Source organism: Periplaneta americana, chromosome 16 (assembly GCF_040183065.1).
Source record: "Periplaneta americana isolate PAMFEO1 chromosome 16, P.americana_PAMFEO1_priV1, whole genome shotgun sequence".
Lineage (NCBI taxonomy): Eukaryota > Metazoa > Arthropoda > Insecta > Blattodea > Blattidae > Periplaneta > Periplaneta americana.
In genome coordinates this window covers 174,142,654-174,214,742 of record NC_091132.1, presented here as the reverse complement: position 1 = coordinate 174,214,742, position 72,089 = coordinate 174,142,654, and the positions used below count along the sequence as shown (strand labels likewise).

Here is a 72,089-nt window from a genome sequence, read left to right as displayed (position 1 = left end):
TAGATAGAATTGAATAGATAAAATAGAATAGAATAGAATAGATAGAATAGAATAGACACATAGAATAGATAGACAGAATAGATAGAATTTTGTAGATAGAATATATAGATAGAATAAAATAGATAGAATAGACTAGAATAGATAGATAGAATATATAGACAGAATAGAGGGAATAGAATAGATAGAATAAAATAGATAGTATAGACTAGATAGAATAGAATGGATAGATAAAATAGAATAGATGGGATACAATAGATAGATAGAATAGTTAGACGGAATAGATAGATAGAATAGAATAGATAGAATATTGTATATAGATAGAATAAATAGATAGAATAGAACAGATAGAATAGAATAGATAGACATACTAGATAGATAGATTAGAATTGATAGAATAGAATAGATAGACAGAACAAATAGATATAATAGATAGATTGGATAGAATAGATAGAGTAGAATAGATAGTGTAGAAAATATTGAATAGAATAGATAAATAGAATAGATAAATAGAATAGATAGAATAGAATAGATATATAGAATAAAATATATAGAATAAAATAGACAGATTAAATAGATAGAATAGATAGATAGATAGATAGATAGATAGATAGATAGATAGATAGATAGATAGATAGATAGATAGATAGATAGATAGATAAATAGATAGATAGATAGATAGATAGATAGATAGATAGATAGATAGATAGATAGATAGATAGATAGATAGATAGATAGATAGATAGATAGATAGATAGATAGATAGATAGATAGATAGATAGATAGATAGATAGATAGATAGATAGATAGTTAGATAGATAGATAGATAGATAGATAGATAGATAGATAGATAGATAGATAGATAGATAGATAGATAGATAGATAGATAGATAGATAGATAGATAGATAGAATAGGATCAATTGAATAGAATAAATAGTTATAACAGAATAAATAGATAGAATAGAATAGGTGGAATAAAAATAGATAGAATAGGATAGATAGATAGGAGAGTATAAAGAGAATAGAATAGATAGAATATATAGATAGAACAGAATAGAAAGAAATAAATAAATGAGTAAAAATATAAATTAATTGAATAAAATAAAATAAAGCAATTAATGACATAAATAAATAGAAAATAAATTAAATTGAAATAAAGAAATTAAAGTAAATCAAATAAAGTTTTTTATTTATTTTCTTTTAATTTATTTTATTTTATTATTTATTTATTTTTTATTTTAATTCTATTTATTTATTTATTTTAAATCAATTTATTGATTCAATTTATTTAATTTAAATTATGTATTTTATTTTATTTAATATATTTTATTTATTTTATATGTTTATTTAATTTAATTAATTTATTTTATTTATTTATATATTTATTTTATTTTATATATTTAATTTAGTTTATTTATTTTATCTATTTATCTATTTATTTCATTTCATTCATTTTCATTATTTTTTAAATTTATTTTATTTTTATTTACTTTTTCATGTAATTTATTTTATTTACTTTAACTAATGAATTGATTAATTTTATTTATTATATATTATTTATTTTATTCTATTTATATAATTTAAATTATTTTATTGAATTATTTTATTTTATTATTCATTTGTTAATTTAAAATAATTTTATTTAAATCATTTTATTTACTGCATTTATTTATTTATTTCATTTCAATTATTAATTTATTTTAATTCCATTTATATATTTATTTTATTTATTTATATAATTTAGTCTTATTTATTGATTTTAATTAATTACTTTAATTTATTTAATTTAATTTATATATTCTATTTTATTTATTTTATTTCATTTCTTTTATTTAATATATTTTATTTAATTTACTTTATTTTATTTTATTTTATTTACATATTTTATATATTAATTTATTTTATTTCATGTTATTTATATTGAATTAGTTTATTTTAATTTTATTTTATGTTAATTTATTTCATTTATATATTTATTTATTTTAATTTATTTTATTTTAATTTGTTTATCCACTTAGCTTATTTTATTTTAACTTATTTATTTTATTTTATTTATTTTGTTTCATTTTATTTAGTGGTAGTAGAGCGGATATTAAACGGAAATTTGATCGGAAAATAAAGGTGAGTAGAAGCCGAATATATATGTTAAGTATAGTGAAATATAGAGGGAAATTATAGGGGAAAAAGAGGTAAATTTTAGCGAAATGTAGAGGAACATTAGGGCATAAAATTGAGCGAAAGTGGAGGAGAAATAAGAGGGCAACTAGAGCGAATATTAGAGCGGCAAACAAAGGGTAACTAGAGCTCAAGTTAGAGAGAAAATAATTCGGAAAATAGAGGGATACTAGGTTAGAAAATAGAGGAAATTTAAAGATGGAAATATAGTTGAATTAGAGATGAAATTGCGAAGCAACCGGAGCGGATAATACAGGGAGATTGATGTGGAAAATAGAGAGTAATAACGAAGGAAAATCGGACGAAATCAGAGAGGAACATAGAGGGAAATTTGCATGGAAAATAGAGGGGAACTAAACGGAGGTTAGAATGAAATTAAAGCGGAAAATGGAGGATTAATATTACGGAAAATAGACGGATTTTAGACGGGAAGTAATGCGGAAAAGATTAAACGAGCGGCTAATGGAGGGATATAGAACGAAAATAGACGGAAACTGGAGCGGAAATAGACACTAGAGCGGAAGATAGAGGTAATTTAGGCATAAAATAAAGGAAAACTGGAGCGCAAAATACAGGCAAATTTGAACATAAAATAGAGGGAAACCAGAGTGAAAAATGAAGAGAAATTAATGTGAAAAATGAGGAAATTTAAAGACGGAAATAAAGGGAAAGTGGGGCGGAAAAAATGGAGTGAATTTAGAGCGGACAACAGAGGGGAACTAGAGCGGAATAAAGGGAAATCGGGTAAAAATATAGAGGAAATCTAGTGAGAAAAATGAAAGAAGTTAGAGCGGAAAATAGACTGAAACGACAGCAGAAATAGAGGCAATTGAAGCAAAACTAGTGAGAAACTGGATGGGAAAGTAGAGGAATACAAGAGCGGAGTTTGAAGAGGAAATTAGATAGAAAGTAGAGCGAAACTAGAGCGCAAAAATAGGAACACTAGAGGAGAAAATACAGTCAAATTAATGCGGAAAATAGACGGAAATTGGAGAGAAAAAAAGAGGGAATTAGAAAGAAAAATAGACGAAAATGAGACCGTGAAGTAGAGGGACACTAGAGGGGAAATGGAGGTATACTACTGCGGAAAATACAGGAGAATTAGAGCGGAAAATACTGACAAATTAGAGGGATATTAAACCAGAAATTATAGGAAAATTAGTGCGAAAAATAGAAGATAATTAGTGCCGGAAATATATGATAATTAGAGCGGAAAATAAAGCGAAACTAGAGCGGGAAATAAAGGGAAAATAATGGGTAAAATAAAGGCTAACTATATCAGTAAATAGGGGAAATTAGAACGAAAAATAGGCGTAAAAATAGTTGGAAATTATTGGGGAACTTGAGGGACAATAAAGTGGATAATAGAGGGAAATTAGAGAGGAAAGTACAGGTAAATTATAGCGAAATATAAAGGGATTCTATAACTGAAAATAGAGGGAAATTATAGTGAAACGTGGAGGAAAACAAAAGCATGAAATTGAGGGAAATTAATAACTAGAGCGGAAAATAGATAACGCGGAAGCTTAAGTGGAGAATGATGAGAATACAAAGGAAACGGAGAAGGTTACGTGGGGAATGACGAGAATACAAGGAAACGCGGAGAGTTAAGTGGGGGATGATCAGAATAGAAGGGAAACGCGGAAGGTTAAGTGTGGAATGATGTCAATACAAAGAAAGCGCTGTGAGTTAAGTGGGGAATGATGAGAATACAAAGGAAACAGGGAAGGTTAAGTGTAGAATCATGAGAATACAAAGGAAACAGGGAAGGTTAAGTGTAGAACCATGAGAATACAAAGGAAACGAGGAAGGTTAAGTGGAGAATGACGAGAATACAAAGAAAACGCGGAAAGTCAAGTGGGAAATGATAAGAATACAAAGAAAACGGGGAAAGTTAAGTGGAGAATGATGAGAATACAAAGAAAAAGGGGAAACGTAAGTGGAGAATGATGAGAATGCGAAGAAAACGCGGAAGCATAAGTGGAGAATGATGAGATTACAAAGAAAACGCGGAAAAATAAGCGGAGAATGATGAGAATACAAAGAAAACGATGAAACATAAGTGGAGAATTATGAGAATACAAATAAAACGCGGAGAAATAAGTGGAGAATGAGGAGAATGTGAAGAAAAGTGGAAATTAAAGTGGAGAATGATGAGAATACAAAGAAAACGCGGAAAGTTAAGTGGAGAATGATGAGAAAACAAAGAAAACGGGGAAAGTTAAGTGGAGAGTGATGAGAATAAAAAGAAAACGCGGAAACATAAGTGGAGAATGATGAGAATACAAAGAAAATACGGAAAAATATGTGGAGTATGATGAGAATAGAAAGTAAACGCGACACTTAAGTGGAGAATGATGAGAATACAAAGAAAACGCGGAAAAATATGTGGAGTATGATGAGAATGCGAAGAAAACGTGGAAATTAAAGTGCAGAATGATGAGAATACAAAGAAAACGCGGAAATATAAGTGGTGAATGATGAAAATAGAAAGAAAACGTCGAAACATAAGTGGAGAATAATGAGAATACAAAGAAAACGCGGAAATATAAGTGGTGAATGATGAAAATAGAAAGAAAACGCGGAAAATTAAGTGGAGAATGATGAGAATACAAAGAAAACGTCGAAACATAAGTGGAGAATAATGAGAATACAAAAAAAAACGCGGAAATATAAGTGGTGAATGATGAAAATAGAAAGAAAACGCGGAAAATTAAGTGGAGAATGATGAGAATACAATGAAAACGGGCAAAGTTAAGTGGAGAATGATGAGAATACGAAGAAAACGAGGAAAGTTAAGTTGAGAATGATGAGAATACAAATAAAACGGGGAAAGTTAAGAGGAGAAAGATGAGAATAGAAATGAAACGGGCAAAGTTAAGTGCAGAATGGTGAGAATACAAAGAAAACGCGGAAAAATTTCTGGAGAATGATGAGAATGCGAAGAAAACTTGGAAATTAAAGTGCAGAATGATGAGAATACAAAGAAAACGAGGAAACATAAGTGGAGAATGATGAGAATACAAAGAAAACGCGGAAACATAAGTGGAGAAAGATGAAAATAGAAAGAAAACGGTGAAAGTTAGGTGGAGAAAGATGATAATACAAAGAAAACGCGGAAACGTAAGTGGAGAATGATGAGAATACAAAGAAAACGCGGGAACATATGTGGAGAATGATGAGAATACAAAGAAAACGTGGAAATTAAAGTGGAGAATGATGAGAATACAAAGAAAACGGGGAAAGGTAAGTGGAGAATGATGAGAATACAAAGAAAACGGGGAAACTTAAGTGGAGAATGATGAGAATACAAAGAAAACGGGGAAAGGTAAGTGGGGAATGATGAGAATACAAAGAAAACGGGGAAAGTTAAGTGGAGATTGATGAGAATACAAAGAAAACGGGGAAAGGTAAGTGGAGAATGATGAGAATACAAAGAAAACGGGGAAAGGTAAGTGGAGAATGATGAGAATACAAAGAAAACGGGGAAAGTTAAGTGGAGAATGATGAGAATACAAAGAAAACGGGGAAAGTTAAGTGGAGAAAGATGAGAATACAAAGAAAACGGGGAAAGTTAAGTGGAGAATGATGAGAATACAAAGAAAACGGGGAAAGTTAAGTGGAGAATGATGAGAATACAAAGAAAACGGGGAAAGGTAAGTGGAGAAAGATGAGAATACAAAGAAAACGGGGAAAGTTAAGTGGAGAATGATGAGAATACAAAGAAAACGGGGAAAGTTAAGTGGAGAATGATGAGAATACAAAGAAAACGGGGAAAGGTAAGTGGAGAGTGATGAGAATACAAAGAAAACGGGGAAAGTTAAGTGGAGAATGATGAGAATACAAAGAAAACGGGGAAAGTTAAGTGGAGAAAGATGAGAATACAAAGAAAACGGGGAAAGTTAAGTGGAGAATGATGAGAATACAAAGAAAACGGGGAAAGTTAAGTGGAGAATGATGAGAATACAAAGAAAACGGGGAAAGGTAAGTGGAGAAAGATGAGAATACAAAGAAAACGGGGAAAGTTAAGTGGAGAATGATGAGAATACAAAGAAAACGGGGAAAGTTAAGTGGAGAATGATGAGAATACAAAGAAAACGGGGAAAGGTAAGTGGAGAGTGATGAGAATTCAAAGAAAACGGGGAAAGTTAAGTGGAGAATGATGAGAATACAAAGAAAACGGGGAAAGGTAAGTGGAGAGTGATGAGAATACAAAGAAAACGGGGAAGTTAAGTGGAGAATGATGAGAATACAAAGAAAACGGGGAAAGTTAAGTGGAGAAAGATGAGAATACAAAGAAAACGGGGAAAGTTAAGTGGAGAATGATGAGAATACAAAGAAAACGGGGAAAGTTAAGTGGAGAATGATGAGAATACAAAGAAAACGGGGAAAGGTAAGTGGAGAAAGATGAGAATACAAAGAAAACGGGGAAAGTTAAGTGGAGAATGATGAGAATACAAAGAAAACGGGGAAAGTTAAGTGGAGAATGATGAGAATACAAAGAAAACGGGGAAAGGTAAGTGGAGAATGATGAGAATACAAAGAAAACGGGGAAAGGTAAGTGGAGAATGATGAGAATACAAAGAAAACGGGGAAAGTTAAGTGGAGAATGATGAGAATAGAAAGAAAACGGGGAAAGTTAAGTGGAGAAAGATGAGAATACAAAGAAAACGGGGAAAGTTAAGTGGAGAATGATGAGAATACAAAGAAAACGGGGAAAGTTAAGTGGAGAATGATGAGAATACAAAGAAAACGGGGAAAGGTAAGTGGAGAAAGATGAGAATACAAAGAAAACGGGGAAAGTTAAGTGGAGAATGATGAGAATACAAAGAAAACGGGGAAAGTTAAGTGGAGAATGATGAGAATACAAAGAAAACGGGGAAAGGTAAGTGGAGAGTGATGAGAATACAAAGAAAACGGGGAAAGTTAAGTGGAGAATGATGAGAATACAAAGAAAACGGGGAAAGTTAAGTGGAGAAAGATGAGAATACAAAGAAAACGGGGAAAGTTAAGTGGAGAATGATGAGAATACAAAGAAAACGGGGAAAGTTAAGTGGAGAATGATGAGAATACAAAGAAAACGGGGAAAGGTAAGTGGAGAAAGATGAGAATAGAAAGAAAACGGGGAAAGTTAAGTGGAGAATGATGAGAATACAAAGAAAACGGGGAAAGTTAAGTGGAGAATGATGAGAATACAAAGAAAACGGGGAAAGGTAAGTGGAGAGTGATGAGAATTCAAAGAAAACGGGGAAAGGTAAGTGGAGAATGATGAGAATACAAAATATGACGGAAATTTAGGGGTAGTAGAGCGGATATTAAGAGGAAATTGGATCGGTAAATATAGGTAATTTAGAGCCGAATATATACGTTAAGTGTAGTGAAATATAGAGGGGAAATTATAGGGAAAACAGAGGCAAATTTTAGCGAAGTATAGAGGAACATTAGGGTATAAAGTTGAGTGATAGTGGAGGAGAAATTAGAGGGTAACTAGAGCTAAAGTTAGAGAGAAAGTAATTCGGAAAATAAAGGGATACTAGGGTAGAAAATAGAGGAAAATTATAGATGAAAGTGAGCAACGCGAGCGGAAAATACAGGGAGATTGGTGTGAAAAATAGAGTAATTACGAAGGAAAATCGGCCGAAATTAGAGAGGAAAAAGGAGGGAAATTTGTGCGGAAAAAAATTTAATTCGGAATGGGGAGGAAAATTAGCGCGGAAAATAGAGGGGAAATAAACGGAGGTTAAAATGAAATTAAAGCGGAAAATAGAGGATTAATATTACGGAAAATAGACGGATATTAGACGGGAAGTAATGCGGAAAAGAGTAAACGAGCGGCTAATGGAGGGAACGAAAATAGACGGAAACTAGAGCTGAAATAGACGGATATTAGAGTAAAATAGACACTAGAGCGGAAGATAGAGGTAATTTAGAGCACAAAATAAAGGGAAATTGGAGCGCAAAATACATGCAAATTTGAACATAAAATAGAGGGAAACTAGAGTGAAAAATGAAGAGAAATTAATGTGAAAAATGAGGAAATTTAAAGACGGAAATAAAGGGAAAGTGGGGCAGAAAAATGGAGTGAATTTAGAGCGGACAACAGAGGGGAACTAGAGCGGAATAAAGGGAAATCGGATAAAAATATAGAGGAAATCTAGTGAGAAAAATGAAAGAAATTAGAGAGGAAAATAGACTGAAACGACAGCAGAAATAGAGGCAATTGAAGCAAAAGTAGTGAGAAACTGGATGGGAAAGTAGAGGAATACAAGAGCGGAGGAAATTATAGGAAAATTAGTGCGAAAAATGGAAGTAAATTAGTGCCGGAAATATATGGTAATTAGAGCGGAAAATAAAGGGAAAATAATGGGTAAAATAGTCTAACTATATCTGAAAATAGGGGAAATTAGAACGAAAAATAGGCGTAAAATAGTTGGAAATTATTGGGGAACTTGAGGGACAGTAAAGTGGATAATAGAGGGAAATTAGAATGGAAACTATAGGTAAATTATAGCGAAATATAAAGGGATTCTATAACGGAAAATATAGGGAAATTATAGCGAAACGTAAGGAAAACCATAGCATGAAATTGAGGGAAATTAGAGAGTAACTAGAGCGGAAAATAGAGGGAAACTATTCCGGAAAATAAACCCAAATTTTTGCGGAAGTCAGGGAAATTATAGCGGAAAGTTGAAGGAAATTAGAACGGAAAATACAGTGGAATTAGAACGGAAATGAGAGGAAAAGTAGAAAGAAAGTGGAGCAGAAAATAGAGAGAAATTTGTGTGGAAAATACAGGGAAAGAAGTGCGGAAAATAGGGGGAAATTAGAGCGGAGAAGAGAGGGATATTCGAACGGTAAATAGGGGAAATTGAGTGCGAAAAATAGGACTAAATTAGAGGGGAAATTTGAGGGAAATTAGAGCGGAATATAAAGGGAAATTTGATTGGAATTCAGAGGGAAACTAGAGCTGAAAATAGAGAGAATTAATGCGTAAAATAGGAGAAAATTAGGTGAGAAAAGTGATGGAAATTATTACGGAAATTAAAAGGAAATTATAGTGGAAGTTAGATAGAAATTAGGGCTACGAATAGAGTTAAATTAATGCGGAAATTAAAGTGAAACTAGGGAGGCTATTAATGTGAAAATTAATAGGAAACTAAGTCAGGAAATAGATGAAAATTATAATGGTAACCAGATTAAATTAGAGCGGAATATAGAACAGAAAATAGAGGGAAATAAGAGCGAAAAATAGAGGAAAACTACAGAGGAAAATAAAGAAAAGTTACAGCGGTAAATAGAATGGAATTAGAGGGAAACTAGAGTGGAAATAGAGGATAATTAGGGTAAAAATAGAGGGAAAATAGAGAGAAATTGGATCGTAGTATAGGGTAGCGGAGTATAGGGCAGAGCGAAACTAATTGGGGGGGGGGGAAATAGAAACTGGGGAGGAAATGAGATCGGAGTTAGAGCGCAAAGTAAATGGAACTAGAACGGAAAAGAGAGAGAACTAGAACCAAAATAGAGGAAAACTAGTGCAGAAAATAGAGATAAATTAGATCGGAAAATAGAGGTGTCGTGTCGCTTGCCACGACAAGGGCGGATGGCTTATCTTTGAGAAAATCGACAACACAAACGAATCAGACACTGCGTTATACTTCCTAACTCTCTGACAATCTATCAACTGTACTTGCTTTAAAGGTAGGAGGGATTCCTATTTGCAATGTGATCTCAGGCTTTCGAAATAATCACAGTTTAGATATTCACTATTAGTAAGTTATCAAATTAGAATAGATAAATATAGAATATTGAAATTGAACAATTATTTATGAAGTATCAAAATTGCTGTTAATTTTAAGGGGAGGCAGAGGTGAATATTTCAAAATCCACAAAATTTATCCGATTTGTTTGAAATTGATCATGGATACTAAGTATGTTATTAGTAATGGACATACCAAGTTTCAACTTTCTAAGTACAATAGTTCTGTAAATATGAATAATTTTATAAAACTTTATATCGTTTGATATAAATTAATACTCCATGTACCATATTGTAAGAAATGTTCAATATTTATTTTTATTTTTATGTCCAGTTTCTATCTGATGCTTTTCCAATTCACTGCGGGCTAAAGCAGGGAGACGCACTATCACCTTTACTTTTTAACTTCGCTCTAGAATATGCCATTAGGAAAGTCCAGGATAACAGAGAGGGTTTGGAATTGAACGGGTTACATCAGCTTCTTGTCTATGCTGATGACGTGAATATGTTAGGAGAAAATCCACAAACGCTTAGGGAAAATGCGGAAATTCTACTTGAAGCAAGTAAAGAGATAGGGTTGGAAGTAAATCCCGAAAAGACTAAGTATATGATTATGTCTCGTGATCAGAATATTGTACGAAATGGAACTATAAAAGTTGGAGATTTATACTTCGAAGAGGTGGAAAAATTCAAATATCTTGGAGCACAGTAACAAATGTAAATGACACTCGGGAGGAAATTAAACTCAGAATAAATATGGGAAATGCGTGTTATTATTCGGTTCAGAAGCTTTTGTCATCTAATCTGCTGTCAAAAAATCTGAAAGTTAGAATTTATAAAACAGTTATATTACCGGTTGTTCTTTATGGTTATGAAACTTGGACTCTCACTTTGAGAGAGGAACAGAGATTGAAGGTTTTTGAGAATAAGGTTCTTAGGAAAATATTTGGGGTTAAAAGGGATGAAGTTACAGGGGAATGGAGAAAGTTACACAACGCAGAGCTGCACGAATTGTATCCTTCACCTGACATAATTAGGAACATTAAATCCAGACGTTTGAGATGGGCAGGGCATGTAGCACGTATGCGCGAATCCAGAAATGCATATAGAGTGTTATTTGTGAGGCCGGAGGTAAAAAGACCTTTAGGGAGGCCGAGACGTAGATGGGAAGATAATATTAAAATGGATTTGAGGGAGGTGGGATATGATGATGGAGACTGGATTAATCTTGCTCAGGATAGGGACCGATGGCGGGCTTATGTGAGGGCGGCAATGAAACTCGGGGTTCCTTAAAAGCCATTTGTAAGTAAGTTCAGAGAAGGTATATAAATAATGATAAGTATTAGTTTATTATGGGAATAATATAATAATACAGTTATCTTGGTTTTAATTTCATACTTTTAAGGGCACAAAATCAAAAACTAACATCGGAATATCAAAATAAAGATTAATAAAAAGGAAATAACCAAATTGTTATTTTTTCTTCAGTTTTGTTCGAAAATTTCACCTCTCCCTCCCCTTAAAATATCAGAATGAACTATCAAATGTAAAGTACAAGAATTGAACTGTTGATTTTACTTACAGTTGACTGTACGGCGAACCTTGGTGCTGTTCGCAGATGATGCCATTTTCTGTCTTCTTTCTGGACGTCGGGAAGTTACGACCGCTACTACATGACCCCTGTCTTGACCAATGAACCAATGACTAATGACCGCGATTTTGACGTTTCATGTCCATTTATAAGTTCTCGAACCGCGCCATTTTTGGCGTAACAGAGTGACGCTATTTTGCCCGCGAATCTTCTAAAAAGACGGTATTGCATTCACTGAATCCCACGCTTCTGATTCTTAACCATTACTTCAGATTGGCATTTCCTGTTGTCACTTGGAACAATACAGATTTAAGGAACTCTCACGAATGAATCTCAGTTCTTGATTAAACCAATAGAAAATCAGAATTCAAAATGATCACGCGGTTTGTTTATGATTACTGGATAATCTTCGCTAAACTGTCCGGTAATCTGTTGAAACAGGAAGCAATCTTTGTCGCATGTCTTGAATGATTAAACTGAATGTTTTAATAAGTACGATTTCATTACTTTCAAATAACAAAGTAATGATTGCTTATCATAATCCTTGACTACAACAGAGGGAAAGTAGAGCGGAAATAGAGGGAAATTAGAACAAAAACAGAGGAAAATTACAGTGGCTAAGAAAGCGTAAAATAGAGGGAAACTAGAGCGTAAGATAGAGGGAAATTAGATCAAAATATAGATGGAAACTAGTGCTGAAAATGGAGGGAAATTAAAGCAGAAAATAGAAACGAGAGCGGAAATAGAAGGAATGAGGAAAAATAAAGGGAGACTAGAACGAAAAGTAAGGGAAATGAGAGTATAAAATAGAAGGAATCAATAGCGTAATTTAGAGCGGAAATTGCAGGGAAAGTAGAGCGGAAATAGATCTAAACTAGAGCGCAAAATAGAGGAAAATGGAACGGAAAGTAGAACGGAAAATAGGTGGAAATTAGTGCTGAAATAGTGGGAAATTAAAGTACAAAGTAGAGGGAAACAAGAACAGAAAATAGAGGGAGACTAGAGCTGAAATACAGATATATTATTGCGGAAAATACAGAGGAATGAGCGGAAAATAGAAGAAATTTAGTGCGGGAAACATGGTAATTAGAGGGAAAATAAAGGGATATTAGAGAGAAAAATAGAGTGAAGTTAGAGCGGAAAATACACGGAAAATAGGGCGTAATATAGAGGGGAAACTAGTGCTGAAAATGGACGAAAATAAAAGCGGAAAATAGAAACGACAGCGAAAATAGAGGGAATGAGGAAGAATAGAGGGAAACTAGAGCGAAAAGTAAGGGAAATGAGAGCATAAAATAGAAGGAATCAATAGCGTAATTTAGAGCGGAAATTACAGGGAAAGTAGAGCGGAAATAGATCTAAACTAGAGCGCAAAATAGAGGGAAAATGGAAGGGAAAGTAGACGGAAAGTAGAGCGGAAAATAGGTGGAAATTAGTGCTGAAAGTAGGGGAAAATTAAAGTACAAAGTAGAGGGAAACAAGAGCAGAAAATAGAGGGAGACTAGAGCGGAAATACAGATATATTATTGCGGAAAATAAAGGGAATTAGAGCGGAAAATGGAAGGAATTTAGTGCGGGAAACATGGTAATTAGAGGGAAAATAAAGGAATATTAGAGAGGAAAATAGAGCGAAATCAGAGCGAAAATTGTAGGAAAATTTAATTTAAAAAGCAGGTAGAAATTAGAGCGGAAAGTGAGTGGAAAATAGTGGGATAATATTGCGGAAATTTGAAGGAAAATGGAGCGTAAATTAGATGATAACTACAGGGAAAAATAGAGTTAAATTAGAGCGGTAATTATAGGGAAACTAGGGCGAAAATTAAGGGGAAAATAATGCGGATTAAAAAGGGGAACTAGGGCGGAAAATATAGAGAAATTAGAGCGGACACTAGTAGTAAATTAGAGCGTAAAACATATTAAAATTAGAGCTGAAAATAGAGGAAAAGTAGAGAGGAAAATAGAGGAAAATTTGTGTGGGAAAACCTGGGAAATTAGTGCGGAAAGTGAAGAGGAAATAATAGCGGAAATTAGTAGGATATTGGTTCTGAAAATACAGGGAATTTAGAGGGAAAAATGGAAGGTTTATTAGAGCGAAAATTTGAGGGAAACTAGCCCGAAGAATTCAGAGAAAATACAGCGCAGATTTGAGGCAATTTGTGTGCGAAAAATAAGACTCTACACAAGGAGAACGAAGAGGCTCAGACACCCGACCTTTTCACTGTAACATTCCCTCATGTTTACTAATAACAACCAGTAAAATCGAGCAAATCCATTGCATTTTTCCAAGCCTAATTTTATTCGCCTACTTAAAATGTTTCGGTCTCTAATCTCCTGAAATAATGGGTATCTCGAGACACGGGATGCAGTGTTGTATTCCCCCTTTATTCACTCCGGATACAGTAGCATCAATCCCGAACACTAGCTGATTTCCGAGAAAAAACAAATACCAAGTGCTAACCTCTGTTCCGCCAACATTCTCGCCGCCATAACTTCACCGTATCTGTAGCATGAACAAAGCTGATAAGTGCGGCGAATAGAGCTCCTCGAACTCTATCTGTAGTGTAAAGGACAACCCTCTGCCCCCAGGTATTTGGATGGTAGAGGCCGGCAAAGTTTAAAAAAATGGTCATTTTGACTTACCAAAGCAGACTTCATCGTTACACATGGAGAAGGAAGGGGCTCAGACAACCGCCCTTTTCACTGTAGCATGCCCGCATGTTTACTACTGTTGTACGCGACAACTTAGGTCGGATGACTTGCTGAACGGATGACTTCTGCGTTCGACTCCTCCTTCTGACACCACCATTACACTCAATAAAGGAAAAGAAACGATTTGACTGAAAGAGCTGGGACTCTCAGGATATTGTAGGAAAACTACATGGTTACTGAACTTAGGTTCTAGACTGAATTAGTTGTGAATGAAACTCTACTTGATTTATTAAATATTTACACAATATATGCACAAGTTACTTACAATGGTATATCTCTTGTTTCCGCTGACGCCATTACCACTTGGTCCTCGATCTCTGCCCGACCGTGGCACCATCCGACTGTATCACTGTCTGCCGCCAATCTTTTTACCATCACTTTTTCTGTTTTCTTATCGGCTTCCTGGCCGGGGTACCACCCACGTTATCCGACAGGTGAGATGGGCTTTAAAACCCTTTTGATTATTCGTGCTAGAAGATGTCTTAATCAAACATGTTACAAATAATTCGCTTTAAGGGGTTAGGTATAGCTTACAGTAATAAAATTTTGGAAATACTCAACATTTTTTTCATCCATTACTGTATCTTGTACAATACTGAAAATTAGTATGTGTGAAACACTGTCCTCCTTGCTATATGAAGAAAATATTTTTACGATTTAAAACAAATTATTGACATTTTTTTTTTTTTCAAAATTCAATTCATTATGCAGCGATCAAGTGTTTCCCACATAACTAAAAAACTATCCAACATTCTGTGGTGACATTTTTTGTGTGTATTTATGTATGCCATATTCTACAATATGATGCAAGATCACTTCTCTACCCTTGACAGATTGTCTGATAAAAAAATAAATTCATTTTAAAAAATGGTCAAATATCAGTATTTTCTTCTAACACAAAATAAAAAAAAATATTACTTATTTAGGAATGTAGTTGAAAGAGCATGATACTGTAAACATGAGTTTCAGCAATAAAATAAAAGAGAGAGAACATAAAACAATTAACAAGTTAATGAGTTACGAGGGAAACGCTTCATCACTGCACAGTAAACTGCCACAATTTTAAATTTTGAAAATATGTATATAAATATTTTTTTTTAATCGTAAAAATATTTTTTCATATAGCAGAAGGACAGTGTTTTACACATACCAATTTTCATTATTGTACAAGATACAGTAATGGAGGAAAAAAATGTTGAATATTTCCAAAAATGTTACTGCTGTAAGCTGTACGTGTAAGAAAAGAGTTCGAACAATGCGTGATTTAATTTAACCTATTTAAATGCATGCTTTGTTCCACTGGACCAATGCGATTAGTCCAGCAGTGATTCGTGGCGTAAGAATACTTTCATCGTACCCAGTGATTCACCGCAATGCGACATAACTCTATAATGCTGGCTAAGCACCTACTTACTTCGCAAGCTGGGTTTGCATTGCGCCCCTTAACCATGTATTCCGCTGACACTGTTCCTGGACTGTTTCAAATTTAATGCCTCCATAGGAAATCATGCTACAAGGCGTTCTTAAAACTTTTTTCCTATTTGGTGTAAAATATTAATTTTTTGTATGTAAAGAGCTCATAGCTATAGCAACTCAACCACATATAAATATTGTGAAAAAAAATTATTTGGGGGACCAGATTTGAAAAAAATATACCCAATGCAGGATTGTACTAAAACCGATATATCTAAACCATTTTTAAAAATATATTCAAACAGTTTTTTGCAATGTATTTGCAAAAGCATGTTCTACAAACTGTCTGTAACAGAATTTCGATATTAGTCCCTACGTTTGTAAAATAAACAATTAAAATTTAATAACAATTTTCTGATTTCCTTTCTTGCAAACAAACGGACGTATTTTTAAAATGAAATCAATTGAAGCGTGCATTTCCAAAACGTTGTAAGTGCCAATTTGTAAAGTTTACAGTAGGAGCAAAAATAGTTTTATACAGTACATACAACGTCGTGACTTGCACAACCTGAAAGTGCACTACTTTATTACTTGGAACAGCGCTTTCTTTGTAACCTTTCGTAAAATTATCAAAAAGGGCACCTACAACAGATATATGTGAAAAAATAGATTCTCCCGGTTTAGGCACTTACAACGTTATGGAAATGCACGCTTCAATTAACAAAATTCTGTTACAGAGAAAAGTTTCCTAATAGTCTAAAGAATGTGTGTTCCAAATTTCTTGCATGTATCTTTAATAGTTCAGAAATTATATCCATTTTTGTCTGGCAATGTAGCAAAAAAAAAAAAAAAAATGAAGTTACCGGAAACCGATAAAAGGGGGCGTGTGATTTAAAAATCCATAGCGCAGGAAGTTTAAAAATGACGTCTCAACATCCGGTAAGGGCACAAATACCCACAAAATGTTATGCAATGCATTCCACACATATCAAAGGGTATTTTAAAGAAAAAAAATGTTTTGAAAATTTAATTTACTGGAAACAACAATAAAAGTGGGCGAGTGATTTAAAAATCCATAACGCAGGAAGTTTAAAAATGGCGACTCAACATCCTATAAGGGCACAAATACCCACAAAATGTTATACAATGCATTCCACACATATCAAAGGGTATTTTAAAGAAAAAAAAATGTTTTCAAAATTTAATTTACTTGAAACAACAATAAAAGTGGGCGAGTAATTTAAAAATCCATAACGCAGGAAGTTTAAAAATGGCGACTCAACATCCGGTAAGGGCACAAATACCCACAAAATGTTATGCTATGCATTGCACAGATATCACAAAGTATTTTAAAGATTTTTTTTTTTAATTTACTCATTTTTCACCAAAAAATACCATCCTCTCCCCTTAAAACTTGGTTTATGCATTCTAATTGTTTTGGATTTTCTGTGTTAAATTTTGAGATATTCTATAATTTTGTGTTAGTTCGGTTCGGTTCGTTGAATGGCGTCAGCTATAACACATCAATTCTAGGTACAATAATAAATTTTGGATACTTTTATTTTCCTTCGGTACAATAAAATTTCGCAATATAGGATATTATTAAGATAACACAATATTTTTTTCTCTCTCTCCACTCTCTTTTGTTTTTGTCGGGGCCCCGATATACATTCTTTTCTCCTCACGCATACCTTACTCACACACACACATTTTTCAATGTAATTCACTCCATTCTTAAGCTAAATGTTTATCTTGAAAGCATTCAAGTCTTAACTCTGTGTTTTGTCTTTTCGTACATACAGCACTCTCCTTCTGTTGTTCTGCTGACACATGCAGTTGAGTTCCGTGCTGAGCGCTGATAGCGTTTCAGCTGGCGAGTGACGTCACCTGTCCTTCGTGGCTCCCGTTGCTTACGCTGAGGTTCATGTTACACCACCAGCAGGACGTCTTGCATTCTCGAAGCCTAGAGCACATACATGAGTTCGAGTAGCACAATGATTAAATTAAGATAATCGTTTACGCACTCACGAAAGAGTGTAGTTATGAAACATATTCAGCTTTCACAGCAGCTATCTTCTCTTTAAGTCATCACTTGAGATACGTTTGGGTTTGAATATTTACACATATGTATTAGGCAGATTTAAGTAAGTCCTGGAGTATTGCATCACTTCATACAGACCATTTCTATCACGGACGGTTTTAATCTAGTGGAGAAAGCGCCCAATTCCCATGCAGTTGGTCGACTCAATGTGCTGAAGATCCAAGGCAGTGATAAATGCCGGTGCCATTGTACAAGGTATTAGAACTACACGTCTCTTTTATATCTTTGCATTAATTTTCTTTGATTATCTTCGTTTTATTTCTGCCCAAGTATATATTCAGACATTTCAAACAAAAAACGTTTAATATAATTTTACTTGTTTTTCGAAATAAAAATTATTTTATGCTCGACCATGCCGAAATGTAGTAGGCCTAATTATACATCTGGTAGCAGCCCTTTAATGGACCTCATTAAAGTACACCTATTCATTAAAGTTCAGGTTTTCCACCAATCAGAAAGCAATACGAAAGCGCAAGTATCGATTATTCTCGGATATGCAATCGAAAGACAACTAGCGAAACGTCACGGAGGCTGGAAATCCAATACTGTCGCAGAAGGTTATGTTCTGTTACTATAATAATTAGCGTTAATTGTAAATAATATTCAAATAAATTCAATTTGTCATCTCGTTTTTCAATGTATAATTCAATTTCAAGGTTATATCAAGATTAATGTTTCTTTTTTTTTATTGGGTTATTTTACTTCGCTGTATCAACATCTCAGGTTATTTAGCGTCTGAATGAAATGAAGGTGATAATGCCGGTGAAATGAGTCCGGGGTCCAGCACCGAAAGTTACCCAGCATTGCTCGTATGTGTTTCTAGATTATATCAAGGTCGTCGACATCTGTTTCTCGGAAAAAATCAATACTTTCGCGTCTGCGCACATCTCACAATTTACGAGGTATTGCACAAGGTCAGTTCCGCTCCTCAGTCAGATAAGAATAACATGAATACTTAAGAATAATTTCAAGTTAGAAATATGGTCGAGCATAAAAAGTTGTGTGAAACTTGCCTATAATTGTAATTAAGACGCTCGTATCAAAATTATGAAACTCGCTTGCGCTCGTTTCATAAACATACTCGCGTCTTAATTACTACCATTATAGGCTCGTTGCATAATGTACTATTATATGAAACAGTTCATGGCGTGTTTTGAGAAAGCCATCGATTTAAATCCCAATGTGTTGAGTCAATTTAAGAGAGCAATGTATTATGATAGTTAATAATTTAAAGAATTTTAGTTTTGCCCTTTAAACGTGCAAAAAGTTGATCTGAACAAATATAACTCCTCATTCTGAAAAGGAATGTTAAACTGTTACATTAGTTTGAATAATATTTCTGCACATTTAAAGGCCAAAACTAAAATTATTTCAATAATTTATTATCATTATACACTACTCTCTTAAATGGATGTAGTATATTTGGAATTAAATCAATGGCTTTTCCAAAACACGCTATGAAATACGTCACATAAAACAATTTATATCTCGGAAAGAAAGCAAAAACGATGTAAATTGTATTAAACGTTTTCGTTCGAAATATCTCAAAGAATAACAGCTGCCTGACTTGAACTCAAAGGGAGCACACACACACACGCACACACACACACACACACACACACACACACACACACACACACACACACACACAAACGTACTGGTGTGAATCGCTCTTCAATATTTAAACTTTTTTTTACCACGAATAGTCGCGCCATCAATTGTTTCTCAGACTGTACAGTGTATGAATACAGAAGAAAAACACACTTTACACACTTCAAGCGAATGGTTTCTGGACAATTTTAATGGTGCGTATGCATATTAAAACTTTATGATTTCGAGTAAAACATTCCAAGGACATCACATTCGAACCAGGACCGCCCGCACAGAACTGCCAGTAAATGAGAATTAATCATTTCACTTTTTCCTAACGAAAATGAATTTATTCATGTCAATTATGTATATTGATAATTATGTTACAATATCGTTTATTTTTAACGTTAATCCGGAATTTTCGTAAGATGCCATTCCTTATCTCGACTGAATTATAACATCAGTTGAGATGGCAAATAAAAACGTTTTTCATTACTTCTCTTGCATTCTAAAAGGATGAAAAATTTAAACTTCGTAAATTTTTATAAAGCTGTAAACGATGCCACGAGGTCTACGAAAGTATATTGCAAAACTTCAGACAAGAGTCTCAGTCATGGTACAGATTTGGCAAAGAACATCAAACAAAGAAGTCTCAAATTCAGTGATCTTTCGAGTAGCAATGATTTTGGTGTCCTTTTTCCAGCTGTACCGACAACAAATAAAATTGCCTTCACTCTTACAGAAATTTCTTGTTCAGCAGAACGATAATTCAGGTGAGTAAATACAAGAACACATGATTATTCATGTTGCAAAATAAAAACGTAATATATTATTTATAATATACAGACTGGAAGTGAAAATAATCAGGCATATTCAAGGTTAGGAGCACTCTATAACTATGAAAAAACCTGTGCCAACTGCCAATTATATTTTGTTGTGAAATGCACGGTTAATTAGATAATTAGGTTTACATGTTCAGCAGAGCGGCAATATCTCGTAACCTCTCGTGGCAGTGAATCAACTTCAATGTAAATAAACCTTCGGAATATGTATGGTAAGACTTTCTTGTGTTAAATTTTAGCTTACCTTGTTAACATGTTTCAAGAAAAGTAGACAAGAAACACACATTCAAAGTATACAGAAAACCCACAACAACACAACACAAATAAGCTGCATTCCGAACAATGGTACACAGACTACCAATGAACCAACAGGATTACAACGAAGAACTAAACACAATCAAATACATAGCACAAGAAAACGGATACAACCCTAACATAATAGACAACATAATACGTAAGACAAAACATAATCACAAAAAACAGAAGAATACAACACAAACACAAGAACACAAAAAATACATCACACTAACATACGAAAACAAAAAAACACATAAAATTGGAACCTCATTCAAGAAATTAAACAACAACATCGCATACAGAACAAATAACACTCTACAAAAACATCTCAACACACAAACAAATACAACCACACAGGCGTATACAAACTCAAATGTAACACCTGCAACAACTTCTACATAGGACAGACAGGCAGATCGTTTCAAACACGTTACAAAGAACACATCACAGCCATAACAAAATTACAAAACACCTCCACTTATGCAGAACACATCACAAATGCTAACCACACCTACAGAGACATCAACACAGACTTGTAAATACTACACATCCAACCAAAAAGCCAGAAACTCAACACACTAGAACAATATGAAATATACAGACACACGAAAACACACCCCTACGAAATTCTCAATACACAACTCAATTTCAGAACACACACACTCTTTGACTCTACACTACGAACGCACCCTCACAGGAAACAAGAGGTGCCAAGACCAGCAACGACCAGTTCTGAAGATGACCCAAAATAGGTCGAAACATGGAAACGAGGTACATTAAAATTTAACACAAGAAAGTCTTATCATACATATTCCGGAGTGATAGTGTTAAAAGTTGTGTAATCAAGATGTAAATAAACCATTACATAGGTTACCCGCGAGGCATAAACTCTTGGGGTTACAATGACCCATTTGTCTTTGAACTTCAATGTAAACAAAACATTATATATTTGTTAATTTCCATTAGCTTATTAAAAGTTATTAATAAATTTAATAATATACTTAAAAACAATGTTTAACGCTACAGTCATTAGACATCAAACCACAACAATCTGAAGCATTACACGAACATTTCAGAGGTATGTTCAAAATGGCCCCCATTCACATGCTTGACACATCCTCAGCCAATTTTGATGGGTCCTTGCGAGGATCTCTGGGTCGTTTCTGATATCCCTAGTTGCCTGGAAAATCGCAACTGTTCTTTAAATATTCTAAATACAGTCCAATATGATGTCCCAACCTTTCGAGAAATATCGCGATTGCTGCGTCCAGGGTTTTCTTCCACCAGATTTAAGATATTCTCTTCTCTGTCGATTATTTCGTTAAGGCGTTGACGCCAACGGTTACGACAACCTGGAACAACACCGCCAGTATCACGGACCGCTGACAGACTGAGATCAATGTCTCTGGATTTGGAATATTCCTCTCAGGTTATCGCTCTCCTCAAAGCACTTGAGCTGCACGGGAACTATATCGTGTTTCGCCGTAAATTAATATCATATCAAGGTATTCACTGTTTGAAAATCGTGGCACTATCTGATACAAACAAGCACTAAACAACAACTCACCGGCACTCCATAGTAGGAACTGATACAAGGAAACGAACTCAGGTTTGTCTGCTGAGTGAACTACCCTCACTAACCACGCTCTAAGGTTACAATGTTGCAAACTTCTCTCATTTTAAAATGTTAAAATTATCCTCCCTTTTACATTACAGTACATTATGCAATGAGCCTATAATGGTAGTAATTAAGACGCAAGTATGCTTGTTTATGAAATGAACGCAAGCGAGTTTCATAATTTTCATATGAGCGTTTTAATTGCCATTATAGGCAAGTTTCATACGACTTTTTATGCTCGACCATATTTCTAACTTGAAATTATTCAAAAGTAGGTCTGTTATGGTTATGCGAATAGCGAACTGACCTGACTTGTGAGATGTGCGCAGACGCGCAAGTATTGATTTTTTCCGAGGCCGAATGTCATTGACCTTGATATAACGTAGAGAATAACATGAATACGGAAGCGAGATTTGGTCATTAAAGAAAAAAGACGTGAACAGAATGAAAGCAACGGAAATGAAATTTTTGAGGAGGACAGCAGGATATACTCTTTTAGACCGAAAAAGGAACGAAGAAATTTTAGAACAATTAGAAGTAGAGTCAGTAGAAGAAAAAATCAGCAGATACAAATTCAATTGGCTAGATCATGTAAGAAGAATGGAAAATTCAAGAATCCCAAAAATTATGATGCAGTATAAACCTAGAGGACATCGTCGACCAGGAAGATCTTTAAGAAGACTGCTAGATGGGGCCGAAACAGGTCTACAGAGGCCTAATTCGTGAAGGATGATGATGATGATGATGAATAACATGAACATTAGCCTTGATATAACCTGAAAATTGATTTAGAATTGAAAAACGAGATGACAAATAGAATTTATTTGAATATTATTTACAATTAACGCTAATTATTATAGTAACAGAACATAACCTTCTGCGACGGTATTGGATTTCCAGCCTCCGTGGCTTTTCGCTAATTGTCTTTCGATTGCATATCCGAGAATAATCGACACTTGCGGTTTTATAATGGTACAAAGGTAATTTGTCATTGGCTGAACACCTGAACTTTAATGAATAGGTGTACTTTAATGAAGTGCATTAAAGGGCTACTACCAGGTGTATAATTACTATATTTCGGCACGGTCGAGCATAAAAGTTATTAAAAAACGGCTACTCTATTGAAATACGTCAAAAGAAAAAACAATTCTTTATTAACTTCTCTGTCAACATAGACATAAACCACGTTCCCACTCCTAATAGTTATCGAAGCAGAGGGTGTTAAAAATTTTGGGAAAATTATTTTTTTCTGCGGAATCTATAAACTTTACACCAATAAGATTCTAGACTTTTTTGTTATATGCAACATGAACTATTCATCCTGATAATTTGCCTGGTTATTTACTTCTACCCTGTATGTTAACCTACAATTCACGTTGCAGCGATTGCATTATTAATATCACCGATTATATTCCCTTACAGAAATTGGTGTCGTTATTTTATAGTAGATTACACTTTGTCGACTGAAAATCTGGTTGAAAAGTTCTGTTGACCAAAGCTGTCTGGCATTGCTAAGTGTACAAAAACGGTTACAAAAAAAATAGTTCATAGAACTTGACATAAATCACTTTCGATTGTACCCCGAAAACGTGTTCTTTTATTTTCACAGACTGTTACAAAGTAGGCAATCATTGCATTCAGTGAGCTGCTTAATGCATTTAAACACTTTTATATAAGTACCAGTAAAATGCACTAACATTTTTGACACGTCAATGTAAAATGTTTCTGAGATGATTTTTAAGAAAACAGTGAAAACTGTCTTTTAACCTCTTCCCTTACTATATATTTTACCAATTTTGTGAAAAAAAAAAATCATATTTTTTATTTTTGTATAGAGGTCATTTAATATTACAGACTCACTGTATATCACTAATTTTCTTACATACCTAAAAAATCACTATAAAATAGATATACGTTCATACCTGAATTATTATCCCGAGTTATCTCGTGCACCTTGATTCCAGCTCTGGTAGTTGTCCCACTCTGATTTTGTCCTGAACTATTTACCAACTTATGTTTTTTTGTGGATTAATTTATGAGGTACAATACCAGTGCTGTTATCAAGGCGTTAAATGTTGCTTGTCGTGTGACAGAGTCGAAAGCAGGGTATTATGCACAGTGGCACATTGAATTCCGGACAGTAGTATCTGCTCTTGTGTCGAATTTGATTGTATTTTGAGTCTCTCGCAATACTACACATGGAATCCTGTCTGGTTGGGTTGTTCTTCTTCAGAGTTCGTGGAATAACTTCTGGAAAATATCTACCTGTAAGCCGAAGTTGGTTTGGGCGATTTTCCTGGCCATCCTGCCTTGAGTGATAGGACATTCGTGTGTATTTTTCGAAAATCTTACGAATTACCACCATTCGATAGTCAAAGGGTTTCTTCCGGCCTTCAAATATCGTATACCAAACGTAGGAATCCCACCACCAGATGTAGCAATATCACTAACTTCTGTACCCATCTAGTGAGGAAAAGGTTAATGAAATGATGGAAACATATATTCGGGATAATAATCCTTAGCAGCGAAAATGGGACTCACACGAGCTAACTGGGGTTAATAAATTTTGACGGAAGCAACCCGAGTTAACTCGGATTAATCAGGGAAGTGGTTAACAAGATACTGTGTTCTTTTATTAAGGATCAACGAAATTGTCGAGTAACATCTACCTCCTTTCAGATCTTTATCAGATGAATAGTTGTTGCAATCACTGAGAATTTTTTCTGAGAGACGGTCCTGGTTCGAACATTTTTTCTACGGCATACTGACGAACGATGTGTCAATTGCCACTCTAATATTACACGAACTCTTTTGCCCATGCATTTCTAAGTATCCTTACCGCATTTGAATGGTTTCTCGCCTCTGTGCTTCAGTACATGCCTTCTAAGGCTGACAGAATGCTTGAAGCACTTTTCACATTCATTGCATTTGAACGGTTTTTCACCAGTATGCTTGCGTACATGACACTTCAAATTTCCCGACCGCGAAAAACAACTGCCACACACATCGCACTTGAATGGTCTCTCCCCTGTGTGCGATCGTGAATGGGATTTTAGATCTCCCGATTCCGAGAAACACTTTCCACAAACTTTGCATTTAAATGGTTTCTCCCCCGTGTGAACGCGCATATGACATTTGAGACGTCCCGATTGCGAAAAACATTTCCCACACACTTCACATTTAAATGGTTTTTCGCCCGAATGCATGAATACATGGCTGTTCAGGTGTTCAGCCCGAGAGAAAAATTTCCCGCATATTTCGCACTGGAATGGTAATTTGCCTGTGTGTTTATACACATGTCTGTAAAGGTTAACAGAATACGAGAAACTTTCACCACAAACATCACATTTGAAGGGTTTTTCGCCGGTATGCTTGCGTATATGGTTTTTCAGATGTCCAGACTGATAAAAATGTTTTCCACAGAAATCGCATTTGAATGGCTTTTCGCCTAGGTGCTTGAGCATATGTCTCTTCAAACTTATGGAATACGAGAAAGTCTTCTCACAGAGATCACATTTGTATTGTTTTTCGCCGGTATGCTTGCGTAAGTGACTTTTTAGATGTCCAGATTCCAAAAAACGCCATCCACATACATCACAATTGAATAGCTTTTTGCCTGTGTGCCTGAGGACGTGTCTTTTCAAATACGTCGAATTCGAGAAACATTTTTCACACACTTCGCATTTGAATCGCTTTTCACCTGTATCAGTCCGTAATTCACATTTGGAACTGAACGAAACACTGCCACAAATATTTGATTTGTTTGAATTGTTGCCTGTTTCACTGCGAACTGAACATTCTGCTTTCTGACTAAAAGTTTGTTTCCAGTGGACTTCGTCGTAAGAGGGATTTTCACCACAGCTTTTCCAGATAGGCCTCGGAGAACATCTCGAACTTTGGCCTAACGTATTGTGCTCTTCATACACAATAACGTTACATTCTGATGACAAACTATAGTCATGGGTAACTGCAACGCTACAATGAAAATATCACCATTCTATTAACTCGTTACAAGCATTAAAAATAAAAATTAATAGGCACAACGATTCATTTAAACACTGGCAGGTTTCATGCTCTCATTGTTTTCTATTCAGAAATAATTTGAAATTTGTACCTTTGTGTTACGACGAAAGTAGTACATTATGCAACGAGTCTATAATGGTAGTAATTAAGACGCGAGTATGTTTGTTTATGAAACAAGCGCAATCGAGTTTCATAATTTTCATACGAGCGTCTTAATTACTACCATTATAGGCTCGACCATATTTCTAACTTGAAATTATTCATAAGTATTCATGTTATGGTTACGTAAGTGAGGAGTGAACTGACCTGAATTGTGAGATGTGCGCAGACGCGAAAGTATTGATTTTTTTCCGAAACACGAATGTCATTGACCTTGATATAATCTAGAGAATAACATGAAGATTAGGCTTGATATAACCTGGAAATTGATTTAGAATTGAAAAACGAAATGACAAATTGAATTTATTTGAATATTATTTACAATTAACGCTAATTATTATACAGGGACATCATTTTATTTTTACTTGCATTTTTTTTGTACCTGCATTTCTGAATGTACTTCACTCTCACCCCTTCACTAATGTCCTTGCTCCCGTCAGACACACAAACTTACGGCCGCTGTTGCATTCGAAGTCTTCAAGCAGTGAAGTAAACACTGCAGTGTGTAGTGTGTTTCATAAATATGATTGCGTTTTCTATAGAAGAAAGAACCTATATAAATAATATCGTACTAAAAATTATATTCAAGAAACGATAAATTCAATTTCAGAGAATATGCTTCAAAATGTTTTTAATAATATGCGTACTGAATTGAAGCCTGCATTGTAATGAACGGTAACCATTTTCAGCAACTTGTTTAAAAATTCAGATTAGCTTATTTTGAATTGAGGTGGCTAGAAGCAAAGGAATGCTAGTGACATTTGTAATAACATGAGTTAAGTGCATCCAGTGTAAGCAAAATTATCTAAAATTTTAGTGGCAAAGGGATATTTTAATCGCATCACACATTAAAATTTAAATAAAAAATTTCACCGATTTTACGAAAGCTTAAATATTTAAACCCCATTTTCTCAAAAGTAACTTAAGTGCACTTACAGCCCTTTACTTATGACCCCCTCGATTTAAATGCACTCTCTATATTGTATGATAACATCAATAATTAATATGCTAAATAAAGTAGACATTACATAACGAACATAGCCGCCTGAAAATTTGAGTTTTTGAAAAAAAAAAGTTACTACTCTACTGCATTTTGATAAATTCCGTAAAAGTGATGAGCAAACTGAAAATCGTAATATCGTATTTCCCTACAACATAAATGGATACACTACTTTTCTCTCCTCCTATACCTAGGAAAATGATTTGTTTACATATTGCACTAGTAACATCAAACTCCTGTAATGGAAGGGGGAAACAGTGTTTCCGAGTATAGCCAGGTTAATGTTAAAAATGCTGCTAAAAATAAAGTGATGTCCCTGTAGTAACAGAACATAACCTTCTGCGACAGTATTGGATTTCCAGCCTCCGTGACTTTTCGCTAATTGTCTTTCGATTGCATATCCGAGAATAATCGATACTTGCGGTTTTATAATGGTACAATCAGTGCAAAGGTGATTTTCCATTGGCTAAACAACTGAATTATAATGAATAGGTGTACTTTAATGAGGTGCATTAAAGGGCTACTACCAGGTGTATAATTACTACATTTCGGCATGGTCGAGCATAAAAATTATAATGATTCAGTAACGGAAACTTGGCTGGATGCAGACAACGAAGGTTTAGTCATGTTAGACTGGAACGCATCATAGAATAGTTATTTATGGTACAACGATTGAAAGTAAGGTTTTACAGATGAGTTGAGATGTTTACGGCTAAAGATGCTAATTAAGTTTCCCACGTGTATTCGTATGTAGGTGATAGTGGGGTTCCTTTCGTGAATATTCCGTTTACCGGCTATTTTATAAGACCGTAAAGTACAGCTAGTGAAATGAGTATAGTATGAAATAAAGAAACATGTTTCAGGAAATAACGACGACTATGAAATGTGGAATTACAGATAGGCATACAGGATAATTGTCTGTATCATTACAAATTCACATGAAAATAATTTCACAGAAAGGCAATTCCCTAGCAACATGAACATAAATTACACACTAACAGAAAAATTGAAATTTCTTTAAATATTTAGAATAATAATTGCAAGGCAATGAATACTGTAATATCGAACTTATGTCATTTTTAGATGTAAAATACAAAGTGGCATGTAGACGTATAAATAAATCTATAGTAAGAAGAAATTATTTACATAAAGGAAAAAGTTTAAATTAGAGTAAGTATAACAGCAAAAGGATTAAATATAAATTTGTGTAAATATAAAAGCAAAATGGATAGTAAAATGAGAAGATATCGTATGAAATAAAAAATTTGCTTGAGTATAACAGGAAAATGGATCGTAAAATGAGAAACGGTGTTATGAAATATAAATTTGCGAAAGCATAAAACCAAAATGGATAGTAAAATAAGAAAACATAGTACGAAATATAAATTTGCGTAAGCATTAAAGAAAAATAGATAGTACATAAATTTCCCGGAGTATAAAAGCAAATGGACAATAAAATGAGAAAAGGAAGTAAGAAATATAAATTTGCGTGAGTATAAAAGTAAAATGGATAGTAAAACGAGAAAAGATAGTAAGAAATATAAATTTACGTGAGTATAAAAGCAAAATGGATAGTAAAATGAGAAAATATAGTATGGAATATAAATTTGCGTAAGCATAAAAGTAAAATGGATAGTAAAACGAGAAAAGACAGTAAGAAATATAAATTTACGTGAGTATGAAAGCAAAATGGATAGTAAAATGAGAAAAGATACTATGGAATATAAATTTGCGTGAGTATAAAAGCAAAATGGATAGCAAAATGAGAAAAGATACTATGGAATAAAAATTTGCTTGAGTATAAAAGCAAAATGGACAGTAAAATGAGAAAAGATACTATGGAATATAAATTTGCGTGAGTATAAAAGCAAAATGGGTAGTAAAATGAGAAAAGATACTATGGAATAAAAATTTGCGTGAGTATAAAAGCAAAATGGGTAGTAAAATGAGAAAAGATACTATGGAATATAAATTTGCGTGAGTATAAAAGCAAAATGGGTAGTAAAATGAGAAAAAACAGTAAGAAATATAAATTTGTGTGAGTATAAAAGCAAAATGGATAGTAAAATGAGAAAAGATACTATGGAATATAAATTTGCGTGAGTATAAAAGCAAAATGGGTAGTAAAATGAGAAAAGATACTATGGAATAAAAATTTGCGTGAGTATAAAAGCAAAATGGATAGTAAAATCAGAAAAGATACTATGGAATATAAATTTGCGTAGGCATAAAAGCAAAATGGATAGTAAAATGAGAAAAGATACTATGGAATATAAATTTGCATGAGTATAAAAGCAAAATGGATAGTAAAATGAGAAAAGATACTATGGAATAAAAATTTGCGTGAGTATAAAAGCAAAATGGATAGTAAAATCAGAAAAGATACTATGGAATATAAATTTGCGTGAGTATAAAAGCAAAATGGACAGTAAAATGAGAAAAGATACTATGGAATATAAATTTGCGTGAGTATAAAAGCAAAATGGGTAGTAAAATGAGAAAAGATACTATGGAATAAAAATTTGCGTGAGTATAAAAGCAAAATGGGTAGTAAAATGAGAAAAGATACTATGGAATAAAAATTTGCGTGAGTATAAAAGCAAAATGGACAGTAAAATGAGAAAAGATACTATGGAATATAAATTTGCGTCAGTATAAAATCAAACTGGTTAGTAAAATGAGAAAAGATACTATGGAATATAAATTTGCGTGAGTATAAAATCAAACTGGTTAGTAAAATGAGAAAAGATACTATGGAATATAAATTTGCGTGAGTATAAAAGCAAAATGGATAGTAAAATGAGAAAAGATACTATGGAATAAAAATTTGCGTGAGTATAAAAGCAACATGGACAGTAAAATGAGAAAAGATACTATGGAATATAAATTTGCGTGAGTATAAAAGCAAAATGGGTAGTAAAATGAGAAAAAACAGTAAGAAATATAAATTTGTGTGAGTATAAAAGCAAAATGGATAGTAAAATGAGAAAAGATACTATGGAATATAAATTTGCGTGAGTATAAAAGCAAAATGGGTAGTAAAATGAGAAAAGATACTATGGAATAAAAATTTGCGTGAGTATAAAAGCAAAATGGATAGTAAAATCAGAAAAGATACTATGGAATATAAATTTGCGTAGGCATAAAAGCAAAATGGATAGTAAAATGAGAAAAGATACTATGGAATATAAATTTGCATGAGTATAAAAGCAAAATGGATAGTAAAATGAGAAAAGATACTATGGAATAAAAATTTGCGTGAGTATAAAAGCAAAATGGATAGTAAAATCAGAAAAGATACTATGGAATATAAATTTGCGTGAGTATAATAGCAAAATGGATAGTAAAATGAGAAAAGATACTATGGAATATAAATTTGCGTGAGTATAAAAGCAAAATGGACAGTAAAATGAGAAAAGATACTATGGAATATAAATTTGCGTGAGTATAAAAGCAAAATGGACAGTAAAATGAGAAAAGATACTATGGAATATAAATTTGCGTGAGTATAAAAGCAAAATGGGTAGTAAAATGAGAAAAGATACTATGTAATAAAAATTTGCGTGAGTATAAAAGCAAAATGGGTAGTAAAATGAGAAAAGATACTATGGAATAAAAATTTGCGTGAGTATAAAAGCAAAATGGACAGTAAAATGAGAAAAGATACTATGGAATATAAATTTGCGTCAGTATAAAATCAAACTGGTTAGTAAAATGAGAAAAGATACTACGGAATATAAATTTGCGTAGGCATAAAAGCAAAATGGATAGTAAAATGAGAAAAGATACTATGGAATATAAATTTGCGTGAGTATAAAAGCAAAATGGATAGTAAAATGAGAAAAGATACTATGGAATAAAAATTTGCGTGAGTATAAAAGCAACATGGACAGTAAAATGAGAAAAGATACTATGGAATATAAATTTGCGTGAGTATAAAAGCAAAATGGGTAGTAAAATGAGAAAAAACAGTAAGAAATATAAATTTGTGTGAGTATAAAAGCAAAATGGATAGTAAAATGAGAAAAGATACTATGGAATATAAATTTGCGTGAGTATAAAAGCAAAATGGGTAGTAAAATGAGAAAAGATACTATGGAATATAAATTTGCGTGAGTATAAAATCAAACTGGTTAGTAAAATGAGAAAAGATACTATGGAATATAAATTTGAGTGAGTATAAAATCAAACTGGTTAGTAAAATGAGAAAAGATACTATGGAATATAAATTTGCGTGAGTATAAAATCAAACTGGTTAGTAAAATGAGAAAAGATATTATGGAATATAAATTTGCGTGAGTATAATATCAAACTGGTTAGTAAAATGAGAAAAGATACTATGGAATATAAATTTGCGTGAGTATAAAATCAAACTGGTTAGTAAAATGAGAAAAGATACTATGGAATATAAATTTGCGTGAGTATAAAAGCAAAATGGACAGTAAAATGAGAAAAGATAGTATGAAATAAAAATAGATAAGGACACTACAAACGACAGCTACCTGCAACACCCATGATAAAGATACGGAGTTTATTAGTCATCAAAGGCAATCAACAGGTTTCATCAATTTTTCATTGTTTTTCCCATGGCTACCACAGACATCTTTTGTTTTCATATTTTTGCCGAACCTCTTATACAATTGTGATATTAGAGATTGTCTTTATGCTTAATCCTGACTTCATGCACTAACTAAAAAGCTCCTACTAACAGAAGTCAATATTAAAAGAGAAAACACAAAATTTGCTGTCTTTTTTAGAATTTTCTGCTGATATTTGCCACAGGTGGCATCTTTGACATTTACTACATACTTCTAGATTGTTCATACCACAGTCTAGTATATAGTCACGAAGCTTGAGTTGTTGAGGGTACTAGGAACAATAGACTGTGCCGGTACTATTTCGCATTGTTTGTCATGAGGTGATAGTAGCGATCCTAGTGGTTAGCAACTATCTATGGATGCATATTCCCTACTTATTGAGCGTCGTGACTGTATATACTAGACTGTGAACATAATATGATCTGATAGTCTAGAAATTTTAAAAGGATGGAATGACCTAATCAACTTCAGTTCCACAGCACAGTTCCAAAGCGTTCAGTAAGTTTATAATCAGTGGTTTTAAAATCAGGAAGAACCTGTATTAAAAAACGAAAGTTGAAGACGGCGCGTCATACGAGAAAACCTTAGCACTGCAAGTATGACGAATTTGGTTTTATTCTCACAAAACTTAAAAATGAAAACTGCGTAAAATATACTCTTTGCGGCTCGATAATTAAAAACTAGGGCTAGAATTCTTAGGTAAATAAATACTTTATTTGCGCTGTAATAGAAATTCGTAACTGTTTTTTAAGTTTCGGACAGGGTCACCTTTAACGTATATTTTAAAGTTTATTTCACATATAAAGATATATTTTCAAATTCTAAATGTAAATATATATTTTCAAATACTCACATAAAACACACAAAAATTAAGTTTTCATCAAATAACTTTCGACAAAATCCCCATTTCAGAACATCACCCGAATGTTCAGTGTAGTTGCTTAGACATAACATTAAAATGGATTTGTGTGAGGTGGGATATGATGGTAAAGACTGGATTAATCTTGCTCAGGATAGGGACTGAGGGCGGCAATGAAGCTACGGGTTCTCTTAAAGCCGTAAGTAACTGCCATTTTGGCACCAAATTATGCTGAACCAGTCACATAAACAACAATCACTTCTATTCATGGGATGGAAAAAAGTCATTTCATACATTAAAAATTCACAATAAGGGAAAATCTCAGGAATCCTCTATGCCACATCAATAAATTTAAGAATGCAGTTATATTGTCAGACTCCAAAGCAGCTATTCTATCAATAGTCTCTAAACACACACCTTCACCTCAAACAGCAGAAATAACTAAAATGCTCTCTCAATTAATATCACTCGATAAAAGAATTGTATTCCAATGGATACCATCCCATTGTGGAATCCTGGAAAACGAGAATGCGGATGCTTTAGCAAAGAAGGGCAGCACTGCTACTTACAGACCTGTTACTAAATCTACGTATTACTCTGTGAAGAGATTTATTAAATCTACATACTTAGACTTCAACAAACAAAATTTGATAACACAATCCCAAGGGAAAAAATGGAACTCTCTGCATCATAATCCACAGTTAATTCTCGATCTACCACGAAAATCGTCTGTAGCTGCATTTAGATTGGCAACAGGCCATGACTGTTTGGCCAAACACCTGCATAGAATTGGAATATATCAGTCCCCTAACTGCCCGTTGTGCAACTCAAACCAAGAAATGGATTCGGAACACCTCAAAATCTGTGCTTCAGTGGCTGGCCATGATAATATCTTTGAAAAATATTGGAGTACAAGAGGTCAAATGACTTTATTGTCAAATGCCTGGCATTAGAAAACAACAACATTACAAATTTATGTAACATGTAACCATTTCATGAAGCAAAGAGAGGAAGTTAAAGTGAAGATTCGCACACTAGACTCACCTGTCAGCAGAAACTTCATTCTCCTCTGCCGTTACTTCGAGCTTTACCTCTTCTTTTGCTGTGTCCAAACCAAACCACGGGTTCTAAAAGTGGAGAGTCAATAAAATATAAACATAGAAAAACTATATATATTCAAGTGCAATAATTCCTAATAGAAACAACAATAACCAAATTCCTTGGCTTATAAATCAATAACAATTGGAAAAATTAATTTAAAGAAATTACCCGCAAACTAAATTCAGCATGTTTTGCTATTAGATCTATGCAAACAATAGTAAACATCAATACCTTAAAAACAATATACTTTGCATACTTCCATTCGGTAATGAGTTTTGGAATAATATTCTGGGCGAAATTGTACAGATAGTAACAGTATATTGCTACTACAAAAAAGAGTAATTAGAATAACAATAGGTGCCAAATCTAGGGAATCGTGTAGTATCATTTAAAAAAAAAACACACACAAATAATGCCCATGGCTTGTCAGTATATTTTTTCAATAATAAACATTCTCGTATGTAATCGTGAAAACTTTCCAACTAATTCAACAGTTCATAGCCTAATACACGTCAAAAATAATTACTTGCATACTCCATCGGCAAGTCTATCGTGCTATCAAAAAGGAGTGCGTTGTAAGGCAGTAAACTATTTTAATAGCCTCCCTATGGATATAAAAAATCAAGCTCAAAACATAAGATTATTTAGGGCCAAATTAAAGTACTACCTAATTTCTGAAGCCAACTATTATGTAGGAGAATTTATGATATTTTACAACGCTTCATGAATATTTCTGTATTGTATTAAGTATCGACACTAAACCTTAGTGTTGTATTAGTAGACTGTAAAACTCTTCTGTACAGTGTGTTCGCAGAAACATTCCAGGGTCATAAACTGCTGTAATTGGGTCAGGAAATGCGTAATTGATAATTGCTGACCGAAACAACAGATGGCAGCACTGAAAGAAATTTAAATTTAAACTCGCTACAAATTTTAAAAAAATTATAGAAAGGCACAGATTAGAAAATAAAACCATGAAATTACAGTTCAAATCTAGGAGATATTGGAATGAATGAATGAATCAATAAGTAAATAAGTAACCAAGTCAGTACTAAGTAAATAAATACATAAACAAATAAACTAATAAAAAACAAACAACAAATAAACAAATAAGTAAGTAAATAAATAAATAATTCATAATCGAGAAACTGACCTGATTAATATGTTAAGCAAACAGCAAAGAGTTGTATTATCACCGTGGCCTCATAGTTAACATGTCGGCATCATACAATAACGTGCGGTGTGCATTTAAAACATAATTTTGCCAACCGATTGTTGCTCTGTAGGTTCCACTCTAAGCGTCACGTTGTCACGTCTACTTCCTCGATAAGAATAAGCACTAGTTTGTTATATTGTTAAATGGCTATTATTATTATTATTATTATTATTATTATTATTATTATTATATATACGAGTATGTTGAGATTCTTAACTCTTATTAAAAACTCTTTAATAATAATTTTTAATCACATACCTTAATGTTCGTCCTCAGCACAAGACATTGCAACCTCGGTTTTAGTCCACGTGAATTAGACAAGTAGGTGTCATTTTTGTAATAGAAGCAGCTTATTGTTTGCAATATTGAAATTGACAGGACAATCCGAAGCGAGGGCAGTAACCACACAAGGAATGTCTGAAACAGCAAGTTCAGGAAGAATGGAAGCAGACACGTATGACGTCAGTGAAAGGAGAGACGTGTGGTCGCAAATAAGTCCTTCGTCACCAGGCAAGCAACAGTCACTGAAGACTGCTGGCAATGGCGGAAGGGATAAGATGACGAATCAGCTGACAGCGGGAAGAGTAGGTCATAGAAAACAGGTCAAGAAGGTGGTTAAGAAGAAACAAGCAAGACGTCCGGAGCCGACAAAGAGGGGAAGTAAAGAAGATTTGGGTAGTCCATCTACTTGTGAGGGAAAGGAAGGAAATAAGGAACCGCAGAACTACAGCCTACGAAGTTGGTGCTTAAGGGGGATGGAGTGATAAAAGAGTGGCAAAAGATATAGAAACAATAAAGTGAGGTTCAAGGAGTAAGAGTAACTAGCAAAACAATCGGAGAGAGAATGTATAAGCGAATAAGTGAATTAGTGTCCAGAGAAACAAGAGTTGATAAAGGAAGTGACTAGAGAAAATTAGAAGTGTTTGTTAATAGTAATTAGTAGTGAAATGTTACTAATATTGGAGTGTCGACTAAGTTAGCGTACAATCAGAGAAATTGAAATGATGGGAAGACAGCAAGTATTTTAATGTAAGTTTACAAATGAAGGTTGAGTTGACTTACAAAAATAGTGGCAAACGGAAAATTTATCGGGGTGAAAGGGAACAGTTTAACAAAATAAACATGTGATTCAGTGTTTAATGGAGAAATAGGGGATAAGAGTGATGACAGAAGTGAGGAGAGGTAGAACTGATTGTAAATTAGTGATGAAAGTGAATGATTATGATTAAATAGTGTTAGTAAAAGTTAGTTCAAAATTAGGGAAATTTTAGACGATAGGAAGTACTTCAAATATAAGTAAACAATAAAAGTGGTGAGGTGTTCATTAGAAAGAAGAGAAAATTTTAAGGGGAGAGGTTAGAAAGGAAATTGAGAGCATGTATTAAAGGTAAAACAAGATGACTGCACACGTTTATTGTAATTAGAAGGTAATGGGGAGCACGAATACAGAGATGTGGTGGCGACCCATTACCAAATAAGAGTTGTAGAAATAAATATATCAATATCAATATTGAAATTGAGGCGAGTGATTGGAGCGGCGACACAAGAAATTGAAAACAATAATACAGTTAAATTTCAAAGACCTGCCGAATGTTAACCATGAGATCATGGCAATAATAATAAGTAATAAATAATAATAATAAATAAATAAATAATTCATGATCGAGAAACTGAGCTGATTGATATATATTAAGCACAAAGAAAAGAGTTGTACAGACATGGTGCCTGTGAACACAACTACAATCTTCACTCACCTCGACTTTACACACAACTTCAGGAGAAATAATTGTCACTGGAGTTTCTCCACAGTTGATCTCCGATATCTGGTCGTGACATTCTCTCTTAACCTGAGTCAGCTGCAGATTCAATAAATCCAAATCCTTGAGAACACAGAAATAAGATAAATAAGCAATTTTTATTTGCAGTGCTGGAATTTATTTAAAATGTTTGGCCTCTCCTTGCAGTACAAGTAAGAAATAATTACGGTTTTAACAGCTACACGTGCATGTGATACATAATCAGTAGATAAGAATATCTCTCTCTCGTTTTCTCTCCATATACTCGTACACACAGCGGGTGATCAAGCTTCTAAAAATAGGCTCGATTGTTTTCAACTGTTATGGCCGGTTTTTCCAAGTATTTTAGAAAATTTAACGACTGTTAAACTCTAAACAGTTTGTTAATTAATAAAACTATGTTTTCAACCATCCAAAAATCTGAAAGTTAGAATTTATAAAACAGTTATATTACCGGTTGTTCTGTATGGTTGTGAAACTTGGACTCTCACTCTGAGAGAGGAACATAGGTTAAGGGTGTTTGAGAATAAGGTGCTTAGGAAAATATTTGGGGCTAAGCGGGATGAAGTTACAGGAGATTGGAGAAAGTTACACAACACAGAACTGCACGCATTGTATTCTTCACCTGACATAATTAGGAACATTAAATCCAGACGTTTGAGATGGGCAGGGCATGTAGTACGTATGGGCGAATCCAGAAATGCATATAGAGTGTTAGTTGGGAGACCGGAGGGAAGAAGACCTTTAGGGAGGCCGAGACGTAGATGGGAGGATAATATTAAAATGGATTTGAGGGAGATGGGATATGATGGTAGAGACTGGATTAATCTTGCACAGGATAGGGACCGATGGCGGGCTTATGTGAGGGCGGCAATGAACCTTCGGGTTCCTTAAAAGCCATTTGTAAGTAAGTAAGTATGTTTTCAACAGCAGTTTGGTTTAACAGATTGTTAACAGTTTGTTAATTTTAAATGTAGTTAACTCGTTTAACAGTTAGTTAAATATAGCCGATGTCTCCACAGCTGTTCGAACAGAAGTTGCGAAATTAATATTTTGTGTCTCTCTGTAGGGAATGTTTAGCATATGACTGGTAATATAACATTTAAAAAATACTTTGGACTGTTTAAATACATCAGTGTTATTTTATTTCTTTCGTATTTCGTATCCATAATAGCAATGAGGAAATATAACCTTACTTTGTAATTATTATTCAGCATGTCACCTACAACTTTCATTTGTCTACTGTTTGTTTATGGAGCGCGGCCTACTATAACAGGTTGTCATTTTATGCAAGCTTCATGACTCACTCTATAATATAGAATTTAAAGATTAATTTTAGCCAATCAAAAATTGTCTTACATGTGTAGAATCATTACCAACTGCTGTTGAGTGGTTAAAATAGTGCTAACAGACGTTATAGTTAAGTGTTGGTTATCTTAAACAAAATTATGTTGAACAAATGGAAAATACATTAACAAAGCGTTAAAAATAAACAGACTATTAATTTAACATTCGTTAAGCAAAATTAAACCTTACTTGGACAAACTGGCCATTTTTGTTTTTACTAACGTCTGTTAGTTGACTGTCCGTTATTCACTCATATGGAGCCAGTTGTGTAGATGTAGATCAATTTGATGACAGAATCGTTACCCTGGGTGCACCATTGGAGGATGATCTATGTTACATGCAATAAGATGTGATAATTTGTTGGGATGTCACCGGAGCTCTTCCAGAAAACCCTGTGTTACCTGGATCACGAGACTGCCCAACATAATGCGTTTGTCGAGCTATGGAAAATGCTTTCCTTTAGCAGGGAGTACCGCTTGAAGTAGGGCATAGTCGACATTGACTGGCTAGCGATGTTTTGAAAATATAGCTGTCCCACCACCTGATATTCTAACCTACAGAGGGTCGTACTAAAAAGTATTGAGCAACACTTACTTACTTACTTACAAATGGCTTTTACGGAACCTGAAGGTTCATTGCCGCCCTCACATAAGCCCGCCATCGTTCCCTATCCTGAGCAAGATTAATCCAGTCTCTATCATCATAACCCACCTCCCTCAAATCCATTTTAATATTATCCTCCCATCTACGTCTCGGCCTCCCCAAAGGTCTTTTTCCCTCCGGTCTCCCAACTAACACTCTATATGCATTTCTGGATTCGCCCATACGTGCTACATGCCCTGCCCATCTCAAACGTCTGGATTTAATGTTCCTAATTATGTCAGGCGAAGAATACAATGCGTGCAGTTCTGTGTTGTGTAACTTTCTCCATTCTCCTGTAACTTCATCCTGCTTAGCCCCAAATATTTTCCTAAGCACCTTATTCTCAAACACCCTTAACCTATGTTCCTCTCTCAGAGTGAGAGTCCCAAGTTTCACAACCATACAGAACAACCGGTAATATAACTGTTTTATATATTCTAACTTTCAGATTTTTTGACTGCAGACTAGATGATAAAAGCTTCTCAACCGAATAATAACACGCATTTCCCATATTTATTCTGCGTTTAATTTCCTCCCGAGTGTCATTTATATTTGTTACTGTTGCTCCCAGATATTTGAATTTTTCCACCCCTTCGAAAGATAAATCTCCAATTTTTATATTTCCATTTCGTACAATATTCTGGTCACGAGCCATAATCATATAATTTGTCTTTTCGGGATTTACTTCCAAACCGATCGCTTTACTTGCTTCCAGTAAAATTCCCGTGTTTTCCCTAATCGTTTGTGGATTTTCTCCTAACATATTCACGTCATCCGCATAGACAAGAAGCTGATGTAACCCGTTCAATTCCAAACCCTGCCTATTGTGACGTCATTAACTTCTATCATGTGACCACAGGCAGTATTTGCAAAATTGTAGACAACGATGGTTCATTTCGGTAGCGTGCTGTCATTAAATTCCTTGTTAAAGAAGAAAAATCTGCTGCTGAAATTCACCTCAGACTTCAGCGTGCATACGGAGATGTGTGCATGGGCGCCAGCAGTGTTAGGAGATGGTGAAACATTTCGAAGATGGGAACACGAGCATCCAAGATGAGCCTCGTAGCAGTCGCCATAGAACTGCCTCCACAGAACGCAACAAAGAAAGAGTTGAAGAGGTCCGAGATGTATTTTGCATGAATTTCTTGAACCTGGACAGACCATAAATGCTGTCTGCTATATTCAGACAGTTTAGAAGTTCCGTCGTGCATTGCGCGAGAAACGCTCTGGAAAGAAGATCATCCTGCAACATGACAACGCGTGGCCGCACACTGATCGTGTCACCGTGGAGAAAATCAGAACATTTGGATTGGAAACTCTTCCACAATCTGCCTACAGTCCCGACTTGGTACCCTCCGACTACAATCTTTTCGGTTCTGTAAAGGAGCAGCTGTGAGGCCAACGCTACGAGATGCTGGAGGACATCCAGAAAGCAGTGCATCAGTGTCTTCAGAAGATGAAACGGACTTCTACAGCAAGGGAATTTTCAAACTTACAGAATGGCGGGAAAAATGTGTGCAAAGAAATGGAGACTATGTTGAAAAGTGACAGAAAAGTCTGTAGATTAAGATGATGTACCTGGTTTGTCTAAAAAATAAAAATTAAAACAATGGATTGCTCATGACTTTCAGTATGACCCTCGTAGTTGTAGCCTACAAAATTTGTATTAGTGAATAAAATTATTTATTTATTTATTTAACCTGGTAGAGATAAGGCCATCAGGCCTTCTTTTCCCCTCTACCAGGGGATTACAACTACAGTATTAAGAATACAATTACAATTATAATTAATATTAAATTTACAAATACAATAAAAATCAAAGCACTAAAAGATTAACTGATTAATAAAAGCTAGACAGTTTATTGTAAAAGTTAAGAAGAGAGAAGCATTTCTTTTATTGATTAAGTAAAACTTAAACGTACTCTACGCAGTAAGAAAATGATTAATAAGCTTGCTTTTGAACGCTACTAAATTCCGACAGTCTCTGATGTCACTGGGTAGGGTATTCCACAAGTGCGAGAGCGAGATTGTGTATGATGATGAATACGATGATGTCTTATGCGTTGGTATGGCTAGTATGCGGCTATTTTGCGCGCGTGTGAAGAGATTATGATATGGTGACAGGTAACTGAAAAATTGAACAATTAAGGGGAGAGGATGGTATTTTTTAAAACTTTTTTCCTATTTGGTGTAAAATTTTAATTTTTTGTATGTACAGAACTCATAGCTGTAGCAAATCAACCAAATATAAATATTTTGGAAAAAAAAAATATATTTGGGGTCCCAAATTTGAAAAAAAATATACCCAATTCAATATTGTACTAAAACCAATATATCTAAACCGTTTTTAAAGATAGATTCAAACGGTTTTTTGCAATGTATTTGCAAAAGCATGATCTACAAACTGTCTGTAACGGAATTTTGATATTAGTCCCTACGTTTGTAAAATAAACAATTAAAATTTAATAACAATTTTCTGATTTCCTTTCTTGCATACAAAAGGACGTATTTTTAAAATGAAATCAATTAAAAAAATTCTGTTACACAGAAAAGTTTCCTAATAGTCTAAAAAATGTGTGTTCTAAATTTCATGCATGTATCTTTAATAGTTCAGAAATTATATCCATTTTTGTCTAGCAATGTAGCAAAAAAAATTAAGTTACTGGAAACCGATAAAAGTGGGCGAGTGATTTTAAAATCCATAATGCAGGAAGTTTAAAAATGGCGACTCAACATGCGATAAGGGCACAAATACCCACAAAATGTCATGCTATGCATTCCACACATATCACAGAGTATTTTAAAGAATTAGTTGCTAGACCACCATGGCGGCTAATTTCCAATTGTTGAAAGCAATATATATTATTACTGAAATGTGCACTTTAGACTATGATATTCAATAAGAAAAAGCAGTGTAATACTATTGCCAGTCAACAATTGGAAGATGAATCACCCACTGTGTAGAGGATGGATGTAACCTCTGCACCAAAATGAAGCTGGTAAAAGATCATGAGAAGAGATTTAAAAAATCTAAGTAAGTTTTTTCTCTAACATTCACCATTTTAGAATAAATAGCTATGTTTCTATGAAGCATTCGGCAATAACTCTAAGCAAGCGCGACCCGCACTCCTTACCTTCCCTTCCCTTCCCTCTCTGCTGTACTCAGTAACACAAGATGTGTGTTGCCTTGCAAGATTTATTTCAATGATTTTCGCTATTATTCAACAGTAATCTCACTAGAGTTTTTGATTTATCTAGAGAAAATCAAAACTCGAGTGGGATTTAATTGAATATTACACTATTAGAAGAAAATATATAGAGATTATAAGAAATAAAGTACTCTAATACAATAAAATAGATATTGACTCACTAAAATTCTATTTCACTAACGTTACACCCCAACTCTAGCTACTAGCAACAGGCATCTATAATGAACACCAATCAAAATAACCCTCATTTCTCGTGAAAAACAACAACTGAATAGACTACAGTGGACTATAGAGGACTTTAGTTGTCAGCGAACAGCTGGATACATTAAGAAGATTGATTGAACGTTACCTTCACCAAAATGTTTAACGGAGCCGCCATTTTCAGTCGACTATCTATGCAGGAAACAAATGATGATCACAAAGCATATTTTATAGTACCGTAAAGAATTTGCAGTTTGAAATGTTGGCAAACAAAGAAAGAAATGCTAGAGTAGTGATAACAAGAAAGAAATGCCAGGGAAGCGATAAAATTGTGCGTTAAGCAGCCATGATTGGTTGAAAGACGTCCTTTCGTACCATTTTATTGGTCAAAAGTAGTATGACATAGTAAATGCACAGTCTAGTATATACAGTCACGAAGCTCAATATGTAATAAATTATCCATCCATAGATAGTTGCTAACCACTAGGATCGCTACTATCGCCTCATTACAGACAATGCGAAATAGTACCTGCACAGTCTATCGTTCCTCATAAATTCAAGCTTCGTGACTATATATACTAGACTGTGGTAAAAGTGTATCAGTGAATTTAAATTCACGGCTGAACAGTTAAATTTTTCAAAAAATTTTTAAGAAATACACTGTTTAGCTTATTGTATAGGAATAAGCCATTTCTCTTGGGCCATAACAACAGTACAGCGCTACAAAGTTCCCCCCCCCCCCCGAAGGGAAAGTGCGATATAAGTTTTCTTCTATTTTAACATGTAGAATCACCTCTTAAAGTTTGGTGCAGAGCTTGCCATCTACCCTGTATACACACAAACACACACACAGTTTTAAAAAATTTCAATTAAAGTTGAATGAGGGGATTTTGAACAAAAAATTCAGACACATCAAACGTTATTATTGACGGCAAACAAGTCAAACAAATCTAGACATCATTTGTATCGTTGACTCTGTACAATATAGACCCAATCTAGTAGATGTATAGCTTTCTACTACAAAGCATTTCGCTGTAAATATTACATATAGCAAACAAATCGTACTGCCATTCAATTTACCTCTGCTAAAGACTTCTCTTCTGTATCCGTGTCACCACTGGCTTGTATAGCCAACGGATCGACCTCCGTTTCAACCTTGATTGCATCCATCACAACAGAAAGAGATGACAGAGAATTGCAGAATGTAAGCCGTTGGGACAGACCTGTTAAAACAAAGTGATTACAGCCACAAAAGCATCGACATTCTTGGTATTTGGTGGGTAAATCGTTATGGTTACTGCTACGAAGGAGAGGGAGGTGGCAAGCAAAGAGGAGGAGTCACGCCGGAAATAGCAGCGACGCGACTATAATTATGAAAAATGGAGACAAGAGTCGCGCGCCATCACGTTCCATTTCTTCCACTAGATGGCTCACGATACGACCAAGGAGGGCAACTTTTGCAAACGAAATTATACTAAACGTGAGGAATTTTACTAAAGACGTAGATATGACAGGTTAGGTTAGGTTAGATTAGATATGTATTATGTGACCAGTTAGGTTAAGTGTGTAGTATTATGTGAGAGGTGTTGGCAACACTGAAAACCTCGTTAACCTCACCCACAAATTACGTGCCATTCAGGAAATAAAGCTATGTTTTTCATTCACGCACGACGAATTTCGTATATAAGATATGAATCTGGGACGGGCTAAGTGGGCATACAGCTCTTCCACTATCACATCCAATTTCCACTACTTCATACTATAAAACCCAGGCATTTTCAAGATATTTTTAACAATTTTCTCTAGTGAATGGTTCGTAAGAAACTTACAACTGCCAACTCGAGTGGGCCTAAATCATTGCTTATGATTCTCCTTCTTAAATTTAGCTAGTTGTTTAAGCTCCACACAGCACACCAAGTTATGTTTGATAAAAACAAACCCAAAATTCCTTGTTACTCGTTATTTTCTTCCAGTTACACATCCTCGATAAATTAGTTGATACAAATCGGTTCAATTAATCTTGCTAAACCTTACCAGACATCTAACTAAATATTATCATATCTACAATTTACAAAACCACACAATACATACCTTGAGCTTATGGAATCGTCATATATAATGTTACGGAAATCAAGAGTATTGAACAGTAAATTTCCGTGCCTAACCCGACACGTAGAAAATACACTACGTAAACTGTCAACAAAATTCCGAAGTAATAAAGATCCCGTCAAACAGTTTTACCAATTTGTTCTAGTTGGTAATTTACGTATATTTATATCAATCTACACTACAAAAACAAAGCAAAATAATTTAAAGAAACCAATCTACAGACATTCAAATTATGTTTAACAGGAAGGCCTGCAATATAATGCGAATAGAAGTTACTGTGGAATATCATCAAGTATGCAGTGGAAATGTTAGTACACTCTACAACAGTGAGCTCTAACTGGCCTATAATGCCAATAAATCAGGGCGAAAATGGAACATAGTCTTGTAATTCAAATTAATAACATTTATAATTAGAGATTTAGTTGGAAAATAAATATTTACAGAAATTAGCCTTATCAGTTTAGCAAGCTCCAATTTGCATCCTCACGTTTCTGACATGCATAGATAATGGACTTCCAAACGGCATTATTTTATTTCGAGTTATATCCTATAGCAGTGATATTCAACTTTTTTTTCTCGCCAAACTCTTAAAGACACTTTTCCACTGAAACTTGTACACTTACGTTCAAAGGTATCTGACATCACTAATCGATAGTAGTGATGGGCGAAGTTGTTCTTTTCCCGGAACAGTTCCGACTGTTCCGGTTCCGAAAAAATACTATGTTCCAAATAACAGTTCCGAAATAACAGTCACCAGTGGTGATGAGTCGGAGTCGTTGAGTCGTTCAAACGAACGGTACAGTACCCTCCCTCTTTACCATGCTGCTCACACTGGAGCACTCATAGGCATGACATAGTACACATTCTTATCTATAGATGGCACTGCAATGCACATTCGAATCGATTTTGGAAAATTGCTGTGCATGCGGACAGAACTCAAAAGCTTAATGTTAGTAATTAAACAGCTGTTGACTACAAGGACAGAATACAACACTTTGTTTTCGTACATAAAGTTATAAAGACATGGTAGCCAACTAAAAAAAATAACATAACATTTAAAACATATGGTATGTAATTTCTCTTCTCTCTATTACATAATAAAAAAAACAAATCATTAATTTTTATTTTTACTTTTCTTAATGCAGTTATAATAATAATAATAATAATAATAATAATAATAATAATAATAATAAATATTACAATTTCATAAATAAAAAACATATATATTGGCAGTACTGAAACCTGGAAACCCCGCAGTGGGTTAGTAAAATGTTGGAATCGCATCTTTACCAAAGTGTAATTTAAACTTCGCATTAAACCTCGCTCTCCAAATCAGTACTTATATGGGTAGTTTCCAACAAATAATGCTACAACATTTTTGTCGTTCTTTGATAACAGAGAAGATAGCACAAAAACTTGTGCTTGTCAGACTTAACCTCAACAAACGACATACAGACATTGTAACTAAACCACTCATTACCATTTACGACTTTAACCTTTGTATAGAATCAGCTGATCAATGAATTAATAATAGTATGCGTACTTTATGACTTTGTAGAATGTTTATAAAACAGAATTAGTCAACTAATGGTGAAATAAACCATAAAGCGGGAATGAATATTACAGATTATTAAATACTTACTATAACATTACAGATGATTGGCCAGTCTTACAAATGTTGATATTAAAGTTCGCGCCACCGCAAGGATTTCAATTTCCATGCGCCCCCCTCCAACCACGTGAGAGTTTCAAGTACCAACTTCATCCAACGAAGTTCCAAGTATAACATAAAGAACAACGAGAACAGTGTAACTGCAGCTGTCGGTTCATCGGAACAAGCTCCGACGTTCCGACTGTTATCTCGGAGTCGGAACATACCTTGTGCAACGCGGTACTGCGAGCCCGCAACAGCTGGGCAAGTGAGCAGCTCGGAGTCGGAACACTGTTATTTCGGAACAGGAGGTCCCGACCTACTGTTCATTTTTGCAACAGTTCCGAGAGAGTCGGAACATACCCTGTGCAACGCGGTACTGCGAGCCCGCAACAGCTGGGCAAGTGAGCAGCTCAGAGTCGGAACACTGTTATTTCGGAACAGGAGGTTCCGACCTACTGTTCATTTTTGCAACAGTTCCGAGACCGGAACAGTTCCAAAATAACTGTTGTGTTATTTTTTACCCATCTCTAATCGATAGTGTTCAATAACTTTTCGAGTGTGTCGCTTCTTTAGTTATTATTTCTATGGATAGATGGAGAAGGTACCAGTCAGTGCCGCCAATAGTACATAAATATGCCCTCATTATAAAATTTAAAGTTTCATCCCCCTCTAATGATTGTATAAAAACATTAAATATAGCGAGAAACCGCTGATAATGTCAAGTATGAGAATAATTTACACTTAACCTACATTGACATTCTCCCTAATACACTTTTACCCGTCCCATTAATAGAATCGACTATTGAGAAATAGCGCAACTATTTCAAAGTTTGTCAACTTCTTAAATCTTTGGTTCTGTATCCCGTATGTAGAAAGTTCGCTTGCACGATCATAAAATCTTAGGTCCGATATCTTTGAACGTGAGTATCAGAATTCCAAAAGTTGTTATGCTTATTAGGCCTTGAAACAAGCCTCGGGGCTTTGCGGGATCAGCCCCAGAGCCGGACAACGCAACTATAATTTACGCCATCGATTTAGGCAGATGGATTTTATTAATCAGAACTCCAGAGCGAGTTACTCTTAGCTGCAAGGTCGGTTGCAAGCAAACTGCAGCTGGGAATGGGTGAGACATAAGAGTAAACATACATTCCTGATTATCCTAGTGGACTCGGTTGGACAGTCATCTCCAAAAACAATGCACATATAACCACTTTAATACAACTGCAGTAGTCTATACAATATGTGTGCATGCGTATGGAAAGAGAAGTCCCCGGCACTCTGTTTTCGAGATAATTCCAGTTGCCGCTGCATAATCTTTTCCTCGTTACTAAAAGTATAAACATGGATAAATATATAATAGGATGCGAAACTGCGGTCAGCACCATCTGGCAATGGGGAGCTGAAATAAGATGATCAGCGCCCAACGTCGTAGGTGGTGAACATTAGAACTACCTGTTGGGTACATTACCCAGAGTTCTCTATTTAATCATTCGAGATGTTGCTCGAGGAGCGAGATGGCAGACAGAAACTTGCTAATAAGTGAACATAAAGTGATACTACGTGTGTGTATAAGCAGTGCATGTTAAACAGTGATGTTTATGGACGTTGTAAAAATTGTGTTGTTGAATGTATTGTAAAGCAATACTAATATAATAAATTGAACTATCTACGTAGTTCTTGCAGACTTTTCAATTGCGCTGTACAATAAATACCCAAAGAATACAATCTCAATTATCTAACCTTTTGCTTTATTTTTTTCTGTCTATGTCTGGTTATATTTTAATTGGGTAGTGTAAAACAGATCGTCTCTTTTATCTTCCTGTTCGCTCCGGTAAGAATTTTCAGTAGAAGCTGCTGTGAGGAATAAAAATGTAAATGTTTTATTTTAAATTGGGTTAGTTTTGAATATCGATGAGGGTGGGAGGGAATACTTTCTGCACAGTTAAACATTTTCGTCACCAGGTGCGCTGCTAAATGCATGGAGTAATTACTCTTTTCGCTACTTGGTGCGCTGCTAGATGTAATAACGCCCCTCCCTCTAACAGGTGGCAGCAAGATCAATTTCTACAACAGCGCCTCTAGTATGTGTTACGGGAAACTCAGTAATTTTCGCATATATATATATATATATACTGTACATATAAAAAACTATTCTATAATCAACGGACTGACTAATCATCTTAAATCTCAGCCATTCAGCCCTTAAATTTAAAACAAAGGCTCCTTTATAAAATTGATGTAGACTGTTCATCTCAGGTCTCAGAATTGTTTCTAAAATGTATAAGGAATGTAAAAAAATTCAACTTCATGTGATACATTCAGATAACTTTTGAGGATTTTTTATCCCCCAAAGAGCAGAGAGGAGAGAGAAAGGAGATGACAGTTTAAAAATTTCACTCAAGTATTTTGAACTAGCCGACGTAACATTTAAAATGAAGGTTACTCTCAACAATTTTGATTAAACATTTTCCGATTTTTTAAATACCATCTAAGGAATAGTGAAAAGGCAGAAGAGAATGAAAAATCTGAAGTGGTCCGATCTCGATCACAGAATACGAATATGATATTATTTTGTCCGAATTTATCCCTCGGACAAAAATAGGCGAGAAATTAAATTTTATATCAGAAGTGTTCTCAAGACGAAAATTACGGATAATAAAATTTGTGCGAATTCAACAGGCTATGGCAGATTCAGTACTCTGAATTGTTAAAAAAAAAAAAAAAAAGCATCGAGTAACGCACACAAAACACAATTAACATATGCATTTAAAGAGGTATGTAACACATTTCCACAGTATGAATTTACCAAAATCCAAAAATATAATATAATATAATATAATATAATATAATATAATATAATATAATATAATATAATATAATATAATATAATATAATACAATATAATATAATCTATACTAATAATAAATCTGTAGCCGAAATTTTTCTGGTAATTTTCGATTTTCCAAAAATAATTGGTCCTAACATGTATAATTAACCACCCTGAAACCGAAAATCGCTTTTTTGAAATTTTTGTTTGTATGTCTATCTGTCTGTCTGTCTGTATGTTTGTTACCTTTTCACGCGATAATGGCTGAACGGATTTCGATGAAAATTGGAATATAAATTAAGTTCGTTGTAACTTAGATTTTAAGCTATATGGCATTCAAAATACATTATTTAAAAGGGGGGTTATAAGGGGGCCTGAATTAAATAAATCGAAGTATCTCGCTTATTATTGCTTTTTTATGAAAAATGTTACATAACAAAAGTTTCTTTAAAAATAATTTGCGATAAGTTTTATTCCTTGAAAAATTTTGATAGGACTGATATTTAATGAGATAAATGAGTTTTAAAATTAAAATAACTGCCATCTAAGGCCGTGTAATGAATTAAAAAACAAATGACTTCGTCTATAAGGGGCCTTGGACAGCAACAATCGAAAGCTATGAAAGATAGCCTACAGAGAATGTTTCTGTGTTTGTATGAAGTAATATCGGAAGCTAAATTAACCGATTTGTATAATTAATTATTATTCCACCATTGGAAAGTGTAGTTTCTCTAGATGGACATAATGCTATAATGTTATTACAGTAATTTCTGATCTAATATAATATAACATAACATAACATAACATAACATAACATAACATAACATAACATAACATAACATAACATAACACAACACAACACAACACAACACAACACAACACAACACAACACAACACAACACAACACAACACAACACAATACAATATAATATAATATAATATAATATAATATAATATAATATAATATAATATAATATAATGTAATATGTAATATTATATAATATAATTTAAGTTATTTGAAGGGTTCACAACCATAGTGGGCCAAGCGCCATTTACTGAATACGCATAAAACAAGGGTTAAAATTAAGTTATTACCATAATCAATGGAAACCTATAACAAGTAAAATAAAATATACACATTAAATCTAAATGATATCAATCTTCATTAAACTATGGTTGCATGTAATAAAAATTAAGAAACAGGTTAAAGGAATTGTCATTGCACCAAATGAGTGTCTCTGGACCAAAATGATCGCATTTTAATTATTTGGATGCAATTTAAATTAAGTAACATATTAAACGATTTATCCTTCTATCAAACACGAATGTTCCCTGGATCAAACGTCCTATTTTAATTATGTAATTACTTTATATTTATTTCTAACGGGTGCAGCGGAGCGCACGGGTACGGGTATAATATAATATAATATAATATAATATAATACAATATAATATCATTTCTACATATCTTCAATGAATTTTGTGTTGGAATTTAGTACAGTCATCAGGCAATACTTCTACATTAATAAACAGTTTTTTTTAATCCATTAAGTATGTATTGTTAATGATAATTATATTTTGTTGCTATCTGTGCAAGGAAAATTGATTTCTCCGATTTTTTTTCGATTTTGAATATTTTTAAATGCTTTCTTCTCTGTTTTCTTCACAATGTCTGTTAGGAAATTCTGCTCTTACCAGATAAATATATAAATAAGAAATATTTTTCTTTTGCCACGAATAATTGCAAACTTTATTGCTTTACGTAAAAAATATTAATTAAAAATAACTTAAAATAGTATAACAATACCAAAGACAGGGCTTGTTCTCTAGTAACACATGCACTTGCATGTAAAACGTCATAAATGTATTATCTTGAAAAATGTCGAAGTTATGAGGGAAACGGATTTGAAAAATTTAAGTTATACGGAAATGAGCGACAAAAGCATGAAGATGAGAAGGTCTGTCCAGATTTAAATGGCTAAGTCAATTTACATAGTCTCACGTCTTAGGTCATAACTCGTAAAGTATTAGAGATATTTAAACAAATTGTTCACCATACTTTTGAGGAAAGTTCATTAAAAAAAAAAAAAGGTTTCTTGTTTGGTTTATGGAATTCCCAAAGGTTATTAATTGAGAAAAATTCGCTCCGGGGCCGGGTATCGAACTCCTGACTCCCAGTTACACGCACTAGGATCTCTAACCACTGAGCTACGCCGAGATTCAATCCACAGTATCGGATCGAATCTCGTAGATTATCGAAATACGTATTTTCTCATTTCAGCATACCTATTCTTTCGGTTATTTACCCAACGTGTCGCTTCCTCAACTCATTCTCGTACTTAATGAAAGTTTGTTATAAATGAAGACAATTCGACACAACTCATATCTATTTTTCGTCTATCGCTTCATGAAGTAATGAACATTTGCAATAATTTCTTGGTTCTGGTTATGCAATGCTTTTTTCCTCTTAATTTATAAAATGCAGGAGGCGAAGGAAAGTCATTTACGGCACTCCCATGAATCGGACTGTACTGTGGTGTGTTTATTAATCAGTCTAATAATGACGATACAAGAGGCGAGTGTGAACATATAAACGACAGACAGTCTTATCGCAATTCATTCTCGCAGTTCTCACAAAACATTGGCTCGCCCACTGGAAATGTCATTGAGGTCATCTGCCAAAATCGGTGACTACCACAATACAAGCCAATGAAAAACTTGAAACATGATTCGGGGCTGATAGGGGGTTGCCCCAGAGTCGGAAAACACGACAAAGGGAAGAAAAAGAAACATGAAACATGATTCGGGGGTGATCGGGGGTTGCCCCAGAGTCGGAAAACGCGACAAAGAGAAGAAAAAGAAACTTGACACATGATAAGGGGGTGATCGGGGGTTGCCCCAGAGTCGGAAAACGCGACAAAGGCAAGAAAAAGAAACTCTATTTTATCCATTTGAGCTATATTTGACCTAATTGACCTCTATTTGACCTATTTGAACTCTATTTGACCTCGATTTGAACTATGTGACCTCTATTTGACTTCTATTGGACCTCCAATTGATTTATTTGACCTCTATTTGACATATTTGAACTACGTGTCCTCTATTTGACCTATTTGACCTCTATTTGACATATTTGACCTCTATTTGACATATTTGACCTCTACTTTATTTATTTGACTTCTATTTCACCTATTTGATCTCTATTTCTCCTATTTCAGCTCTATTTCAGCTATTTGACCTCTATTTGACCTCCATTTGACATAATTGCCCTCTATTTGACCTATTTGCACTCTACTTCACCTGTTCGACCTATTTGACTTATTTGACCTCTATTTGACCCCTTTGACCTCTATTTGACCTATTTGACCTACGTGACCTCTATTTGACCTATTTGAACTATTTGACCTCTATTTGACCTATATTTGTCCTCTCTGACCTCAATTTGACCTATTTGCCCTCTATTTCACCTATTTGACCTCTGTTTAACCTATTTGTACTATTTGAACTATTTGAACTCTATTTGACCTCGATTTGAACTATGTGACCTCTATTTGACTTCTATTGGACCTACAATTGATTTATTTGACCTCTATTTGACATATTTGAACTACGTGTCCTCTATTTGACCTATTTGACCTCTATTTGACATATTTGACCTCTATTTGACATATTTGACCTCTACTTTATTTATTTGACTTCTATTTCACCTATTTGATCTCTATTTCTCCTATTTCAGCTCTATTTCAGCTATTTGACCTCTATTTGACCTCCATTTGACATATTTGCCCTCTATTTGACCTATTTGCACTCTACTTCACCTGTTCGACCTATTTGACTTATTTGACCTCTATTTGACCCCTTTGACCTCTATTTGACCTATTTGACCTACGTGACCTCTATTTGACCTATTTGAACTATTTGACCTCTATTTGACCTATATTTGTCCTCTCTGACCTCAATTTGACCTATTTGCCCTCTATTTCACCTATTTGACCTCTGTTTAACCTATTTGTACTATTTGAACTATTTGACCTCTATTTGAACTATTTTACCTATAATTTACATATTTGACCTCTATTTCACCTACTTCATCTCTATTTGACCTATTTGACCTTCATTTCAAATATTTGACCTTTATTTGACCTATTCACCTATTAACCTATTGAACTATTAACCTATTCACCTATTAACCTATTCTCCTGTTGATCTATTGACCTAATGACCTATTCACCTATTGACCTTATCACCTATTGACCTATTCACCTATTGACCTATTGACCTATTCACCTATTAACCTATTCTCCTGTTGATCTATTGACCTATTGACCTATTGACCTATTCTCCTATTGATCTATTCACCTATTCAGCTATTGACTATTCACCTATTAACCTATTCTCCTGTTGATCTATTCACCTATTGACCTAATCACCTATTGACCTATTCACCTATTGACCTATTAACATATTCTCCTGTTGATCTATTCACCTATTGACCTATTGACCTTATCACCTATTGACCTATTAACCTATTCTCCTATTGATCTATTGACCTATTCACTTATTAACCTATTCTCCTGTTGATCTATTCACCTACTGACCATTGACCTATTCACCTATTAACCTATTCTATTGATCTATTCATCTATTGACCTATTGACCTATCACCTATTAACCTATTCTCCTGTTGATCTATTCACCTATTGACCTTATCACCTATTGAGCTATTCACCTATTAACCTATTTTCCTAATGATCTATTCACGTATTAACCTATTGACCTTATCACCTATTCACCTATTGACCTATTCACCTATTAACCTATTCTCCTGTTGATCTATTCACCTATTGACCTTATCACGTATTCACCTATTTACCTATTTACCTATTCACCTATTAACCTATTCTATTGATTTATTCACCTATTCACCTATTGACCTATTGAACTTATCACCCATTAACCTATTCTCCTATTGAGCTATTCACCTTTTCACCTATTGACCTATTTATTTATTTATCAGTATCTGCTACATTACAAAGTAATCCACATTATAAATAAACGTTCATTAGACACTCACGCAATTAGGTGAAAACACAATTCCCATGAATATAGCTCGTCGAACTATATCTTCAGTATAAAGGACAACTCACTATCCCCGCGCGTTTGGAAGGGAGAGGCCAGCAAAATTTCAAAATATGGTCAGATAGATCAAATAGAGATCAACTGGGTCATATACAGGTCAAATAGGTCAAACAGAGTTCAAATAGTTCAGAGGTCAAATTGGTATATAGGAAAATAGAAAAATAAATAAATAAGTAAATAAATAAATAAATAATTGAAAAACGTAAAAAAAATTGAAAAAAAAAAATGAAAAAAATTTTTTCAAAAAAAGTATTGAAAAAAAATACTTTGAAAAAGTTTAAGATTTTCTAAAAAAAATGTTCAAAAAATTTTAACACAAAATTTCAAAGAAACATTTTCAAAAGAATCATTTTCAGAAAAATTAAAAAAAGAATCTTAAAAACATTTTTTTATTTAAAAAAATTTCTAAACGAATCTGAAAAAAATTAAAAAAAATTAGAGAACAAATATGAAAAAAAAATTTTAAAAATTTAAAAATTAAAAAATTTTTGAAAAAAAATTTTCAAAGAAACTTTCAAAAAAATATTTTGGAAAAAAAAGTTCAAAAAAAGATTTAAAAAACATTAAAAAAATCGAAAAAAAATAAAAAAGAATAGAAAAAAAATTTTGAAAAAAAAAAAATAAAAAAAATATCTTGAAAAATTTTCAAAAAATTAAAAATTTTGAAAAAATAAAAAAAAAAATGAAAGGGAACAATTTCAAACATTAAAAATAAAAATTTAAAAGTGAGTTAAAAAATTTAAAAACAAAGATAAAAAATGGAAAGGATTATAAAAAATATATACAGAAAAAATAAAAAAAAAAAATAGTACAAAATTTTTTTTTTAATTTGAGAAAAATATCAAATATTTCTTTTTAAAAAAATTATTTATTTATTTATTTACTTATCTATTTATTTTCCTATTTTCCTATACACCAATTTGACAGTTATTTGACATATTTCACATCCATTTGACCTATTTGACCTCTATTTGACCTCTATTTGAACTATTTGAACTCTATTTCCCCTATATGTCCTCTATTTGACCTATTTGACCTCTGTTTGACCTATTTGATCTCTATTTGACCTAACTGACCTCAATTTGACCTACTTGACCTCTATTTCACCTACCTGATCTCTATTTGACTTATCTGAACTCTATTTGACCTATTAGATTTCTATTTGAACTTTTACATATCTATTTGAACTATCTGAACTCCATTTGACCTATTTGACCTCTATTTGAACTTTTTGACTTCTCTTTGACCCATTTGAAATCTAATTGACTAATTTGACCTCTATTTGACTCATTTGATCTCTATTTGACCCATTTGAAATCTATTTAACCTATTTGACCTCTATTTCACGCATTTGACCTCTATTTCACCCATTTGAGGTCTATTTCACCCATTTGCCCTCTATTTGACCTATTTGAAATATCTGACGTCTATGTGACGTAACTGATCTCTATTCGACCTCTATTTAACCTATTTGACCTATATTTGACCTATATGACCTCTATTTGACCTATTTGACCTCTATTTGAACTTTTTGAACTCTCTTTGCTCCATTTGACATCTATTTCACCCATTTGACATCTATTTGACCCATTTGACCTCTATTTGACCCATTTGTGCTCTATTTGACCAATTTGACTTCTATTTGACCGATTTGACCTCTATTTCACCCATTTGACCTCTGTTTGAACTATATGACCCCTATGTGACCTATCTGACATCTATTTGACCTATTTGCCTTCTGTTCGACCTATTTGACCTATCTCACCACTATTTGACCTATCTTACCTTTATTTGACATTTTGCATTGTATTTGACCAATTTGAACTATCTGAACTCTATTTGACCTATCTGACCTATTTTACCTCTATTTGAATCTTTGACCTTTATTTTACCTATTTGACCTCTACTTGTCCCATTTGACCTCTATTTGGGCCATTTGACCTCTATTTCACCCATTTGACCTCTATTTGACCTCTTTGACCTCTATTTGACATATTTGCCCTCTATTTGACCTATTTGCCCTCTAATTGACCTGTTTGACCTCTATTTGAATCCGTTTGACCTCTATTTGAACTATTTGACCTCTATTTGTCCTATTTCACCTCTATTTGACCTATTTGACATCTATTTGACCTACTTGATCTCCATTTGACCTGTTTGATCTATTTGATTTCCATTTGACCTATTTGCCCTCTATTTGACCTGTTTGACTTATTTGACCTCTATTTGAGACCCTTTGACCTCTATTTGACGTTATTGACCTCTATTTGATCTATTTGACCTCTATTTGAACTATATTTCACCTATTTGATTTCTATTTGATGTAAGTGACCTCTATTTGACCTATTTTATCTACTTGACCTATATTTAACCCATTTGAGCACAATTTGAGATATTTGCCCTCCATTTAACCTATTTGCCCTCTATTTGACCTCCTTGATCTATTTGACTTCTATTTCACCTATTTCACCTCTATTTGACCTATTTGAACTATTTGACGTATATTAGACCTATTTGACCCCTTTGACCTCTATTTGACCTCTAAACTATTTGACCTCTATTTCACCTACTTGTTCTCTATATGATCTTTTTGAAATCTCTTTGACCTATTTGACCTTTATTTGACCTATTCAACTATTCTCGTATTAACCTATTGAAATATTAACCTATTCTCCTATTGATCTATTCACCAACTGACCTTTTCACCTATTCACCTATTGACCTATTCTCCTATTGATCTATTCACCTGATCACCTATTCACCTATTGACCATATCACCTATTCACCTATTGACCTATTCACTTATTTATTTATTTATTTATTTATTTATTTATTTATTTATTTATCAGTACCAGCTACATTACAAAGAAATCGACATGATAATTAAACGTTCATTAGACACTCACGCAATTAGATGAACACACAACTCTCATGAATATGGCTTGACTCACGTAGTACGTATTTCCCTGAAATTAACACACAGCGATAACGTCTGCTAGTCCCTATTGAACATAAGTAGCTTCATTTTCCCTTTTATGTCCAAATCGTCTGGACAGCCGACTGGTCTAAAGCGTTATCCAGAAGCGTCAGTGCACAACTTCGGCAGAGTCGATTCCTACCCACAGCAAAGTCATAATAATAAAATCAGGGTAGACACTGTGAGCGGGGGAGGACAGGGGAGCACGCCGGAAACAAGAACGAAGTTCTAAACTTGCTTCATCGATGCCGCTGGCAATGTGATTCTTTTTAAAAAAATTACCAACGATTTTCATTTAAAACCACTATTTCGCCCACATTCTCGCCACCGTAAGTCCACAGTACGTGCAATTAGAACAAAGCCGATGAGTGCGTTGAATACAGCTCGTCGAACTCCATCTTCAGTATGAAGGACAATTCTCTATCCCCGCGCGTTTGGACGGGAGAGGCGGGCAAATTAAAAAAAAATGGTCAAATAGATCAAATAGAGCTCAAATGGATCTAATAGAGGTCAAATTGGTGAAATAGAGTTCAAATAGGTCAAATAGAGGTCAAACTAGTATATAGGAAAATAGGAAAATATATAAATAAATAAATAAATAAATAAATATATAATTGAAAAACGTAAAAAAGAATTGAAAAAAATTTTTCAAAAAAATTTTCTTACAAAAATAATTTTCAAAAAAAAAAAAAAACTGAAAAAATACTTTGAAAAAGTGTTAAAAATTTTTAAAAAAATTTTTTAAAATATTTTTTTGAATAAAATTTCTAAAAAACATGTTCAAACCATTTAAAGATAAAATTTCAACGAAAAAGTTTCAAAAAATCATTTTCACAAAAAAAATCAACAAGAATCTAAAAAAAATTTAAAGAACAAATATGAAAAAAAAAATTTTAAAAAATTGAAAAAAGTATTTAAAAAAAAGTTAAAAAAAAATTTAAAAATATTTTTTCAAAAAAACTATTTAAAAAAATTTAAAGAAAATTTAATAGAAATTTCAAAAAAATTAAAAAAAATGAAAGGGAACAATTTCAATACATTTAAAATAGAATTTTTAAAATTAAATTTAAAAATTTAAAAAGATATAAAAAATGGAAAGAATTAAAAAAATTTACAGAAAAAATTTACAAAAAATATTTAATTTTTTTTTAATTTGAAAAAAATTCAAATATTTCTTAAAAAAACTTATATATTTATCTATTTATTTTCCTATTTTCCTATATGCCAATCTGACTTGTATTTGACCTATTTGAACTCTATTTGACATATTTGACATCCATTTGAATTGTTTGACCTCTATTTGAACTATTTGACCTCTCTTTGAACACTATGACCACTATTTGAACTATTTGACCTCTATTTAAACTATTTGAAATATATTTGATCTCTATTTGAACTTCTTGACCTCTCCTTGACCCAGTTGACATCTATTTGACCCATTTGACCTCTATTTGACCCATAGGACCTCTATTTGAACCATTTGAACTCTATTTGAATCATTTAACATCTGACCCATTAGACCTCTATTTCAACCATTTGACTTCTATTTCACCCATTTGACTTCTATTTGACTTCTATTTCACCTATTTGAACTCTATTTGAACTATTTCACCACTATTTTACCTACATGACATCTATTTGACCTCTATTTCAACCATTTGACGTCTATTTCACCCATTTGAGCTCTATTTCAACCAAATGACCTCTATTCGACTTATTTGACCTATGTGAACTCCATTTGACCTAAGAGACTTCTATTTGACCTCTATTTGGCCTATTTGCCATCTATTTGACCTATTTGATCTCTATTTGATCTATTCAAACTCTATTTCACCCTTCTGAATCTATTTAACCCATTTGACCTCTATTTGACCTATTTTAAATCTATTTGACTTCTATTTGAACTATTTAACCTCTATTTGACTTATATGCCCTCTATTTGACCTATCTGATCTCTATTTGACCTATTCGACCTCCTTAAACTTTCTATCCCCAAGCGTTTGGAAGGGAGAGGTCGGCAAAGTTAAAAAAAATGGTCATTTTGACCTTCCAAAACAGACTTTTTTCTACACAAGGAGAACGAAGCGGCTCAGAGGCCCGCCCTTTTAACTGCAGCATTCCCGCATGTTCCCTAATAATCACCGCTAAAATCCAGCAAATCTGTCGCATTTTTTCTAGCCTTAATCTTTGAGTACCTAAAATATTTGAGTCTATAATTCCGGAAATTATGGCCATAGCGAGGAACGGGATGCGGCCCTGTATTCCACCTTGACTTACTTCTTACACGATAGCATCAAAATGGCAATCGCGAACACTTTCTGATTTTCGACATTCTTGTCGCCATTACTCCGGAGTACGTGACGTTATAACAAAGCCGATGAGTGCGTTGAATACAGCTCGTCGAACTATATTTTCAGTATAAAGGAAAACTTTCTAACCCCAAGCATTTGGAAGGGAGAGGCCGGCAAAATTAAAAAAAATGGTCATTTTGACCTTCCAAAACAGACTTTTTTCTACACAAGGAGAACGAAGCGGTTCAGTGGCCCGCCCCTTAACTGCAGCGTCCCCGCATGTTCCCTAATAAACACCGCTAAAATCCAGCAAATCCGTCACACTTTTTTCTAGCCTTAAATTTTGGGTACCTGAAATATTTGAGTCTCTAATTCCGGAAATAATGGCCATAGCGAGTAACGGGATGCGGCCCTGTATTCCACCTTGACTTACTTCTTACACGATAGCATCAAAATGGCAATCGCGAACACTTTCTGATTTTCGAGAAAAAAAGGGTAGGGGTTCAAACCCCTATCGCGGCGACATTCTTGTCGCCATTACTATACTGTACGTGACGTTATAACAAAGCCGATGAGTGCGTTGAATACAGCTCGTCGAACTCTATCTTCAGTATATAGGACAACTTTCCATCCCCAAGCGTTTGGAAGGGAGAGGCCGGCAAAATTGAAAAAAATGGTCATTTTGACCTTCGAAAACAGACTTTTTTCTACACAAGGTGAACGAAGCGGCTCAGAGGCCCGCCGTTTTAACTGCAGCATCCCCGCATCTTACCTAATAATCACCGCTAAAATCCAGCAAATCCGTCGCACTTTTTTCTAGCCTTAGTTTATGGGTACCTAAAATATTTGAGTCTATAATTCCGGAGATAATGGCCATAGCGAGGAACGGGGTGCGGCCCTGTATTCCCCCTTGACTTACTTCTTACACGATAGCATTAAGATGACAATCGCGAACACTTTATGATTTTCGAGAAAAAAAGGGTAGGGGTTCAAACCCCCATCGCGGCGACATTCTTGTCGCCATTACTCCGCAGTGCTTGACGTTATAACAAAGCCGATGAGTGCGTTGAATACAGCTCGTCGAACTCTATCTTCAGTATAAATGACACGTTTCTATCCCCAAGCGTTTGGAAGGGAGAGGCCGGCAAATTAAAAAAAAATGGTAATTTTGACTTTCCAAAACAGACTTTTTTCTACACAAGGGGAACGAAGCGACCCAGAGGCCCGCCGTTTTAACCGTAGCATCGCCGCATGTTCCCTAATAATCACCCCTAAAATCCAGCAAATCCGTCTGTTCCAATAAATCATTCCATGAAATTGTGCTTTCTCTCTGTAAATGGTCCCAGGGAAAATCAATTTCTGGACGTTTTTGTCTATAAGGTCGAGTGGCAGAAATTTGTGTAAGCATTATTAATATGGTAGAAGGAAAAAATTTAACCATTTATCTGCCCCCATGAGAATTTTGTTTGTCAGCTGGTTTCCCAGGATTATTGCTTTGAATGTGAAGGGTAGTTTTACAGACTGATAAACAAGAAAGTTTTTTTTTTATCAGGCAGCATCAATGGGATCAACACTAATTTTAACACTGCAGCACAGGCAATTGTGAAATAGAGCATAAATATTAAATTGGTATATGTTTGAAGATTACGTAAAGTTTTATTTAATAAAGTGTAACATATCCAAATTATTCCAATCCCCCAATAGAGTGTGACACGAACGAATGAAGACAGTTTCACATTTAAGAAAGAAGGTCCACTTTCCACTAAAGCATAGAGAATGAGCGATCACTTCAATTTATAGACTACATTAAGCTTTTGATACAAACAATGAGTAGCATTCAAACGTAAGAAACAGCAGATTATAAACACAGAAATTCTTCAAAACGATGGGATTCTGCATGACAGCTTGTACGTCAAATCACTTCACTCCCTTCTGCTTCCGTTACTACTTTCTACAAAGACATTGTTATATTGCAACATTATGTATTACATGAGCCAGTAAACCAAAGATGAAAAGTAGACTGACTTCCTGTACTCACCACCCATCGTCCTCTGCTGTCACCTCCATGCTCTGCTCCTTCTTCACTGTGTCCACGTCTCACGATTCTGCCTGAAAAGAGTTTTGGTGCTGTTACTGTGTTGCCGACTGGCAATCAATGCTGATAGCAAATGACTCGTGCGTAACTTGCTGTCTCATCACAAGTTGTAAATCAAATTCGGGTCCCTAGATTGTAAGGCCAACACTCCAACCACTAGACCAGAAGTCTCCAAAAAGCGTATCGTCATTCGTGCTCTCGATGCTGCCCGCCGAACACAGTGTGCTGTAAGGCTAGAGAAGGGGGAGAGACTCGTACCTCAACAGATGGGAGCGATCAGTGGAAGATCGCGGCAACGGTCTGCTTATGTTTAAAAATAATAACATCAAAAGAATAAGAAATATCATACGTTTGTATATTATTTTGACATACTATGAAGCTGGAGCCCCGTCTGTTGCTATTGACACAAGCCATTGTAAATTCAACCTCTTCTGTTCTATGGTACCTTTCAGTGCCTGGAAAAGATCTTCTCCAGTTGTATTTTGTAATTACATCTAGAAGACATTCAGACACAGTGAAATGTTCATTAACTCCTCGGATGAAAATGGCTAGGTGAGCTTTGTCATTTCTATCTGTGCTTTCGTCCATTGCAAGTGAGTAAGCTACAAACTGGTTAATTGTGGTTTCGACTTCAGATTCAATTACATTTACAATCTTCAAATTCCTTCTCTGAACTGTAATTGGAAACAATTTAATTTTCTTAAACTTTGACTTTGTTCTGGACACAGTATTTTAGTAACGCCCTGTATGCACGATTTTACAAATGATGCTTCTGTAAAGGGCTTCATTGATTTTCCAATATTCCCAGCTAGAACATAGCTAGCAAGAAGCTGTTATTGTTTAAGACTGAGGACACGTGTATGATTTGTGTTTGTATTTTCTCGTTTTATATTTATCAAAATATTTGTAGGCTTAAGCATTTCACCTAGAATTAAACGAAAAAGTATATGTTTGTCATGTGGAACTGAGTATAAATGTATTGTAATGTACTGATTATTATCTATAACCAACAGTTATACAGATAGCCCCAAAATAAATTATTTTCACACGTCCAACATGCCTGTAATTGTATGATATTCTTTGTGAAGAGTCGAGTATTGTCGTCGCATGTTGAATTTTAACACACCCTTAAGAATTTTAGAATAAATTAAGCATTTCACATTCTCCCCACTAACACAAAAAAATTTCTCTTCCTATTCATCCTTGAATGTACTACGTCCATGATTAGAAGACATTGTGAAACGGTGGAACACTCCGACCGACACAATGATAATAGCAGTCCGCCACTGCTCTTCGTTTGCGCATAAACATTGAGTACAGTACAGGTGGGATGGGCGAGGTGGAGCGAGCTCATTACGTACTGGCTTCGGTTCCGTTCAGGGGCTTACTCGCGAGTACGCTTTTGGAGACGTCTGCACTAGACCAACGCAGTGGTTGCACCAAGAATATCTTATAAAAAACAGCAATTCCACAGGAAGAATTTCCGTAACAAATCAAGATTCTACGTAGATGGACCACACAGGCACAATCAATACACTCACCTTAGTTTCACATTTCAGAGTACAGCTAACTGGCATCACCGCTTCCTCTATCTTCACCTCAGAAGCGAGATTGCTGCGGTCCTCACACTCTGCCTTCACCCAAGCCAGTTCAGGATTTGATGAATTTCCCTCCTGCATAACACAGACACAACGTAAAATCCCAACTTCTTCCACTTTAATAGTGAATATTTTAAGACCTTACACAGAGGACTTTGGGTATATCCTGAGCAAGATTAATGCATTATCTACCATCATATCCCACCTCCCTCAAATCCATTTTAATATTGTCCTCCCAGCGAATAGGGATTATAAAGAATGGGCACTGAGCGAATTTTCCTGTGTTTTGTGTCTCTGTGCGCCAGCGTTTAGTTCCACTTTCAAGCACTAGAGGTTAGTGTAATCGAGCATACGATAAGATAATAATTGAGAATAGAGTTGAGACACAGGATCCAAACATCGCCTACCTTATTGCATAATCCAGTAACGCTTTGCTTCAAATAAATTCAAGTTAACAGCTTTTCCTTATTTCTCAGTGGCAAACTAGTTGTAATAATATTTTTTTTTTATATTTCAGATATAATAGTTTATATTATAAAATAATATAATACATTATAAAATTAAGTATCGAATTCGTTTAATATTTGTATATAATATAATATAGGTATATGGTTTTACTTCTCATAAGAGTTTTGTTTTTCCATTTTCAGCGCTATCAAATCATTACATATTTTAATTTTTGTTGGGGTCAACGTCTCAACTCTCATTATAAAGGAACTCTAGAGTCTAGACATTACAGTTAATGACGGATTTATTATTTTATGGATCCAATTTATTTTATTTGAGTACATAATGTACCTAAATGTATTAATTATATGTGTTATATTTCCGCTGTGTCCACTGCTAGCTGGTGTGATGTCAGCGCCAACTCTTGGGAGAAAGCAGAATCTCATGCTCTAGCTGGCTTGAAGGTCATTGAAATCAGTCCGGCTACATCAAAGGTACCGACGCGAAGTGTCCATTCTTTATAATCCCTATTCGCTGGTCCTCCCATCTACGTCTCGGACTCCCCAAAGGTCTTATAACTAACACTCTATACGCATTTCTGGATTCGATCATACGTGCTACATGCCCTGCCCATCTCAAACGTCTGGATTTAATGTTCCTAATTATGTCAGGTGAAGAATACAATGCGTGCTGTTCTTCATTGTGCAATTTTCTCTATTTTATTGTAACTTCATTTCTCTTAGCTCCAAATGTTTTTCTAAGCACCTTATTCTCGAACACTTTTAACCTCCATTCCTCTCTTTAAAGTAAGAGTCCAAGTTTCACAGCCATACAGAACAGTTTTTTGAGGGCAGACTGGATGACAAAAGCTTCTCAACCGAATAATAACACGCATTTCCCATATTTTTATTCTGAGTTTAATTTCCTCTCGAGTGTCATTTATATTTGTTACTGTTGCTCCATCTGCACATTAGAGGTATTATCAAAACTGGAACTGTTATACAAACAATGAATGGGAATCCAATCTAAATGAAGAACAGCAATATATAGGCTAGTCCACGGAGAGATCTGTGCTCACATGTCATTCCAGCTAAGTTATTCATAACACACAAGAATAAAACATTGGAAATGAAGCATAATATCGACAAAAACATAAATAACGTTCAATTTTGCCAATTTACCTAAAATAGAGGCTTCTGGTCCTTTGTATCTGAGTCATCAATTAACTGCAAAGCCAATGGATCCATCTTCACCACATCCATCGCCATCAGAGGAGTGGTGACATCTATTAACAAACAAGCTCATTAGGAATATATATTTTGATGTACCGAAGTACATATGATATTTCCATGCAGATATTCTGCGTCATCATATGATGAAAGAGTGATGACGCAGAATATCTGCATGGAAATATCATATGTACTTCGGTACATCAAAATATATATGATATGCGTAATAAATCACTTTGTGATTTAAGACGGTGCCCATACCGTCGGATCCCGGCCAATCAGTCACTCATCCGAGTGCACCTCAACACATGTATGGACTTCGGTCCTGCGTTCATGGACATCTATGACGTAGTGCAGAGGGCGGCCACTAGAGGGAACCCAAGAGATGGAGCTTAATCAGAGACGATTCTAACTGGCGTCGGGGTTGTATCCGGCGTGGCTTAGTGGATAAAGCATCAGCACGTAGAGCTGAAAACCCGGGTTCAAATCCTGGCGCCGGAGAGAATTTTTCTCCGTTCCATCACTCTTTCATCATTAGGAATGTTTTACAATTCATTTTGTCTTCAGATATATCTAATATAATATAATGAAAATTTTTAAGTTCAATCTATAAGATTTATCTATTTTGCAAATGTTTATTTGCTACAACATATAGAAAATATTAACGTTTTCGCCTTTTCGGCATCATCAGATGTTGTTAAGAAAAACGTAATCTAAACCTTGAACAAATTAGAAATGTACATTGTAATATTCATGACAAATAGATTTTCATGAGTTTTATGTAGTATGTCTTATAAGTAAAAAGATTTATGTAGAAAGATTTCAGGAGATATAAATTTGGAAGGTCGATATGATTACAGATACATATAACTCATGTTACAAAACACATATGAAATGATTAAAATGACAAGGATATTATATTATATCTTGCATTAAATTATTAACAAAATATGAATGTCAGCAATAATTAATATTGGTGGAAAAGATGTAATAGTTGAAATTTTATTAGTTATGAGTAGAATGGTGATGTAATATCAATATATTTAAAAGACAATTTATAAAATCAATAAAGATGATTAATAAAATTAATAATAAATAATGATAAAATTTAATAAAATCTTATGTGTCGTATATTGCCATGCTGTTACAATTGATCCTAATTATATCATTAGGAATGGCTGTTAGGAAAGAGGATAACTTAAATTCGAATTTTTAAAAGAATGGAGCATGTGAAATGCCTAGATAATAAGAAACGAAGATGTCTTGGAAAGAATGATACTGAAACTGATCAGGAAAAGTAATTGGTTGGGTTATTGGCTGAGAAGAAACTGCCTACTGAAGGATGCACTGGAAGGAATGGTGAACGGGAGTAGAGTTCGGACAGAAGAAGATATCAAATGATAGAAGACATTAAGATGTATGGATCAAATGCGGAGGCAAAGGGGAAGACAGAAAATAGGAAAGATTGAAGAATGCAGGGTTTGCACTGAAAGACCTGACTTGAATCATCAGTTATAAATTACACTGGGTAACAACGAAAATGTTTCTCTCGATATTTTAATTGTTTCTGATTCAATTTTTTGCGCTGATTTAAAATCTGTAACACTTTTTCTGAAATGATAACGGTTCTAGAAATATATCGATATTCTTAATTGTGTTTGTTCTACGTTGAAGCATGACTTCTAGAGGTGATTGCAGGAATTCACCGGACTCTTTCTGTTACGTTTGTGGATATTACATCAGTACAAACCAGAAGAAGCATAACATAAGACCTGGCACCAAATATTATACAGCTCACAACGCTTACTTTGAAGTACCAATACGAGACCAAGACATTTCATTGGCACAACGTGTGTTGTGGTTCCTGTAATACAACTTTAGAAGGATGACTACGAGGATCTCGGAAATGTATGCCTTTCGCTGTTACCAGAGTTTGGAAGGAAACAACCAACCACCATGACAATTGCTACTTTTGCATGGTCGATATGTCATCTTTGAAAAATTTAAAACAACGAGGGAGATTGCAGAATCCGGATATCTCATCTTCTCTTGCTCCTATCCCGCATGGTCAAGATTTACCAGTTTTTGAACCACCAGCCATTGACTCAAACGAATTTGTATCGCCATATACCCGTCCCCGGAAGTGACTCAGACTTTAGTGACAGTGACCGTTCCAGCCAGAATCATTATTTTCGAAATCAGAAGGAACTAAATGATCTTGTACGTGATCTTGAATTACCAAAATCGAAAGCAGAGCTCCTAGCATCCGGTCTACAAGTATGGAATTTGCTTGACGGAAGCAGGATCACAAAATATAGGAAGCGGCATCAAACTTTCGCACAATATTACGGGATACAGCCATGATTGGAGACTATGTGTGGGGTTTGGTCAGGGACAGTAATCAGCAACACAAAAGGAAAGCACGATCACATCTGCATTTCTAACATACTCAATTCAAGACTGTCATTGTATAAATATGTATTGTCCATCGTAAATATTATATTATATAGTCATTCTTTCTGGTAGGCCTAATAAATATGCATATTACTTAAACATATACTGTTAATTTCCCAAAGAACTATTGATGCTACATTGAAAATACTGATATTTCTGAACTCAGCATGTGTGACTTATTGATATGAAACCAAAAAATCAGAAGAAACAAAAAGTTGCTCAAAATTTGTTACCCAGTGTTATTAGTGAACATACGTCAGAACTCTTCCAGCTGTAACTTGTTTCCATTGCCTCACAGTAGTTCATGAATTACTTCAACAGGGGAGTCTGTCTTCTGTGACATTAACGGCACAATTATTTACAATCTTCCACACAAGGCCCGTTACAATTCTACAACAGAAAGAACACACAAGCTGTTAAAGTAAGAACGAACAAACACAGTTAACATTACATCTAGAGTGGTAGAACCAGAGCACGGGTAGTTCTGGTAATTAAGTGAAAATCGTTGAATTTGTAAGAGATTTTTCCTTGTGGATATGGAGGTGATTGTATTTACACGACATAACAAAAACAAAAACTAACAAAACCTAACATGTTACAGATTCGTATATGCAAGGTCCACAAGCGAACAACGAAGGGATTTACCTCAGCGCTAGCACAGCCAAACCACAGCACCTCAATTATCCAAATATGCCCATCTCCATGCAACATCAACATGCTTTTCTTAACATGTGTCAAAAATGTTATCTCCTAACACGACAAATCAGTAATTTTCTACAATGCGCGATCATCCTGATCTGAAATTTCAGCCTCTTGATTTTCAAAATTTTCCTCATCAGCACGTTTTCTTACCATTTTCTAACATGAAAAATTAGACTTCTACAATGCCCAATAAGCCATGTTTTCCCACAATATGTCTCAAAAGCGTGTTATTCCTGACATTGATCCATCAGCAAGATAATAGCAGAAAAGTATTACCAACCTGAACTTATATATATATATATATATATATATATATATATAATTTTTTATTATTTTTTTTTTTTATTTTAATGTACTGCAGTACATATGATATTTCCATGCAGATATTCTGCGTCGTCATATGATGAAAGAGTAATGGAACAGAGAAAAATTCTCTCGTCTGAGACGATTCTGTCCGATGCCGGGGTGGAATCCGGTGTGGCTTAGTGGATAAAGCATCAGCACGTAGAGCTGAAAACCCGGGTTCAAATCCCGGCACCAGAGAGAATTTTTCTCCGTTCCATTACTCTTTCATGGTATGATGACGCAGAATATCTGCATGGAAATATCATATGTACTTTGGTACATTAAAATAAAAAAGTAAAAAAATAATAAAAAAATAAAAAAATAATAATATATATGATATACGTAAATCACTTCGTGATTTAAGACGGCGCTTATTCCGTCGGATCCCGGCCAACTGGTCAGTCATAACGAGTGCACCTCAGCACATGTGTGGACTTTGGTCCTACGTTCCTAGACATCTATGACGTAGTGCAGAGGGCGGCCACTAGAGGGAACCCAAGAGTTGGAACTCAATCTGAGACGATTCTGTCCGACGCCGGGGTTGTATCCGGTGTGGCTTAGTGGATAAAGCATCAGCACGTAGAGCTGAAAACCCGGGTTGAAATCCCGGCACCGGAGAGAATTTTTTTTCCGTTCCGTTACTCTTTCATCGTATAACCCTGAACTTCCTGCCTCATGATTTTCATAACATGTCTCATCAGTATGTTTTGCTTAGAAGGCATCAGAAGCATTCTCTCCTAACATGAAAAATTAGACTTCTCCTACAATGCCCAATAAGCCTGTTTTCCATAACATTACTCCCCAGCACGATTCTACTACGGTACAATTTTTTTATCTAAATGAAAATCATGCCTTTTGATTTTCACATGTCTCATCAGCATGTTTTTCTAAAGATGCCCTCCTAATATGACACATCACACTTCCACAATGCCCAATTAGCATGTTTTCCACCATGAGCGTGTTATTCATAACAAGACCACAGACCAGTATAACAGGACCAGTGTCATCGCATATTAGGTCCCCTACTTTTTCTAGTGTTTATAAATGATCTTGCCCCCCTAATAAAAGATGTAGGTCATCCCATATTATTTGCAGATGACACAAGTATAGTAATTACAGCCAATAACTCCAACACATTCCAATCTTCAACAGAGGAAATTCTCTTCAAAATATGTGACTGGTTCTCAGTCAATAAATTAGTATTAAATTGTAACAAAACTAACATAATTCAATTTAAATCCTGTCCAAATTCAACGTCGCAAATTTCTAGCGCAATAATTAACAATAGATCCCTATTTGAAACAACAACAACAACCAAATTTCTTGGCTTAAAAATCGATAATGTGTTAAATTGGAGAAATCATATTAAACAAATTATCCCCAAACTAAATTCAGCTTGTTTTGCTATTAGATCTATGCAAAAGATAGTAAATATCAATACCTTAAAAAGAATATACTTTGCATACTTCCACTCGGCAATGAGTTTTGGAATAATATTCTGGGGAAATTCCACAGATAGTAACAGTATATTTCTATTACAAAAAAGAGTAATTAGAATAATAGTAGGTGCCAAATCTAGGGAATCGTGTAGGACTATTTAAAAAAAACTACAAATAATGCCCATGGTTTGTCAGTATATCTTTTCATTAATAATCTTCCTCGTATGTAATCGTGAAAACTTTGTAACTAATTCAACAGTTCATAGCATAAATACACGTCAAAAAAAATGACTTTCATACTCCATCGGCAAGTCTATCGTGCTATCAAAAAGGAGTGCGTTTTATGGCAGTAAAAATTTTTAATAGCCTCCCTATAGATATAAAAAATGAAACACAAAACATAAAATTATTTAGGGCCAAATTAAAGAAGTACCTAATTTCTCACGCCTTCTATTCTGTAGGTGAATTCATGACATTCAATAACACTTCATGAAATCGATAGTAAAACTGTGTGTTCTACTAGTAGACTATATTGTAAATCTCGTCTGTATATATTTGATCTAGACTGTGACTATAAATTAAGACTTTATAATAGTATTAAGTTTTTTAACTTGTTCCATATTCTAGCTGTAAGCATGTATGAATACCATGGAATGTTAATAAATACAATACAATCGCATACCCTATTGCATATATTGGCGCCAAAGTAGTGAAAATAAGGGTGTGAGTGTAAGTGGAAATCTAGTATGCGAAAGTAAAAGCATGTGGGGGGAGAAATAAAAGAGAAATAGAAGAAGAAATAAATATAAAGAAAGACAGAGACAGAAATAAGGCAGAGACGAACAGTAAAGAAAGGTCAGAACCTGCGACAGTTGAGGATTTAGCAGAGATATTTGATATGTTTAAAAAAATGTGGGGATGTGATCAAAAAGTGCAAGTAAAGTGGAACTGTAAAAGATCGAGAAGTATAGGAGAGAGAGAGAAAGTGTATAAGCAGATGTGTAGAATAAAATATAAATATTTATAGGAAGTGAGAATAGTGACAAAGGATTAGGTGTAAGCAGAATAATGAGAAAGAGAAAGTGAGCGCAAATAGGAATGAGTGAAAATAGTGAAAAAGGGTTAAGAGAAGTGAACAAGTGACAGCATAAAATTAGTACTAACATTTGAAAGTTGGAACAGTAAATGAATATAAGAGAAAGATAGGAGAAAAGGTCAAAGAACAAATAATTCAATATGATAATTTACTTACTTACTTACTGGCTTTTAAGAAACCCGTAGGTTCATTGCCGCCCTCACATACTGTAAGCCCGCCATTGGTCCCTATCCTGAGCAAGATTAATCCAGTCTCTATCATCATATCCCACCTCCCTCAAATCCATTTTAATATTATCTTCCCATCTATGTCTCGGCCTCCCCAAAGGTCTTTTTCCCTCCGGCCTCCCAACTAACACTCTATATGCATTTTTGGATTCGCCCATACGTGCTACATGTCCTGCCCATCTCAAACGTCTGGATTTTATGTTCCTGATTATGCCAGGTAAAGAATACAATGCGTGCAGCTCTGCGTTGTGTAACTTTCTCCATTCTCCTGTAACTTCATCCCTTTTAGCCCCAAATATTTTAATAAGAACCTTATTCTCAAACACCCTTAATCTCTGTTCCTCTCTCAAAGTGAGAGTCCAAGTTTCACAACCATACAGAACAACCGGTAATATAACTGTTTTATAAATTCTAACTTTCAGATTTTTTGACAGAAGACTAGATGACAAAAGCTTCTCAACCGAATAATAACACGCATTTCCCATATTTATTATGCGTTTAATTTCCTCCCGAGTGTCATTTATATTTGTTACTGTTGCTCCAAGATATTTGAATTTTTCCACCTCTTCGAAGGATAAATTTCCAATTTTTATAGTTCCATTTCGTACAATATTCTGGTCACGAGACATAATCATATACTTTGTCTTTTCGGGATTTACTTCCAACCCTATCGCTTTACTTGCTTCAACTAGAATTTCCGCGTTTTCCCTGATCGTTTGTGGATTTTCTCCTAACATATTCACGTCATCCACATAGACAAGCAGCTGATGTAACCCGTTCAATTCCAAACCGTCTGTGTTATCCTGGACTTTCCTAATGGCATATTCTAGAGCGAAGTTAAAAAGTAAAGGTGATAGTGCATCTCCCTGCTTTAGCCCGCAGTGAATTGGAAAAGCATCAGATAGAAAATGGCCTGTAAGGACTCAGTCCCATTCCGAAGCTTACTGCTAGGTTTCGTAACAAGCTGTTTTTTTACGGTGATGTGTTGTTAGCACTTCGCCCAACCCCCAAGCTGGAGGACCACCACCTATCGGCTGTCCACGACTGCTTATTCAATATCAATATGATAATTTAAAGAGAAAAATTGAAATTGAGATTTTAGTGAATAGTAGTTAGAGGAAAAAGGGGGTTTGAAAGAAATATATAATTTTAGATATATTAGGGTTATTGAAAAAATAGAGAATAGCAAATGAAATGTAGGAGAAAACTGAAGGAGAGA

The 72,089-nt window shown here is 34.3% G+C and overlaps 1 protein-coding gene across 5 annotated transcripts; it reads right to left on the bottom strand.

Moving 5' to 3' along the window:
• Positions 1–14,442: 14,442 nt before the first annotated feature.
• On the bottom strand, positions 14,443–61,349 carry LOC138691979 (zinc finger protein 45-like). Of its 5 annotated transcripts, none has more exons than XM_069814684.1 (6): positions 61,277–61,349; positions 43,322–43,464; positions 36,801–36,926; positions 35,305–35,463; positions 33,774–33,856; positions 14,443–17,605 (listed from the first exon to the last, which is right to left on the bottom strand). In XM_069814684.1, the coding sequence occupies exons 1-6, from the start codon at positions 61,281–61,283 to the stop codon at positions 17,509–17,511; spliced, it is 615 nt and encodes a 204-aa protein (XP_069670785.1). In that variant the 5' UTR covers positions 61,284–61,349; the 3' UTR covers positions 14,443–17,508. The 5 variants fall into 5 exon arrangements, with proteins under 5 accessions (XP_069670785.1, XP_069670786.1, XP_069670781.1 ...); XM_069814680.1 differs by lacking the exon at positions 14,443–17,605 and adding an exon at positions 23,550–26,065; XM_069814681.1 differs by lacking the exons at positions 14,443–17,605; positions 61,277–61,349 and adding exons at positions 23,562–26,065; positions 44,333–44,615.
• Positions 61,350–72,089: the final 10,740 nt, after the last annotated feature.

Coding starts and splice junctions, on each gene's coding strand:
- LOC138691979 (XM_069814680.1), bottom strand. Junction 36,927..43,321: donor AAGAGAAGTCTTTAGCAGAG/GTAAATTGAATG, acceptor TGTGTTCTCAAG/GATTTGGATTTATTGAATCT. Junction 26,066..33,773: donor AATGAAGTTTCTGCTGACAG/GTGAGTCTAGTG, acceptor TTTTCATTGTAG/CGTTGCAGTTACCCATGACT.